The sequence below is a fragment of the Narcine bancroftii genome, chromosome 4, assembly GCF_036971445.1.
Source record: "Narcine bancroftii isolate sNarBan1 chromosome 4, sNarBan1.hap1, whole genome shotgun sequence".
NCBI classification, from domain to species: Eukaryota; Metazoa; Chordata; class Chondrichthyes; order Torpediniformes; family Narcinidae; genus Narcine; species Narcine bancroftii.
This window is the reverse complement of record NC_091472.1, coordinates 151,269,004-151,338,978: the sequence shown is the minus strand read 5'-3', so window position 1 is coordinate 151,338,978 and position 69,975 is coordinate 151,269,004.

Here is a 69,975-nt window from a genome sequence, read left to right as displayed (position 1 = left end):
CAAGGAATCAGAGGCGGGCAATCAGATGCAGGGAATCAGAGGCAGGGAATCAGAGGCAGGAAATCAGAGGCAGGGAATCTGTGGTGTGGAATCAGAGGCGGGGAATCAGAGGCGGGGAATCAGAGGCGGGGAATCAGAGGGGGGAATCAGAGGAGGGGAATCAGAGGCTGTGAATCAGAGGCGGGCAATCAGATGCAGGGAATCAGAGGCAGGGAATCAGAGGCAGGGAATCAGATGCAGGGAATCTGAGGTAGGGAATCTGAGGTGGGGAATCAGAGGCGGGGAAACAGGCGGGTAAACAGAGGCGGGTAAACATAGGCGGGGAATCAGAGGCGGGGAATCAGAGGCGGGAAATCAGAGGCGGGGAATCAGAGGCGTGGAATCAGAGGCGGGGAAAGAGAGGCGGGCAATCAGATGCAGGGAATCAGAGGCAGGGAATCAGAGGCGGGGAATCAGAGGCAGGGAATCAGAGGCGGGGAATCAGAGGCGGGGAATCAGAGGCGGGGTATCAGAGGAGGGGAATCAGAGGCGGGGAATCAGAGGCGGGGTATCAGAGGAGGGGAATCGGAGGCGTGTAATCAGAGGCGGGGAATCAGAGGCGGGGAATCAGAGGCGGGGAATCAGAGGCGGGGAATCAGAGGCAGGGAATCAGAGTCAGGGTATCAGAGGCGGAGAAACAGAGGCGGGCAATCAGATGCAGGGGATCAGGGGCAGTGAATCAGAGGCAGAGAATCAGATGCAGGGAATCTGAGGCAGGGACTCAGATGTGGGGAATCAGAGGCGGGGAATCAGAGGCAGGGAATCAGATGAAGGGAATCTGATGCAGGGAATCTGAGGCAGGGAATCTGAGGCAGGGAATCTGTGGCAGGGAATCTGATGCGGGTTATCAGAAGGGGGAAATGAGATGTGGGAAACGAGATGCAGAGAAAGAGGCACGGAAATAGAGGAAGGGAAAGAGAGGCAGGGAATCAGACGCGGGGAATCAGAGGCGCGGAATCAGAGGCGGGGAATCAGAGGCGGGGAATCAGAGGCGGGGAATCAGAGGGGGGGATCAGAGGCGGGGAATCAGAGGCGGGCAATCAGAGGCGGGCAATCAGATGCAGGGAATCAGAGGCATGGAATCAGAGGCAGGGAATCAGGTGCAGGGAATCTGAGGTAGGGAATCTGAGGTGGGGAATCAGAGGCGGGGAAACAGGCGGGTAAACAGAGGCGGGTAAACATAGGCGGGGAATCAGAGGCGGGGAATCAGAGGTGGGGAATCAGAGGCGGGGAATCAGAGGCTGGGAATCAGAGGCGGGGAATCAGAGGCGGGGAATCAGAGGCCTTGAATCAGAGGCGGGGTGTCAGAGGAGGGGAAACAGAGGCGGGGAATCAGAGGCGGGGAATCAGAGGCGGGGAATCAGAGGCAGGGAATCAGAGGCGGGCAATCAGATACAGGGAATCAGAGGCAGGGAATCAGAGGCAGGGAATCAGTAAAGAGTTATCAGAGGCGGGCAATCAGATGCAGGGAATCATAGGCAGGGAATCAGAGCCAGGGAACCAGAGGCAGGGAATCTGTGGTGTGGAATCAGAGGCGGGAAAACAGGCGGGTAAACAGAGGCGGGTAAACATAGGTGGGGAATCAGCGGCGGGGAATCAGAGTCGGGGAATCAGAGGCGGGGAATCAGAGGTGGGGAATCAGAGGCGGGGAATCTGAGGCGGGGAATCAGATGCAGGGAATCAGATGCGGGGAATCAGAGGCGGGTATCAGAGGCGGGGAATCAGAGGCGGGGAATCAGAGGCGGGGAATCAGAGGCGTGGAATCAGAGGCGGGGAATCAGAGGCGGGGAATCAGAAGTGGGGAATCAGAGGTGGGGAATCAGAGGCGGGGAAACAGAGGCGGGGAATCAGAGGCAGGGAATCAGAGGCAGGGAATCAGAGGCAGGGAATCAGTAAAGAGTTATCAGAGGCAGGGTATCAGAGGCGGGGAATCAGAGGCGGGTATCAGAGGCGGGGAAAGATATGTGGGGAAACGTAGGCCAGGAAAGTTGAGCGGAAAGGGAGGCAGTGAGTCAGAGGTGGAGAATCAGAGGCGGGGAATCAGAGGCTGGGAATCAAAGGTGGGGAAACAGAGGCGGGGAATCAGAAGCGGGGAATCAGAGGTGGGGAATCAGAGGCGGGGAATCAGAGGCGGAGAATCAGAGGCGGGCAAACAGATGCAGGGAATCAGAGGCAGGGAATCAAAGGCAGGGAATCAGAGGCAGGGAATCTGAGTTAGGGAATCTGAGGTGGGGAATCAGAGGCTGGGAAACAGGCGGGTAAACAGCGGCGGGTAAACATAGGCGGGGAATCAGAGGCGGGGAATCAGAGGCGGGGAATCAGAGGCGGGGAATCAGAGGCAGGGAATCAGAGGCGGGGAATCAGAGGCGGGGAATCAGAGGCGGGGACTCAGAGGCGGCGAATCAGAGGCGGGGTATCAGAGGAGAGGAATCAGAGGCGGGGAATAAGAGGCGGAGAGTCAGAGGCGGGGAATCAGAGGCGTGGAATCAAAGGCGGCGAATCAGATGCGGGGAATCAGAAGTGGGGAATCAGATGTGGGGAATCAGAGGCAGGGAATCAGAGGCAGGGAATCAGAAGCGGGCAATCAGAAGTGGGGAATCAGAGGCAGGGAATCAGAGGCGGGGAATCAGAGGCGGTGAATCAGAGGCGGGGAATCAGAGGCGGGGAATCAGAGGCGGGGAATCAGAAGTGGGGAATCAGAGGTGGGGAATCAGAGGCGGGGAATCAGAGGCGGGGTATCAGAGGCGGGCAATCAGATGCAGGGAATCAGAGGCAGGGAATCAGAGGCAGGGAATCTGAGGCAGGGAATCTGTGGTGTGGAATCAGAGGCGGGAAAACAGGTGGGTAAACAGAGGCAGGTAAACATAGCTGGGGAATCAGAGGCGGGGAATCAGAGGCAGGGAATCTGAGGCGGGGGATCAGATGCAGGGAATCAGATGCGGGGAATCAGAGGTGGGGTATCAGAGGCGGGGAATCAGAGTCGGGGAATCAGAGGCGGGGAATCAGAGGTGGGGAATCAGAGGCGGGGAATCTGAGGCGGGGAATCAGATGCAGGGAATCAGATGCGGGGAATCAGAGGCGGGTATCAGAGGCGGGGAATCAGAGGCGGGGAATCAGAGGCGGGGAATCAGAGGCGTGGAATCAGAGGCGGGGAATCAGAGGCAGGGAATCAGAAGTGGGGAATCAGAGGTGGGGAATCAGAGGCGGGGAAACAGAGGCCGGGAATCAGAGGCAGGGAATCAGAGGCGGGCAATAAGATGCAGGGAATCAGAGGCAGGGAATCAGAGGCAGGGAATCAGTAAAGAGTTATCAGAGGCAGGGTATCAGAGGCGGGGAATCAGAGGGGGGTATCAGATGCGGGTCATCAGAGGCGGGGAATCAGAGGCGGGGAATCAGAGGCGGGTATCAGAGGCGGGGAAAGATATGTGGGGAAACGTAGGCCAGGAAAGATGAGCGGAAAGGGAGGCAGTGAGTCAGAGGTGGAGAATCAGAGGCGGGGAATCAGAGGCTGGGAATCAAAGGTGGGGAAACAGAGGCGGGGAATCAGAAGCGGGGAATCAGAGGTGGGGAATCAGAGGCGGGGAATCAGAGGCGGAGAATCAGAGGCGGGCAATCAGATGCAGGGAATCAGAGGCAGGGAATCAAAGGCAGGGAATCAGAGGCAGGGAATCTGAGTTAGGGAATCTGAGGTGGGGAATCAGAGGCTGGGAAACAGGCGGGTAAACAGCGGCGGGTAAACATAGGCGGGGAATCAGAGGCGGGGAATCAGAGGTGGGGAATCAGAGGCGGGGAAACAGAGGCGGGGAATCAGAGGCAGGGAATCAGAGGCGGGCAATAAGATGCAGGGAATCAGAGGCAGGGAATCAGAGGCAGGGAATCAGTAAAGAGTTATCAGAGGCAGGGTATCAGAGGCGGGGAATCAGAGGGGGGTATCAGATGCGGGTCATCAGAGGCGGGGAATCAGAGGCGGGGAATCAGAGGCGGGGAATCAGAGGCGGGGAATCAGAGGCAGGGAATCAGAGTCAGGGTATCAGAGGCGGAGAAACAGAGGCGGGCAATCAGATGCAGGGGATCAGGGGCAGTGAATCAGAGGCAGAGAATCAGAGGCAGGGAATCTGAGGCAGGGACTCAGATGTGGGGAATCAGAGGCGGGGAATCAGAGGCAGGGAATCAGATGAAGGGAATCTGATGCAGGGAATCTGAGGCAGGGAATCTGAGGCAGGGAATCTGTGGCAGGGAATCTGATGCGGGTTATCAGAAGGGGGAAATGAGATGTGGGAAACGAGATGCAGAGAAAGAGGCATGGAAATAGAGGAAGGGAAAGAGAGGCAGGGAATCAGACGCGGGGAATCAGAGGCGCGGAATCAGAGGCGGGGAATCAGAGGCGGGGAATCAGAGGCGGGGAATCAGAGGGGGGGATCAGAGGCGGGGAATCAGAGGCGGGCAATCAGAGGCGGGCAATCAGATGCAGGGAATCAGAGGCATGGAATCAGAGGCAGGGAATCAGGTGCAGGGAATCTGAGGTAGGGAATCTGAGGTGGGGAATCAGAGGCGGGGAAACAGGCGGGTAAACAGAGGCGGGTAAACATAGGCGGGGAATCAGAGGCGGGGAATCAGAGGTGGGGAATCAGAGGCGGGGAATCAGAGGCGGGGAATCAGAGGCGGGGAATCAGAGGCGGGGAATCAGAGGCCTTGAATCAGAGGCGGGGTGTCAGAGGAGGGGAAACAGAGGCGGGGAATCAGAGGCGGGGAATCAGAGGCGGGGTGTCAGAGGAGGGGAATCAGAGGCGGGCAATCAGATGCAGGGAATCAGAGGCAGGGAATCAGAGGCAGGGAATCAGTAAAGAGTTATCAGAGGCGGGCAATCAGATGCAGGGAATCATAGGCAGGGAATCAGAGCCAGGGAATCAGAGGCAGGGAATCTGTGGTGTGGAATCAGAGGCGGGAAAACAGGCGGGTAAACAGAGGCGGGTAAACATAGGTGGGGAATCAGCGGCGGGGAATCAGAGTCGGGGAATCAGAGGCGGGGAATCAGAGGTGGGGAATCAGAGGCGGGGAATCTGAGGCGGGGAATCAGATGCAGGGAATCAGATGCGGGGAATCAGAGGCGGGTATCAGAGGCGGGGAATCAGAGGCGGGGAATCAGAGGCGGGGAATCAGAGGCGTGGAATCAGAGGCGGGGAATCAGAGGCGGGGAATCAGAAGTGGGGAATCAGAGGTGGGGAATCAGAGGCGGGGAAACAGAGGCGGGGAATCAGAGGCAGGGAATCAGAGGCGGGCAATAAGATGCAGGGAATCAGAGGCAGGGAATCAGAGGCAGGGAATCAGTAAAGAGTTATCAGAGGCAGGGTATCAGAGGCGGGGAATCAGAGGGGGGTATCAGATGCGGGTCATCAGAGGCGGGGAATCAGAGGCGGGGAATCAGAGGCGGGTATCAGAGGCGGGGAAAGATATGTGGGGAAACGTAGGCCAGGAAAGTTGAGCGGAAAGGGAGGCAGTGAGTCAGAGGTGGAGAATCAGAGGCGGGGAATCAGAGGCTGGGAATCAAAGGTGGGGAAACAGAGGCGGGGAATCAGAAGCGGGGAATCAGAGGTGGGGAATCAGAGGCGGGGAATCAGAGGCGGAGAATCAGAGGCGGGCAATCAGATGCAGGGAATCAGAGGCAGTGAATCAAAGGCAGGGAATCAGAGGCAGGGAATCTGAGTTAGGGAATCTGAGGTGGGGAATCAGAGGCTGGGAAACAGGCGGGTAAACAGCGGCGGGTAAACATAGGCGGGGAATCAGAGGCGGGGAATCAGAGGCGGGGAATCAGAGGCGGGGAATCAGAGGCAGGGAAACAGAGGCGGGGAATCAGAGGCGGGGAATCAGAGGCGGGGACTCAGAGGCGGCGAATCAGAGGCGGGGTATCAGAGGAGAGGAATCAGAGGCGGGGAATAAGAGGCGGAGAGTCAGAGGCGGGGAATCAGAGGCGTGGAATCAAAGGCGGGGAATCAGAGGCGGGGAATCAGAAGTGGGGAATCAGATGTGGGGAATCAGAGGCAGGGAATCAGAGGCAGGGAATCAGAAGCGGGCAATCAGAAGTGGGGAATCAGAGGCAGGGAATCAGAGGCGGGGAATCAGAGGCGGTGAATCAGAGGCGGGGAATCAGAGGCGGGGAATCAGAGGCGGGGAATCAGAAGTGGGGAATCAGAGGTGGGGAATCAGAGGCGGGGAATCAGAGGCGGGGTATCAGAGGCGGGCAATCAGATGCAGGGAATCAGAGGCAGGGAATCAGAGGCAGGGAATCTGAGGCAGGGAATCTGAGGCAGGGAATCTGTGGTGTGGAATCAGAGGCGGGAAAACAGGTGGGTAAACAGAGGCAGGTAAACATAGCTGGGGAATCAGAGGCGGGGAATCAGAGGCAGGGAATCTGAGGCGGGGGATCAGATGCAGGGAATCAGATGCGGGGAATCAGAGGTGGGGTATCAGAGGCGGGGAATCAGAGTCGGGGAATCAGAGGCGGGGAATCAGAGGTGGGGAATCAGAGGCGGGGAATCTGAGGCGGGGAATCAGATGCAGGGAATCAGATGCGGGGAATCAGAGGCGGGTATCAGAGGCGGGGAATCAGAGGCGGGGAATCAGAGGCGGGGAATCAGAGGCGTGGAATCAGAGGCGGGGAATCAGAGGCGGGGAATCAGAAGTGGGGAATCAGAGGTGGGGAATCAGAGGCGGGGAAACAGAGGCGGGGAATCAGAGGCAGGGAATCAGAGGCGGGCAATAAGATGCAGGGAATCAGAGGCAGGGAATCAGAGGCAGGGAATCAGTAAAGAGTTATCAGAGGCAGGGTATCAGAGGCGGGGAATCAGAGGGGGGTATCAGATGCGGGTCATCAGAGGCGGGGAATCAGAGGCGGGGAATCAGAGGCTGGGAATCAAAGGTGGGGAAACAGAGGCGGGGAATCAGAAGCGGGGAATCAGAGGTGGGGAATCAGAGGCGGGGAATCAGAGGCGGAGAATCAGAGGCGGGCAATCAGATGCAGGGAATCAGAGGCAGGGAATCAAAGGCAGGGAATCAGAGGCAGGGAATCTGAGTTAGGGAATCTGAGGTGGGGAATCAGAGGCTGGGAAACAGGCGGGTAAACAGCGGCGGGTAAACATAGGCGGGGAATCAGAGGCGGGGAATCAGAGGTGGGGAATCAGAGGCGGGGAAACAGAGGCGGGGAATCAGAGGCAGGGAATCAGAGGCGGGCAATAAGATGCAGGGAATCAGAGGCAGGGAATCAGAGGCAGGGAATCAGTAAAGAGTTATCAGAGGCAGGGTATCAGAGGCGGGGAATCAGAGGGGGGTATCAGATGCGGGTCATCAGAGGCGGGGAATCAGAGGCGGGGAATCAGAGGCGGGTATCAGAGGCGGGGAAAGATATGTGGGGAAACGTAGGCCAGGAAAGTTGAGCGGAAAGGGAGGCAGTGAGTCAGAGGTGGAGAATCAGAGGCGGGGAATCAGAGGCTGGGAATCAAAGGTGGGGAAACAGAGGCGGGGAATCAGAAGCGGGGAATCAGAGGTGGGGAATCAGAGGCGGGGAATCAGAGGCGGAGAATCAGAGGCGGGCAATCAGATGCAGGGAATCAGAGGCAGGGAATCAAAGGCAGGGAATCAGAGGCAGGGAATCTGAGTTAGGGAATCTGAGGTGGGGAATCAGAGGCTGGGAAACAGGCGGGTAAACAGCGGCGGGTAAACATAGGCGGGGAATCAGAGGCGGGGAATCAGAGGCAGGGAATCTGAGGCGGGGGATCAGATGCAGGGAATCAGATGCGGGGAATCAGAGGTGGGGTATCAGAGGCGGGGAATCAGAGTCGGGGAATCAGAGGCGGGGAATCAGAGGTGGGGAATCAGAGGCGGGGAATCTGAGGCGGGGAATCAGATGCAGGGAATCAGATGCGGGGAATCAGAGGCGGGTATCAGAGGCGGGGAATCAGAGGCGGGGAATCAGAGGCGGGGAATCAGAGGCGGGGACTCAGAGGCGGCGAATCAGAGGCGGGGTATCAGAGGAGAGGAATCAGAGGCGGGGAATAAGAGGCGGAGAGTCAGAGGCGGGGAATCAGAGGCGTGGAATCAAAGGCGGGGAATCAGAGGCGGGGAATCAGAAGTGGGGAATCAGATGTGGGGAATCAGAGGCAGGGAATCAGAGGCAGGGAATCAGAAGCGGGCAATCAGAAGTGGGGAATCAGAGGCAGGGAATCAAAGGCAGGGAATCAGAGGCAGGGAATCTGAGTTAGGGAATCTGAGGTGGGGAATCAGAGGCTGGGAAACAGGCGGGTAAACAGCGGCGGGTAAACATAGGCGGGGAATCAGAGGCGGGGAATCAGAGGTGGGGAATCAGAGGCGGGGAAACAGAGGCGGGGAATCAGAGGCAGGGAATCAGAGGCGGGCAATAAGATGCAGGGAATCAGAGGCAGGGAATCAGAGGCAGGGAATCAGTAAAGAGTTATCAGAGGCAGGGTATCAGAGGCGGGGAATCAGAGGGGGGTATCAGATGCGGGTCATCAGAGGCGGGGAATCAGAGGCGGGGAATCAGAGGCGGGGAATCAGAGGCGGGGAATCAGAGGCAGGGAATCAGAGTCAGGGTATCAGAGGCGGAGAAACAGAGGCGGGCAATCAGATGCAGGGGATCAGGGGCAGTGAATCAGAGGCAGAGAATCAGAGGCAGGGAATCTGAGGCAGGGACTCAGATGTGGGGAATCAGAGGCGGGGAATCAGAGGCAGGGAATCAGATGAAGGGAATCTGATGCAGGGAATCTGAGGCAGGGAATCTGAGGCAGGGAATCTGTGGCAGGGAATCTGATGCGGGTTATCAGAAGGGGGAAATGAGATGTGGGAAACGAGATGCAGAGAAAGAGGCATGGAAATAGAGGAAGGGAAAGAGAGGCAGGGAATCAGACGCGGGGAATCAGAGGCGCGGAATCAGAGGCGGGGAATCAGAGGCGGGGAATCAGAGGCGGGGAATCAGAGGGGGGGATCAGAGGCGGGGAATCAGAGGCGGGCAATCAGAGGCGGGCAATCAGATGCAGGGAATCAGAGGCATGGAATCAGAGGCAGGGAATCAGGTGCAGGGAATCTGAGGTAGGGAATCTGAGGTGGGGAATCAGAGGCGGGGAAACAGGCGGGTAAACAGAGGCGGGTAAACATAGGCGGGGAATCAGAGGCGGGGAATCAGAGGTGGGGAATCAGAGGCGGGGAATCAGAGGCGGGGAATCAGAGGCGGGGAATCAGAGGCGGGGAATCAGAGGCCTTGAATCAGAGGCGGGGTGTCAGAGGAGGGGAAACAGAGGCGGGGAATCAGAGGCGGGGAATCAGAGGCGGGGTGTCAGAGGAGGGGAATCAGAGGCGGGCAATCAGATGCAGGGAATCAGAGGCAGGGAATCAGAGGCAGGGAATCAGTAAAGAGTTATCAGAGGCGGGCAATCAGATGCAGGGAATCATAGGCAGGGAATCAGAGCCAGGGAATCAGAGGCAGGGAATCTGTGGTGTGGAATCAGAGGCGGGAAAACAGGCGGGTAAACAGAGGCGGGTAAACATAGGTGGGGAATCAGCGGCGGGGAATCAGAGTCGGGGAATCAGAGGCGGGGAATCAGAGGTGGGGAATCAGAGGCGGGGAATCTGAGGCGGGGAATCAGATGCAGGGAATCAGATGCGGGGAATCAGAGGCGGGTATCAGAGGCGGGGAATCAGAGGCGGGGAATCAGAGGCGGGGAATCAGAGGCGTGGAATCAGAGGCGGGGAATCAGAGGCGGGGAATCAGAAGTGGGGAATCAGAGGTGGGGAATCAGAGGCGGGGAAACAGAGGCGGGGAATCAGAGGCAGGGAATCAGAGGCGGGCAATAAGATGCAGGGAATCAGAGGCAGGGAATCAGAGGCAGGGAATCAGTAAAGAGTTATCAGAGGCAGGGTATCAGAGGCGGGGAATCAGAGGGGGGTATCAGATGCGGGTCATCAGAGGCGGGGAATCAGAGGCGGGGAATCAGAGGCGGGTATCAGAGGCGGGGAAAGATATGTGGGGAAACGTAGGCCAGGAAAGTTGAGCGGAAAGGGAGGCAGTGAGTCAGAGGTGGAGAATCAGAGGCGGGGAATCAGAGGCTGGGAATCAAAGGTGGGGAAACAGAGGCGGGGAATCAGAAGCGGGGAATCAGAGGTGGGGAATCAGAGGCGGGGAATCAGAGGCGGAGAATCAGAGGCGGGCAATCAGATGCAGGGAATCAGAGGCAGTGAATCAAAGGCAGGGAATCAGAGGCAGGGAATCTGAGTTAGGGAATCTGAGGTGGGGAATCAGAGGCTGGGAAACAGGCGGGTAAACAGCGGCGGGTAAACATAGGCGGGGAATCAGAGGCGGGGAATCAGAGGCGGGGAATCAGAGGCGGGGAATCAGAGGCAGGGAAACAGAGGCGGGGAATCAGAGGCGGGGAATCAGAGGCGGGGACTCAGAGGCGGCGAATCAGAGGCGGGGTATCAGAGGAGAGGAATCAGAGGCGGGGAATAAGAGGCGGAGAGTCAGAGGCGGGGAATCAGAGGCGTGGAATCAAAGGCGGGGAATCAGAGGCGGGGAATCAGAAGTGGGGAATCAGATGTGGGGAATCAGAGGCAGGGAATCAGAGGCAGGGAATCAGAAGCGGGCAATCAGAAGTGGGGAATCAGAGGCAGGGAATCAGAGGCGGGGAATCAGAGGCGGTGAATCAGAGGCGGGGAATCAGAGGCGGGGAATCAGAGGCGGGGAATCAGAAGTGGGGAATCAGAGGTGGGGAATCAGAGGCGGGGAATCAGAGGCGGGGTATCAGAGGCGGGCAATCAGATGCAGGGAATCAGAGGCAGGGAATCAGAGGCAGGGAATCTGAGGCAGGGAATCTGAGGCAGGGAATCTGTGGTGTGGAATCAGAGGCGGGAAAACAGGTGGGTAAACAGAGGCAGGTAAACATAGCTGGGGAATCAGAGGCGGGGAATCAGAGGCAGGGAATCTGAGGCGGGGGATCAGATGCAGGGAATCAGATGCGGGGAATCAGAGGTGGGGTATCAGAGGCGGGGAATCAGAGTCGGGGAATCAGAGGCGGGGAATCAGAGGTGGGGAATCAGAGGCGGGGAATCTGAGGCGGGGAATCAGATGCAGGGAATCAGATGCGGGGAATCAGAGGCGGGTATCAGAGGCGGGGAATCAGAGGCGGGGAATCAGAGGCGGGGAATCAGAGGCGTGGAATCAGAGGCGGGGAATCAGAGGCGGGGAATCAGAAGTGGGGAATCAGAGGTGGGGAATCAGAGGCGGGGAAACAGAGGCGGGGAATCAGAGGCAGGGAATCAGAGGCGGGCAATAAGATGCAGGGAATCAGAGGCAGGGAATCAGAGGCAGGGAATCAGTAAAGAGTTATCAGAGGCAGGGTATCAGAGGCGGGGAATCAGAGGGGGGTATCAGATGCGGGTCATCAGAGGCGGGGAATCAGAGGCGGGGAATCAGAGGCTGGGAATCAAAGGTGGGGAAACAGAGGCGGGGAATCAGAAGCGGGGAATCAGAGGTGGGGAATCAGAGGCGGGGAATCAGAGGCGGAGAATCAGAGGCGGGCAATCAGATGCAGGGAATCAGAGGCAGGGAATCAAAGGCAGGGAATCAGAGGCAGGGAATCTGAGTTAGGGAATCTGAGGTGGGGAATCAGAGGCTGGGAAACAGGCGGGTAAACAGCGGCGGGTAAACATAGGCGGGGAATCAGAGGCGGGGAATCAGAGGTGGGGAATCAGAGGCGGGGAAACAGAGGCGGGGAATCAGAGGCAGGGAATCAGAGGCGGGCAATAAGATGCAGGGAATCAGAGGCAGGGAATCAGAGGCAGGGAATCAGTAAAGAGTTATCAGAGGCAGGGTATCAGAGGCGGGGAATCAGAGGGGGGTATCAGATGCGGGTCATCAGAGGCGGGGAATCAGAGGCGGGGAATCAGAGGCGGGTATCAGAGGCGGGGAAAGATATGTGGGGAAACGTAGGCCAGGAAAGTTGAGCGGAAAGGGAGGCAGTGAGTCAGAGGTGGAGAATCAGAGGCGGGGAATCAGAGGCTGGGAATCAAAGGTGGGGAAACAGAGGCGGGGAATCAGAAGCGGGGAATCAGAGGTGGGGAATCAGAGGCGGGGAATCAGAGGCGGAGAATCAGAGGCGGGCAATCAGATGCAGGGAATCAGAGGCAGGGAATCAAAGGCAGGGAATCAGAGGCAGGGAATCTGAGTTAGGGAATCTGAGGTGGGGAATCAGAGGCTGGGAAACAGGCGGGTAAACAGCGGCGGGTAAACATAGGCGGGGAATCAGAGGCGGGGAATCAGAGGCAGGGAATCTGAGGCGGGGGATCAGATGCAGGGAATCAGATGCGGGGAATCAGAGGTGGGGTATCAGAGGCGGGGAATCAGAGTCGGGGAATCAGAGGCGGGGAATCAGAGGTGGGGAATCAGAGGCGGGGAATCTGAGGCGGGGAATCAGATGCAGGGAATCAGATGCGGGGAATCAGAGGCGGGTATCAGAGGCGGGGAATCAGAGGCGGGGAATCAGAGGCGGGGAATCAGAGGCGGGGACTCAGAGGCGGCGAATCAGAGGCGGGGTATCAGAGGAGAGGAATCAGAGGCGGGGAATAAGAGGCGGAGAGTCAGAGGCGGGGAATCAGAGGCGTGGAATCAAAGGCGGGGAATCAGAGGTGGGGAATCAGAAGTGGGGAATCAGATGTGGGGAATCAGAGGCAGGGAATCAGAGGCAGGGAATCAGAAGCGGGCAATCAGAAGTGGGGAATCAGAGGCAGGGAATCAGAGGCGGGGAATCAGAGGCGGTGAATCAGAGGCGGGGAATCAGAGGCGGGGAATCAGAGGCGGGGAATCAGAAGTGGGGAATCAGAGGTGGGGAATCAGAGGCGGGGAATCAGAGGCGGGGTATCAGAGGCGGGCAATCAGATGCAGGGAATCAGAGGCAGGGAATCAGAGGCAGGGAATCTGAGGCAGGGAATCTGAGGCAGGGAATCTGTGGTGTGGAATCAGAGGCGGGAAAACAGGTGGGTAAACAGAGGCAGGTAAACATAGCTGGGGAATCAGAGGCGGGGAATCAGAGGGAGGGAATCTGAGGCGGGGGATCAGATGCAGGGAATCAGATGCGGGGAATCAGAGGTGGGGTATCAGAGGCGGGGAATCAGAGTCGGGGAATCAGAGGCGGGGAATCAGAGGTGGGGAATCAGAGGCGGGGAATCTGAGGCGGGGAATCAGATGCAGGGAATCAGATGCGGGGAATCAGAGGCGGGTATCAGAGGCGGGGAATCAGAGGTGGGGAATCAGAGGCGGGGAATCAGAGGCGTGGAATCAGAGGCGGGGAATCAGAGGCGGGGAATCAGATGTGGGGAATCAGAGGTGGGGAATCAGAGGCGGGGAAACAGAGGCGGGGAATCAGAGGCAGGGAATCAGAGGCGGGCAATAAGATGCAGGGAATCAGAGGCAGGGAATCAGAGGCAGGGAATCAGTAAAGAGTTATCAGAGGCAGGGTATCAGAGGCGGGGAATCAGAGGGGGGTATCAGATGCGGGTCATCAGAGGCGGGGAATCAGAGGCGGGGAATCAGAGGCGGGTATCAGAGGCGGGGAAAGATATGTGGGGAAACGTAGGCCAGGAAAGTTGAGCGGAAAGGGAGGCAGTGAGTCAGAGGTGGAGAATCAGAGGCGGGGAATCAGAGGCTGGGAATCAAAGGTGGGGAAACAGAGGCGGGGAATCAGAAGCGGGGAATCAGAGGTGGGGAATCAGAGGCGGGGAATCAGAGGCGGAGAATCAGAGGCGGGCAATCAGATGCAGGGAATCAGAGGCAGGGAATCAAAGGCAGGGAATCAGAGGCAGGGAATCTGAGTTAGGGAATCTGAGGTGGGGAATCAGAGGCTGGGAAACAGGCGGGTAAACAGCGGCGGGTAAACATAGGCGGGGAATCAGAGGCGGGGAATCAGAGGTGGGGAATCAGAGGCGGGGAAAAAGAGGCGGGGAATCAGAGGCAGGGAATCAGAGGCGGGCAATAAGATGCAGGGAATCAGAGGCAGGGAATCAGAGGCAGGGAATCAGTAAAGAGTTATCAGAGGCAGGGTATCAGAGGCGGGGAATCAGAGGGGGGTATCAGATGCGGGTCATCAGAGGCGGGGAATCAGAAGCGGGGAATCAGAGGCGGGTATCAGAGGCGGGGAAAGATATGTGGGGAAACGTAGGCCAGGAAAGTTGAGCGGAAAGGGAGGCAGTGAGTCAGAGGTGGAGAATCAGAGGCGGGGAATCAGAGGCTGGGAATCAAAGGTGGGGAAACAGAGGCGGGGAATCAGAAGCGGGGAATCAGAGGTGGGGAATCAGAGGCGGGGAATCAGAGGCGGAGAATCAGAGGCGGGCAATCAGATGCAGGGAATCAGAGGCAGGGAATCAAAGGCAGGGAATCAGAGGCAGGGAATCTGAGTTAGGGAATCTGAGGTGGGGAATCAGAGGCTGGGAAACAGGCGGGTAAACAGCGGCGGGTAAACATAGGCGGGGAATCAGAGGCGGGGAATCAGAGGCGGGGAATCAGAGGCGGGGAATCAGAGGCAGGGAATCAGAGGCGGGGAATCAGAGGCGGGGAATCAGAGGCGGGGACTCAGAGGCGGCGAATCAGAGGCGGGGTATCAGAGGAGAGGAATCAGAGGCGGGGAATAAGAGGCGGAGAGTCAGAGGCGGGGAATCAGAGGCGTGGAATCAAAGGCGGGGAATCAGAGGCGGGGAATCAGAAGTGGGGAATCAGATGTGGGGAATCAGAGGCAGGGAATCAGAGGCAGGGAATCAGAAGCGGGCAATCAGAAGTGGGGAATCAGAGGCAGGGAATCAGAGGCGGGGAATCAGAGGCGGTGAATCAGAGGCGGGGAATCAGAGGCGGGGAATCAGAGGCGGGGAATCAGAAGTGGGGAATCAGAGGTGGGGAATCAGAGGCGGGGAATCAGAGGCGGGGTATCAGAGGCGGGCAATCAGATGCAGGGAATCAGAGGCAGGGAATCAGAGGCAGGGAATCTGAGGCAGGGAATCTGAGGCAGGGAATCTGTGGTGTGGAATCAGAGGCGGGAAAACAGGTGGGTAAACAGAGGCAGGTAAACATAGCTGGGGAATCAGAGGCGGGGAATCAGAGGCAGGGAATCTGAGGCGGGCGATCAGATGCAGGGAATCAGATGCGGGGAATCAGAGGTGGGGTATCAGAGGCGGGGAATCAGAGTCGGGGAATCAGAGGCGGGGAATCAGAGGTGGGGAATCAGAGGCGGGGAATCTGAGGCGGGGAATCAGATGCAGGGAATCAGATGCGGGGAATCAGAGGCGGGTATCAGAGGCGGGGAATCAGAGGCGGGGAATCAGAGGCGGGGAATCAGAGGCGTGGAATCAGAGGCGGGGAATCAGAGGCGGGGAATCAGAAGTGGGGAATCAGAGGTGGGGAATCAGAGGCGGGGAATCAGAGGCGGGGTATCAGAGGCGGGCAATCAGATGCAGGGAATCAGAGGCAGGGAATCAGAGGCAGGGAATCTGAGGCAGGGAATCTGAGGCAGGGAATCTGTGGTGTGGAATCAGAGGCGGGAAAACAGGTGGGTAAACAGAGGCAGGTAAACATAGCTGGGGAATCAGAGGCGGGGAATCAGAGGCAGGGAATCTGAGGCGGGGGATCAGATGCAGGGAATCAGAGGCGGGGAATCAGAGGCGGGGAATCAGAGGCGGGGAATCAGAGGGGGGAATCAGAGGCGGGGAATCAGAGGCGGTGAATCAGAGGCGGGCAATCAGATGCAGGGAATCAGAGGCAGGGAATCAGAGGCAGGGATTCAGATGCAGGGAATCTGAGGTAGGGAATCTGAGGTGGGTAATCAGAGGCGGGGAAACAGGCGGGTAAACAGAGGCAGGTAAACATAGGCGGGGAATCAGAGGCGGGGAATCAGAGGCGGGGAATCAGAGGTGGGGAATCAGAGGCGGGGAATCAGAGGCGGGGAATCAGAGGCGGGGAATCAGAGGCGGGGTGTCAGAGGAGGGGAATCAGAGGCGGGGAATCAGAGGCGGGGAATCAGAGGCGGGGAATCAGATGCGTGGAATCAGAGGCGGGGAATCAGAGGCGGGCAATCAGATGCAGGGAATCAGAGGCAGGGAATCAGAGGCAGGGAATCAGAGGCAGGGAATCTGTGGTGTGGAATCAGAGGCGGGGAATCAGAGGCGGGGAATCAGAGGCGGGGAATCAGAGGGGGGAATCAGAGGAGGGGAATCAGAGGCGGTGAATCAGAGGCGGGCAATCAGATGCAGGGAATCAGAGGCAGGGAATCAGAGACAGGGAATCAGATGCAGGGAATCTGAGGTAGGGAATCTGAGGTGGGGAATCAGAGGCGGGGAAACAGGCGGGTAAACAGAGGCGGGTAAACATAGGCGGGGTATCAGAGGAGGGGAATCAGAGGCGGGGAATCAGTGGCGGGGTATCAGAGGAGGGGAATCAGAGGCGGGGAATCAGAGGCGGGGAATCTGAGGCGGGGAATCAGATGCAGGGAATCAGATGCGGGGAATCAGAGGCGGGTATCAGAGGCGGGGAATCAGAGGCGGGGAATCAGAGGCGGGGAATCAGAGGCGTGGAATCAGAGGCGGGGAATCAGAGGCGGGGAATCAGAAGTGGGGAATCAGAGGTGGGGAATCAGAGGCGGGGAAGCAGAGGCGGGGAATCAGAGGCAGGGAATCAGAGGCGGGCAATAAGATGCAGGGAATCAGAGGCAGGGAATCAGAGGCAGGGAATCAGTAAAGAGTTATCAGAGGCAGGGTATCAGAGGCGGGGAATCAGAGGGGGGTATCAGATGCGGGTCATCAGAGGCGGGGAATCAGAGGCGGGGAATCAGAGGCGGGTATCAGAGGCGGGGAAAGATATGTGGGGAAACGTAGGCCAGGAAAGTTGAGCGGAAAGGGAGGCAGTGAGTCAGAGGTGGAGAATCAGAGGCGGGGAATCAGAGGCTGGGAATCAAAGGTGGGGAAACAGAGGCGGGGAATCAGAAGCGGGGAATCAGAGGTGGGGAATCAGAGGCGGGGAATCAGAGGCGGAGAATCAGAGGCGGGCAATCAGATGCAGGGAATCAGAGGCAGGGAATCAAAGGCAGGGAATCAGAGGCAGGGAATCTGAGTTAGGGAATCTGAGGTGGGGAATCAGAGGCTGGGAAACAGGCGGGTAAACAGCGGCGGGTAAACATAGGCGGGGAATCAGAGGCGGGGAATCAGAGGTGGGGAATCAGAGGCGGGGAAACAGAGGCGGGGAATCAGAGGCAGGGAATCAGAGGCGGGCAATAAGATGCAGGGAATCAGAGGCAGGGAATCAGAGGCAGGGAATCAGTAAAGAGTTATCAGAGGCAGGGTATCAGAGGCGGGGAATCAGAGGGGGGTATCAGATGCGGGTCATCAGAGGCGGGGAATCAGAGGCGGGGAATCAGAGGCGGGTATCAGAGGCGGGGAAAGATATGTGGGGAAACGTAGGCCAGGAAAGTTGAGCGGAAAGGGAGGCAGTGAGTCAGAGGTGGAGAATCAGAGGCGGGGAATCAGAGGCTGGGAATCAAAGGTGGGGAAACAGAGGCGGGGAATCAGAAGCGGGGAATCAGAGGTGGGGAATCAGAGGCGGGGAATCAGAGGCGGAGAATCAGAGGCGGGCAATCAGATGCAGGGAATCAGAGGCAGGGAATCAAAGGCAGGGAATCAGAGGCAGGGAATCTGAGTTAGGGAATTTGAGGTGGGGAATCAGAGGCTGGGAAACAGGCGGGTAAACAGCGGCGGGTAAACATAGGCGGGGAATCAGAGGCGGGGAATCAGAGGCGGGGAATCAGAGGCGGGGAATCAGAGGCAGGGAATCAGAGGCGGGGAATCAGAGGCGGGGAATCAGAGGCGGGGACTCAGAGGCGGCGAATCAGAGGCGGGGTATCAGAGGAGAGGAATCAGAGGCGGGGAATAAGAGGCGGAGAGTCAGAGGCGGGGAATCAGAGGCGTGGAATCAAAGGTGGGGAATCAGAGGCGGGGAATCAGAAGTGGGGAATCAGATGTGGGGAATCAGAGGCAGGGAATCAGAGGCAGGGAATCAGAAGCGGGCAATCAGAAGTGGGGAATCAGAGGCAGGGAATCAGAGGCGGGGAATCAGAGGCGGTGAATCAGAGGCGGGGAATCAGAGGCGGGGAATCAGAGGCGGGGAATCAGAAGTGGGGAATCAGAGGTGGGGAATCAGAGGCGGGGAATCAGAGGCGGGGTATCAGAGGCGGGCAATCAGATGCAGGGAATCAGAGGCAGGGAATCAGAGGCAGGGAATCTGAGGCAGGGAATCTGAGGCAGGGAATCTGTGGTGTGGAATCAGAGGCGGGAAAACAGGTGGGTAAACAGAGGCAGGTAAACATAGCTGGGGAATCAGAGGCGGGGAATCAGAGGCAGGGAATCTGAGGCGGGGGATCAGATGCAGGGAATCAGATGCCGGGAATCAGAGGTGGGGTATCAGAGGCGGGGAATCAGAGTCGGGGAATCAGAGGCGGGGAATCAGAGGTGGGGAATCAGAGGCGGGGAATCTGAGGCGGGGAATCAGATGCAGGGAATCAGATGCGGGGAATCAGAGGCGGGTATCAGAGGCGGGGAATCAGAGGCGGGGAATCAGAGGCGGGGAATCAGAGGCGTGGAATCAGAGGCGGGGAATCAGAGGCGGGGAATCAGAAGTGGGGAATCAGAGGTGGGGAATCAGAGGCGGGGAATCAGAGGCGGGGTATCAGAGGCGGGCAATCAGATGCAGGGAATCAGAGGCAGGGAATCAGAGGCAGGGAATCTGAGGCAGGGAATCTGAGGCAGGGAATCTGTGGTGTGGAATCAGAGGCGGGAAAACAGGTGGGTAAACAGAGGCAGGTAAACATAGCTGGGGAATCAGAGGCGGGGAATCAGAGGCAGGGAATCTGAGGCGGGGGATCAGATGCAGGGAATCAGAGGCGGGGAATCAGAGGCGGGGAATCAGAGGCGGGGAATCAGAGGGGGGAATCAGAGGCGGGGAATCAGAGGCGGTGAATCAGAGGCGGGCAATCAGATGCAGGGAATCAGAGGCAGGGAATCAGAGGCAGGGATTCAGATGCAGGGAATCTGAGGTAGGGAATCTGAGGTGGGTAATCAGAGGCGGGGAAACAGGCGGGTAAACAGAGGCAGGTAAACATAGGCGGGGAATCAGAGGCGGGGAATCAGAGGCGGGGAATCAGAGGTGGGGAATCAGAGGCGGGGAATCAGAGGCGGGGAATCAGAGGCGGGGAATCAGAGGCGGGGTGTCAGAGGAGGGGAATCAGAGGCGGGGAATCAGAGGCGGGGAATCAGAGGCGGGGAATCAGATGCGTGGAATCAGAGGCGGGGAATCAGAGGCGGGCAATCAGATGCAGGGAATCAGAGGCAGGGAATCAGAGGCAGGGAATCAGAGGCAGGGAATCTGTGGTGTGGAATCAGAGGCGGGGAATCAGAGGCGGGGAATCAGAGGCGGGGAATCAGAGGGGGGAATCAGAGGAGGGGAATCAGAGGCGGTGAATCAGAGGCGGGCAATCAGATGCAGGGAATCAGAGGCAGGGAATCAGAGACAGGGAATCAGATGCAGGGAATCTGAGGTAGGGAATCTGAGGTGGGGAATCAGAGGCGGGGAAACAGGCGGGTAAACAGAGGCGGGTAAACATAGGCGGGGTATCAGAGGAGGGGAATCAGAGGCGGGGAATCAGTGGCGGGGTATCAGAGGAGGGGAATCAGAGGCGGGGAATCAGAGGCGGGGAATCAGAGGCGGGGAATCAGAGGCGGGGTATCAGAGGAGGGGAATCAGAGGCGGGGAATCAGAGGCGGGGAATCAGAGGCGGGGAATCAGAGGCGGGGAATCAGAGGCAGGGAATCAGAGGCGTGGAATCAGAGGCGGGAAATCAGAGGCGGGCAATCAGATGCAGGGAATCATAGGCAGGGAATCAGAGGCAGGGAATCAGAGTCAGGGAATCTGTGGTGTGGAATCAGAGGCGGGAAAACAGGCGGGTAAACAGAGGCAGGTAAACATAGGTGGGGAATCAGTGGCGGGGAATCAGAGTCGGGGAATCAGAGGCGGGGAATCAGAGGTGGGGAATCAGAGACGGGGAATCTGAGGCGGGGAATCTGAGGCAGGGAATCAGTAAAGAGTTATCAGAGGCGGGCAATCAGATGCAGGGAATCATAGGCAGGGAATCAGAGCCAGGGAATCAGAGGCAGGGAATCTGTGGTGTGGAATCAGAGGCGGGAAAACAGGCGGGTAAACAGAGGCGGGTAAACATAGGTGGGGAATCAGCGGCGGGGAATCAGAGTCGGGGAATCAGAGGCGGGGAATCAGAGGTGGGGAATCAGAGGCGGGGAATCTGAGGCGGGGAATCAGATGCAGGGAATCAGATGCGGGGAATCAGAGGCGGGTATCAGAGGCGGGGAATCAGAGGCGGGGAATCAGAGGCGGGGAATCAGAGGCGTGGAATCAGAGGCGGGGAATCAGAGGCGGGGAATCAGAAGTGGGGAATCAGAGGTGGGGAATCAGAGGCGGGGAAACAGAGGCGGGGAATCAGAGGCAGGGAATCAGAGGCGGGCAATAAGATGCAGGGAATCAGAGGCAGGGAATCAGAGGCAGGGAATCAGTAAAGAGTTATCAGAGGCAGGGTATCAGAGGCGGGGAATCAGAGGGGGGTATCAGATGCGGGTCATCAGAGGCGGGGAATCAGAGGCGGGGAATCAGAGGCGGGTATCAGAGGCGGGGAAAGATATGTGGGGAAACGTAGGACAGGAAAGTTGAGCGGAAAGGGAGGCAGTGAGTCAGAGGTGGAGAATCAGAGGCGGGGAATCAGAGGCTGGGAATCAAAGGTGGGGAAACAGAGGCGGGGAATCAGAAGCGGGGAATCAGAGGTGGGGAATCAGAGGCGGGTTATCAGAGGCGGAGAATCAGAGGCGGGCAATCAGATGCAGGGAATCAGAGGCAGGGAATCAAAGGCAGGGAATCAGAGGCAGGGAATCTGAGTAAGGGAATCTGAGGTGGGGAATCAGAGGCTGGGAAACAGGCGGGTAAACAGCGGCGGGTAAACATAGGCGGGGAATCAGAGGCGGGGAATCAGAGGCGGGGAATCAGAGGCGGGGAATCAGAGGCAGGGAATCAGAGGCGGGGAATCAGAGGCGGGGAATCAGAGGCGGGGACTCAGAGGCGGCGAATCAGAGGCGGGGTATCAGAGGAGAGGAATCAGAGGCGGGGAATAAGAGGCGGAGAGTCAGAGGCGGGGAATCAGAGGCGTGGAATCAAAGGCGGGGAATCAGAGGCGGGGAATCAGAAGTGGGGAATCAGATGTGGGGAATCAGAGGCAGGGAATCAGAGGCAGGGAATCAGAAGCGGGCAATCAGAAGTGGGGAATCAGAGGCAGGGAATCAGAGGCGGGGAATCAGAGGCGGTGAATCAGAGGCGGGGAATCAGAGGCGGGGAATCAGAGGCGGGGAATCAGAAGTGGGGAATCAGAGGTGGGGAATCAGAGGCGGGGAATCAGAGGCGGGGTATCAGAGGCGGGCAATCAGATGCAGGGAATCAGAGGCAGGGAATCAGAGGCAGGGAATCTGAGGCAGGGAATCTGAGGCAGGGAATCTGAGGCAGGGAATCTGTGGTGTGGAATCAGAGGCGGGAAAACAGGTGGGTAAACAGAGGCAGGTAAACATAGCTGGGGAATCAGAGGCGGGGAATCAGAGGCAGGGAATCTGAGGCGGGGGATCAGATGCAGGGAATCAGATGCGGGGAATCAGAGGTGGGGTATCAGAGGCGGGGAATCAGAGTCGGGGAATCAGAGGCGGGGAATCAGAGGTGGGGAATCAGAGGCGGGGAATCTGAGGCGGGGAATCAGATGCAGGGAATCAGATGCGGGGAATCAGAGGCGGGTATCAGAGGCGGGGAATCAGAGGCGGGGAATCAGAGGCGGGGAATCAGAGGCGTGGAATCAGAGGCGGGGAATCAGAGGCGGGGAATCAGAAGTGGGGAATCAGAGGTGGGGAATCAGAGGCGGGGAAACAGAGGCGGGGAATCAGAGGCAGGGAATCAGAGGCGGGCAATAAGATGCAGGGAATCAGAGGCAGGGAATCAGAGGCAGGGAATCAGTAAAGAGTTATCAGAGGCAGGGTATCAGAGGCGGGGAATCAGAGGGGGGTATCAGATGCGGGTCATCAGAGGCGGGGAATCAGAGGCGGGGAATCAGAGGCTGGGAATCAAAGGTGGGGAAACAGAGGCGGGGAATCAGAAGCGGGGAATCAGAGGTGGGGAATCAGAGGCGGGGAATCAGAGGCGGAGAATCAGAGGCGGGCAATCAGATGCAGGGAATCAGAGGCAGGGAATCAAAGGCAGGGAATCAGAGGCAGGGAATCTGAGTTAGGGAATCTGAGGTGGGGAATCAGAGGCTGGGAAACAGGCGGGTAAACAGCGGCGGGTAAACATAGGCGGGGAATCAGAGGCGGGGAATCAGAGGTGGGGAATCAGAGGCGGGGAAACAGAGGCGGGGAATCAGAGGCAGGGAATCAGAGGCGGGCAATAAGATGCAGGGAATCAGAGGCAGGGAATCAGAGGCAGGGAATCAGTAAAGAGTTATCAGAGGCAGGGTATCAGAGGCGGGGAATCAGAGGGGGGTATCAGATGCGGGTCATCAGAGGCGGGGAATCAGAGGCGGGGAATCAGAGGCGGGTATCAGAGGCGGGGAAAGATATGTGGGGAAACGTAGGCCAGGAAAGTTGAGCGGAAAGGGAGGCAGTGAGTCAGAGGTGGAGAATCAGAGGCGGGGAATCAGAGGCTGGGAATCAAAGGTGGGGAAACAGAGGCGGGGAATCAGAAGCGGGGAATCAGAGGTGGGGAATCAGAGGCGGGGAATCAGAGGCGGAGAATCAGAGGCGGGCAATCAGATGCAGGGAATCAGAGGCAGGGAATCAAAGGCAGGGAATCAGAGGCAGGGAATCTGAGTTAGGGAATCTGAGGTGGGGAATCAGAGGCTGGGAAACAGGCGGGTAAACAGCGGCGGGTAAACATAGGCGGGGAATCAGAGGCGGGGAATCAGAGGCAGGGAATCTGAGGCGGGGGATCAGATGCAGGGAATCAGATGCGGGGAATCAGAGGTGGGGTATCAGAGGCGGGGAATCAGAGTCGGGGAATCAGAGGCGGGGAATCAGAGGTGGGGAATCAGAGGCGGGGAATCTGAGGCGGGGAATCAGATGCAGGGAATCAGATGCGGGGAATCAGAGGCGGGTATCAGAGGCGGGGAATCAGAGGCGGGGAATCAGAGGCGGGGAATCAGAGGAGAGGAATCAGAGGCGGGGAATAAGAGGCGGAGAGTCAGAGGCGGGGAATCACAGGCGTGGAATCAAAGGCGGGGAATCAGAGGCGGGGAATCAGAAGTGGGGAATCAGATGTGGGGAATCAGAGGCAGGGAATCAGAGGCAGGGAATCAGAAGCGGGCAATCAGAAGTGGGGAATCAGAGGCAGGGAATCAGAGGCGGGGAATCAGAGGCGGTGAATCAGAGGCGGGGAATCAGAGGCGGGGAATCAGAGGCGGGGAATCAGAAGTGGGGAATCAGAGGTGGGGAATCAGAGGCGGGGAATCAGAGGCGGGGTATCAGAGGCGGGCAATCAGATGCAGGGAATCAGAGGCAGGGAATCAGAGGCAGGGAATCTGAGGCAGGGAATCTGAGGCAGGGAATCTGTGGTGTGGAATCAGAGGCGGGAAAACAGGTGGGTAAACAGAGGCAGGTAAACATAGCTGGGGAATCAGAGGCGGGGAATCAGAGGCAGGGAATCTGAGGCGGGGGATCAGATGCAGGGAATCAGATGCGGGGAATCAGAGGTGGGGTATCAGAGGCGGGGAATCAGAGTCGGGGAATCAGAGGCGGGGAATCAGAGGTGGGGAATCAGAGGCGGGGAATCTGAGGCGGGGAATCAGATGCAGGGAATCAGATGCGGGGAATCAGAGGCGGGTATCAGAGGCGGGGAATCAGAGGCGGGGAATCAGAGGCGGGGAATCAGAGGCGTGGAATCAGAGGCGGGGAATCAGAGGCGGGGAATCAGAAGTGGGGAATCAGAGGTGGGGAATCAGAGGCGGGGAAACAGAGGCGGGGAATCAGAGGCAGGGAATCAGAGGCGGGCAATAAGATGCAGGGAATCAGAGGCAGGGAATCAGAGGCAGGGAATCAGTAAAGAGTTATCAGAGGCAGGGTATCAGAGGCGGGGAATCAGAGGGGGGTATCAGATGCGGGTCATCAGAGGCGGGGAATCAGAGGCGGGGAATCAGAGGCGGGTATCAGAGGCGGGGAAAGATATGTGGGGAAACGTAGGCCAGGAAAGTTGAGCGGAAAGGGAGGCAGTGAGTCAGAGGTGGAGAATCAGAGGCGGGGAATCAGAGGCTGGGAATCAAAGGTGGGGAAACAGAGGCGGGGAATCAGAAGCGGGGAATCAGAGGTGGGGAATCAGAGGCGGGGAATCAGAGGCGGAGAATCAGAGGCGGGCAATCAGATGCAGGGAATCAGAGGCAGGGAATCAAAGGCAGGGAATCAGAGGCAGGGAATCTGAGTTAGGGAATCTGAGGTGGGGAATCAGAGGCTGGGAAACAGGCGGGTAAACAGCGGCGGGTAAACATAGGCGGGGAATCAGAGGCGGGGAATCAGAGGTGGGGAATCAGAGGCGGGGAAACAGAGGCGGGGAATCAGAGGCAGGGAATCAGAGGCGGGCAATAAGATGCAGGGAATCAGAGGCAGGGAATCAGAGGCAGGGAATCAGTAAAGAGTTATCAGAGGCAGGGTATCAGAGGCGGGGAATTAGAGGGGGGTATCAGATGCGGGTCATCAGAGGCGGGGAATCAGAGGCGGGGAATCAGAGGCGGGTATCAGAGGCGGGGAAAGATATGTGGGGAAACGTAGGCCAGGAAAGTTGAGCGGAAAGGGAGGCAGTGAGTCAGAGGTGGAGAATCAGAGGCGGGGAATCAGAGGCTGGGAATCAAAGGTGGGGAAACAGAGGCGGGGAATCAGAAGCGGGGAATCAGAGGTGGGGAATCAGAGGCGGGGAATCAGAGGCGGAGAATCAGAGGCGGGCAATCAGATGCAGGGAATCAGAGGCAGGGAATCAAAGGCAGGGAATCAGAGGCAGGGAATCTGAGTTAGGGAATCTGAGGTGGGGAATCAGAGGCTGGGAAACAGGCGGGTAAACAGCGGCGGGTAAACATAGGCGGGGAATCAGAGGCGGGGAATCAGAGGCGGGGAATCAGAGGCGGGGAATCAGAGGCAGGGAATCAGAGGCGGGGAATCAGAGGCGGGGAATCAGAGGCGGGGACTCAGAGGCGGCGAATCAGAGGCGGGGTATCAGAGGAGAGGAATCAGAGGCGGGGAATAAGAGGCGGAGAGTCAGAGGCGGGGAATCAGAGGCGTGGAATCAAAGGCGGGGAATCAGAGGCGGGGAATCAGAAGTGGGGAATCAGATGTGGGGAATCAGAGGCAGGGAATCAGAGGCAGGGAATCAGAAGCGGGCAATCAGAAGTGGGGAATCAGAGGCAGGGAATCAGAGGCGGGGAATCAGAGGCGGTGAATCAGAGGCGGGGAATCAGAGGCGGGGAATCAGAGGCGGGGAATCAGAAGTGGGGAATCAGAGGTGGGGAATCAGAGGCGGGGAATCAGAGGCGGGGTATCAGAGGCTGGCAATCAGATGCAGGGAATCAGAGGCAGGGAATCAGAGGCAGGGAATCTGAGGCAGGGAATCTGAGGCAGGGAATCTGTGGTGTGGAATCAGAGGCGGGAAAACAGGTGGGTAAACAGAGGCAGGTAAACGTAGCTGGGGAATCAGAGGCGGGGAATCAGAGGCAGGGAATCTGAGGCGGGGGATCAGATGCAGGGAATCAGATGCGGGGAATCAGAGGTGGGGTATCAGAGGCGGGGAATCAGAGTCGGGGAATCAGAGGCGGGGAATCAGAGGTGGGGAATCAGAGGCGGGGAATCTGAGGCGGGGAATCAGATGCAGGGAATCAGATGCGGGGAATCAGAGGCGGGTATCAGAGGCGGGGAATCAGAGGCGGGGAATCAGAGGCGGGGAATCAGAGGCGTGGAATCAGAGGCGGGGAATCAGAGGCGGGGAATCAGAAGTGGGGAATCAGAGGTGGGGAATCAGAGGCGGGGAATCAGAGGCGGGGTATCAGAGGCGGGCAATCAGATGCAGGGAATCAGAGGCAGGGAATCAGAGGCAGGGAATCTGAGGCAGGGAATCTGAGGCAGGGAATCTGTGGTGTGGAATCAGAGGTGGGAAAACAGGTGGGTAAACAGAGGCAGGTAAACATAGCTGGGGAATCAGAGGCGGGGAATCAGAGGCAGGGAATCTGAGGCGGGGGATCAGATGCAGGGAATCAGAGGCGGGGAATCAGAGGCGGGGAATCAGAGGCGGGGAATCAGAGGGGGGAATCAGAGGCGGGGAATCAGAGGCGGTGAATCAGAGGCGGGCAATCAGATGCAGGGAATCAGAGGCAGGGAATCAGAGGCAGGGATTCAGATGCAGGGAATCTGAGGTAGGGAATCTGAGGTGGGTAATCAGAGGCGGGGAAACAGGCGGGTAAACAGAGGCAGGTAAACATAGGCGGGGAATCAGAGGCGGGGAATCAGAGGCGGGGAATCAGAGGTGGGGAATCAGAGGCGGGGAATCAGAGGCGGGGAATCAGAGGCGGGGAATCAGAGGCGGGGTGTCAGAGGAGGGGAATCAGAGGCGGGGAATCAGAGGCGGGGAATCAGAGGCGGGGAATCAGATGCGTGGAATCAGAGGCGGGGAATCAGAGGCGGGCAATCAGATGCAGGGAATCAGAGGCAGGGAATCAGAGGCAGGGAATCAGAGGCAGGGAATCTGTGGTGTGGAATCAGAGGCGGGGAATCAGAGGCGGGGAATCAGAGGCGGGGAATCAGAGGGGGGAATCAGAGGAGGGGAATCAGAGGCGGTGAATCAGAGGCGGGCAATCAGATGCAGGGAATCAGAGGCAGGGAATCAGAGACAGGGAATCAGATGCAGGGAATCTGAGGTAGGGAATCTGAGGTGGGGAATCAGAGGCGGGGAAACAGGCGGGTAAACAGAGGCGGGTAAACATAGGCGGGGTATCAGAGGAGGGGAATCAGAGGCGTGGAATCAGTGGCGGGGTATCAGAGGAGGGGAATCAGAGGCGGGGAATCAGAGGCGGGGAATCTGAGGCGGGGAATCAGATGCAGGGAATCAGATGCGGGGAATCAGAGGCGGGTATCAGAGGCGGGGAATCAGAGGCGGGGAATCAGAGGCGGGGAATCAGAGGCGTGGAATCAGAGGCGGGGAATCAGAGGCGGGGAATCAGAAGTGGGGAATCAGAGGTGGGGAATCAGAGGCGGGGAAACAGAGGCGGGGAATCAGAGGCAGGGAATCAGAGGCGGGCAATAAGATGCAGGGAATCAGAGGCAGGGAATCAGAGGCAGGGAATCAGTAAAGAGTTATCAGAGGCAGGGTATCAGAGGCGGGGAATCAGAGGGGGGTATCAGATGCGGGTCATCAGAGGCGGGGAATCAGAGGCGGGGAATCAGAGGCGGGTATCAGAGGCGGGGAAAGATATGTGGGGAAACGTAGGCCAGGAAAGTTGAGCGGAAAGGGAGGCAGTGAGTCAGAGGTGGAGAATCAGAGGCGGGGAATCAGAGGCTGGGAATCAAAGGTGGGGAAACAGAGGCGGGGAATCAGAAGCGGGGAATCAGAGGTGGGGAATCAGAGGCGGGGAATCAGAGGTGGAGAATCAGAGGCGGGCAATCAGATGCAGGGAATCAGAGGCAGGGAATCAAAGGCAGGGAATCAGAGGCAGGGAATCTGAGTTAGGGAATCTGAGGTGGGGAATCAGAGGCTGGGAAACAGGCGGGTAAACAGCGGCGGGTAAACATAGGCGGGGAATCAGAGGCGGGGAATCAGAGGTGGGGAATCAGAGGCGGGGAAACAGAGGCGGGGAATCAGAGGCAGGGAATCAGAGGCGGGCAATAAGATGCAGGGAATCAGAGGCAGGGAATCAGAGGCAGGGAATCAGTAAAGAGTTATCAGAGGCAGGGTATCAGAGGCGGGGAATCAGAGGGGGGTATCAGATGCGGGTCATCAGAGGCGGGGAATCAGAGGCGGGGAATCAGAGGCGGGTATCAGAGGCGGGGAAAGATATGTGGGGAAACGTAGGCCAGGAAAGTTGAGCGGAAAGGGAGGCAGTGAGTCAGAGGTGGAGAATCAGAAGCGGGGAATCAGAGGCTGGGAATCAAAGGTGGGGAAACAGAGGCGGGGAATCAGAAGCGGGGAATCAGAGGTGGGGAATCAGAGGCGGGGAATCAGAGGCGGAGAATCAGAGGCGGGCAATCAGATGCAGGGAATCAGAGGCAGGGAATCAAAGGCAGGGAATCAGAGGCAGGGAATCTGAGTTAGGGAATCTGAGGTGGGGAATCAGAGGCTGGGAAACAGGCGGGTAAACAGCGGCGGGTAAACATAGGCGGGGAATCAGAGGCGGGGAATCAGAGGCAGGGAATCTGAGGCGGGGGATCAGATGCAGGGAATCAGATGCGGGGAATCAGAGGTGGGGTATCAGAGGCGGGGAATCAGAGTCGGGGAATCAGAGGCGGGGAATCAGAGGTGGGGAATCAGAGGCGGGGAATCTGAGGCGGGGAATCAGATGCAGGGAATCAGATGCGGGGAATCAGAGGCGGGTATCAGAGGCGGGGAATCAGAGGCGGGGAATCAGAGGCGGGGAATCAGAGGCGGGGACTCAGAGGCGGCGAATCAGAGGCGGGGTATCAGAGGAGAGGAATCAGAGGCGGGGAATAAGAGGCGGAGAGTCAGAGGCGGGGAATCAGAGGCGTGGAATCAAAGGCGGGGAATCAGAGGCGGGGAATCAGAAGTGGGGAATCAGATGTGGGGAATCAGAGGCAGGGAATCAGAGGCAGGGAATCAGAAGCGGGCAATCAGAAGTGGGGAATCAGAGGCAGGGAATCAGAGGCGGGGAATCAGAGGCGGTGAATCAGAGGCGGGGAATCAGAGGCGGGGAATCAGAGGCGGGGAATCAGAAGTGGGGAATCAGAGGTGGGGAATCAGAGGCGGGGAATCAGAGGCGGGGTATCAGAGGCGGGCAATCAGATGCAGGGAATCAGAGGCAGGGAATCAGAGGCAGGGAATCTGAGGCAGGGAATCTGAGGCAGGGAATCTGTGGTGTGGAATCAGAGGCGGGAAAACAGGTGGGTAAACAGAGGCAGGTAAACATAGCTGGGGAATCAGAGGCGGGGAATCAGAGGGAGGGAATCTGAGGCGGGGGATCAGATGCAGGGAATCAGATGCGGGGAATCAGAGGTGGGGTATCAGAGGCGGGGAATCAGAGTCGGGGAATCAGAGGCGGGGAATCAGAGGTGGGGAATCAGAGGCGGGGAATCTGAGGCGGGGAATCAGATGCAGGGAATCAGATGCGGGGAATCAGAGGCGGGTATCAGAGGCGGGGAATCAGAGGTGGGGAATCAGAGGCGGGGAATCAGAGGCGTGGAATCAGAGGCGGGGAATCAGAGGCGGGGAATCAGATGTGGGGAATCAGAGGTGGGGAATCAGAGGCGGGGAAACAGAGGCGGGGAATCAGAGGCAGGGAATCAGAGGCGGGCAATAAGATGCAGGGAATCAGAGGCAGGGAATCAGAGGCAGGGAATCAGTAAAGAGTTATCAGAGGCAGGGTATCAGAGGCGGGGAATCAGAGGGGGGTATCAGATGCGGGTCATCAGAGGCGGGGAATCAGAGGCGGGGAATCAGAGGCGGGTATCAGAGGCGGGGAAAGATATGTGGGGAAACGTAGGCCAGGAAAGTTGAGCGGAAAGGGAGGCAGTGAGTCAGAGGTGGAGAATCAGAGGCGGGGAATCAGAGGCTGGGAATCAAAGGTGGGGAAACAGAGGCGGGGAATCAGAAGCGGGGAATCAGAGGTGGGGAATCAGAGGCGGGGAATCAGAGGCGGAGAATCAGAGGCGGGCAATCAGATGCAGGGAATCAGAGGCAGGGAATCAAAGGCAGGGAATCAGAGGCAGGGAATCTGAGTTAGGGAATCTGAGGTGGGGAATCAGAGGCTGGGAAACAGGCGGGTAAACAGCGGCGGGTAAACATAGGCGGGGAATCAGAGGCGGGGAATCAGAGGTGGGGAATCAGAGGCGGGGAAAAAGAGGCGGGGAATCAGAGGCAGGGAATCAGAGGCGGGCAATAAGATGCAGGGAATCAGAGGCAGGGAATCAGAGGCAGGGAATCAGTAAAGAGTTATCAGAGGCAGGGTATCAGAGGCGGGGAATCAGAGGGGGGTATCAGATGCGGGTCATCAGAGGCGGGGAATCAGAAGCGGGGAATCAGAGGCGGGTATCAGAGGCGGGGAAAGATATGTGGGGAAACGTAGGCCAGGAAAGTTGAGCGGAAAGGGAGGCAGTGAGTCAGAGGTGGAGAATCAGAGGCGGGGAATCAGAGGCTGGGAATCAAAGGTGGGGAAACAGAGGCGGGGAATCAGAAGCGGGGAATCAGAGGTGGGGAATCAGAGGCGGGGAATCAGAGGCGGAGAATCAGAGGCGGGCAATCAGATGCAGGGAATCAGAGGCAGGGAATCAAAGGCAGGGAATCAGAGGCAGGGAATCTGAGTTAGGGAATCTGAGGTGGGGAATCAGAGGCTGGGAAACAGGCGGGTAAACAGCGGCGGGTAAACATAGGCGGGGAATCAGAGGCGGGGAATCAGAGGCGGGGAATCAGAGGCGGGGAATCAGAGGCAGGGAATCAGAGGCGGGGAATCAGAGGCGGGGAATCAGAGGCGGGGACTCAGAGGCGGCGAATCAGAGGCGGGGTATCAGAGGAGAGGAATCAGAGGCGGGGAATAAGAGGCGGAGAGTCAGAGGCGGGGAATCAGAGGCGTGGAATCAAAGGCGGGGAATCAGAGGCGGGGAATCAGAAGTGGGGAATCAGATGTGGGGAATCAGAGGCAGGGAATCAGAGGCAGGGAATCAGAAGCGGGCAATCAGAAGTGGGGAATCAGAGGCAGGGAATCAGAGGCGGGGAATCAGAGGCGGTGAATCAGAGGCGGGGAATCAGAGGCGGGGAATCAGAGGCGGGGAATCAGAAGTGGGGAATCAGAGGTGGGGAATCAGAGGCGGGGAATCAGAGGCGGGGTATCAGAGGCGGGCAATCAGATGCAGGGAATCAGAGGCAGGGAATCAGAGGCAGGGAATCTGAGGCAGGGAATCTGAGGCAGGGAATCTGTGGTGTGGAATCAGAGGCGGGAAAACAGGTGGGTAAACAGAGGCAGGTAAACATAGCTGGGGAATCAGAGGCGGGGAATCAGAGGCAGGGAATCTGAGGCGGGCGATCAGATGCAGGGAATCAGATGCGGGGAATCAGAGGTGGGGTATCAGAGGCGGGGAATCAGAGTCGGGGAATCAGAGGCGGGGAATCAGAGGTGGGGAATCAGAGGCGGGGAATCTGAGGCGGGGAATCAGATGCAGGGAATAAGATGCGGGGAATCAGAGGCGGGTATCAGAGGCGGGGAATCAGAGGCGGGGAATCAGAGGCGGGGAATCAGAGGCGTGGAATCAGAGGCGGGGAATCAGAGGCGGGGAATCAGAAGTGGGGAATCAGAGGTGGGGAATCAGAGGCGGGGAATCAGAGGCGGGGTATCAGAGGCGGGCAATCAGATGCAGGGAATCAGAGGCAGGGAATCAGAGGCAGGGAATCTGAGGCAGGGAATCTGAGGCAGGGAATCTGTGGTGTGGAATCAGAGGCGGGAAAACAGGTGGGTAAACAGAGGCAGGTAAACATAGCTGGGGAATCAGAGGCGGGGAATCAGAGGCAGGGAATCTGAGGCGGGGGATCAGATGCAGGGAATCAGAGGCGGGGAATCAGAGGCGGGGAATCAGAGGCGGGGAATCAGAGGGGGGAATCAGAGGCGGGGAATCAGAGGCGGTGAATCAGAGGCGGGCAATCAGATGCAGGGAATCAGAGGCAGGGAATCAGAGGCAGGGATTCAGATGCAGGGAATCTGAGGTAGGGAATCTGAGGTGGGTAATCAGAGGCGGGGAAACAGGCGGGTAAACAGAGGCAGGTAAACATAGGCGGGGAATCAGAGGCGGGGAATCAGAGGCGGGGAATCAGAGGTGGGGAATCAGAGGCGGGGAATCAGAGGCGGGGAATCAGAGGCGGGGAATCAGAGGCGGGGTGTCAGAGGAGGGGAATCAGAGGCGGGGAATCAGAGGCGGGGAATCAGAGGCGGGGAATCAGATGCGTGGAATCAGAGGCGGGGAATCAGAGGCGGGCAATCAGATGCAGGGAATCAGAGGCAGGGAATCAGAGGCAGGGAATCAGAGGCAGGGAATCTGTGGTGTGGAATCAGAGGCGGGGAATCAGAGGCGGGGAATCAGAGGCGGGGAATCAGAGGGGGGAATCAGAGGAGGGGAATCAGAGGCGGTGAATCAGAGGCGGGCAATCAGATGCAGGGAATCAGAGGCAGGGAATCAGAGACAGGGAATCAGATGCAGGGAATCTGAGGTAGGGAATCTGAGGTGGGGAATCAGAGGCGGGGAAACAGGCGGGTAAACAGAGGCGGGTAAACATAGGCGGGGTATCAGAGGAGGGGAATCAGAGGCGGGGAATCAGTGGCGGGGTATCAGAGGAGGGGAATCAGAGGCGGGGAATCAGAGGCGGGGAATCTGAGGCGGGGAATCAGATGCAGGGAATCAGATGCGGGGAATCAGAGGCGGGTATCAGAGGCGGGGAATCAGAGGCGGGGAATCAGAGGCGGGGAATCAGAGGCGTGGAATCAGAGGCGGGGAATCAGAGGCGGGGAATCAGAAGTGGGGAATCAGAGGTGGGGAATCAGAGGCGGGGAAGCAGAGGCGGGGAATCAGAGGCAGGGAATCAGAGGCGGGCAATAAGATGCAGGGAATCAGAGGCAGGGAATCAGAGGCAGGGAATCAGTAAAGAGTTATCAGAGGCAGGGTATCAGAGGCGGGGAATCAGAGGGGGGTATCAGATGCGGGTCATCAGAGGCGGGGAATCAGAGGCGGGGAATCAGAGGCGGGTATCAGAGGCGGGGAAAGATATGTGGGGAAACGTAGGCCAGGAAAGTTGAGCGGAAAGGGAGGCAGTGAGTCAGAGGTGGAGAATCAGAGGCGGGGAATCAGAGGCTGGGAATCAAAGGTGGGGAAACAGAGGCGGGGAATCAGAAGCGGGGAATCAGAGGTGGGGAATCAGAGGCGGGGAATCAGAGGCGGAGAATCAGAGGCGGGCAATCAGATGCAGGGAATCAGAGGCAGGGAATCAAAGGCAGGGAATCAGAGGCAGGGAATATGAGTTAGGGAATCTGAGGTGGGGAATCAGAGGCTGGGAAACAGGCGGGTAAACAGCGGCGGGTAAACATAGGCGGGGAATCAGAGGCGGGGAATCAGAGGTGGGGAATCAGAGGCGGGGAAACAGAGGCGGGGAATCAGAGGCAGGGAATCAGAGGCGGGCAATAAGATGCAGGGAATCAGAGGCAGGGAATCAGAGGCAGGGAATCAGTAAAGAGTTATCAGAGGCAGGGTATCAGAGGCGGGGAATCAGAGGGGGGTATCAGATGCGGGTCATCAGAGGCGGGGAATCAGAGGCGGGGAATCAGAGGCGGGTATCAGACGCGGGGAAAGATATGTGGGGAAACGTAGGCCAGGAAAGTTGAGCGGAAAGGGAGGCAGTGAGTCAGAGGTGGAGAATCAGAGGCGGGGAATCAGAGGCTGGGAATCAAAGGTGGGGAAACAGAGGCGGGGAATCAGAAGCGGGGAATCAGAGGTGGGGAATCAGAGGCGGGGAATCAGAGGCGGAGAATCAGAGGCGGGCAATCAGATGCAGGGAATCAGAGGCAGGGAATCAAAGGCAGGGAATCAGAGGCAGGGAATCTGAGTTAGGGAATTTGAGGTGGGGAATCAGAGGCTGGGAAACAGGCGGGTAAACAGCGGCGGGTAAACATAGGCGGGGAATCAGAGGCGGGGAATCAGAGGCGGGGAATCAGAGGCGGGGAATCAGAGGCAGGGAATCAGAGGCGGGGAATCAGAGGCGGGGAATCAGAGGCGGGGACTCAGAGGCGGCGAATCAGAGGCGGGGTATCAGAGGAGAGGAATCAGAGGCGGGGAATAAGAGGCGGAGAGTCAGAGGCGGGGAATCAGAGGCGTGGAATCAAAGGTGGGGAATCAGAGGCGGGGAATCAGAAGTGGGGAATCAGATGTGGGGAATCAGAGGCAGGGAATCAGAGGCAGGGAATCAGAAGCGGGCAATCAGAAGTGGGGAATCAGAGGCAGGGAATCAGAGGCGGGGAATCAGAGGCGGTGAATCAGAGGCGGGGAATCAGAGGCGGGGAATCAGAGGCGGGGAATCAGAAGTGGGGAATCAGAGGTGGGGAATCAGAGGCGGGGAATCAGAGGCGGGGTATCAGAGGCGGGCAATCAGATGCAGGGAATCAGAGGCAGGGAATCAGAGGCAGGGAATCTGAGGCAGGGAATCTGAGGCAGGGAATCTGTGGTGTGGAATCAGAGGCGGGAAAACAGGTGGGTAAACAGAGGCAGGTAAACATAGCTGGGGAATCAGAGGCGGGGAATCAGAGGCAGGGAATCTGAGGCGGGGGATCAGATGCAGGGAATCAGATGCCGGGAATCAGAGGTGGGGTATCAGAGGCGGGGAATCAGAGTCGGGGAATCAGAGGCGGGGAATCAGAGGTGGGGAATCAGAGGCGGGGAATCTGAGGCGGGGAATCAGATGCAGGGAATCAGATGCGGGGAATCAGAGGCGGGTATCAGAGGCGGGGAATCAGAGGCGGGGAATCAGAGGCGGGGAATCAGAGGCGTGGAATCAGAGGCGGGGAATCAGAGGCGGGGAATCAGAAGTGGGGAATCAGAGGTGGGGAATCAGAGGCGGGGAATCAGAGGCGGGGTATCAGAGGCGGGCAATCAGATGCAGGGAATCAGAGGCAGGGAATCAGAGGCAGGGAATCTGAGGCAGGGAATCTGAGGCAGGGAATCTGTGGTGTGGAATCAGAGGCGGGAAAACAGGTGGGTAAACAGAGGCAGGTAAACATAGCTGGGGAATCAGAGGCGGGGAATCAGAGGCAGGGAATCTGAGGCGGGGGATCAGATGCAGGGAATCAGAGGCGGGGAATCAGAGGCGGGGAATCAGAGGCGGGGAATCAGAGGGGGGAATCAGAGGCGGGGAATCAGAGGCGGTGAATCAGAGGCGGGCAATCAGATGCAGGGAATCAGAGGCAGGGAATCAGAGGCAGGGATTCAGATGCAGGGAATCTGAGGTAGGGAATCTGAGGTGGGTAATCAGAGGCGGGGAAACAGGCGGGTAAACAGAGGCAGGTAAACATAGGCGGGGAATCAGAGGCGGGGAATCAGAGGCGGGGAATCAGAGGTGGGGAATCAGAGGCGGGGAATCAGAGGCGGGGAATCAGAGGCGGGGAATCAGAGGCGGGGTGTCAGAGGAGGGGAATCAGAGGCGGGGAATCAGAGGCGGGGAATCAGAGGCGGGGAATCAGATGCGTGGAATCAGAGGCGGGGAATCAGAGGCGGGCAATCAGATGCAGGGAATCAGAGGCAGGGAATCAGAGGCAGGGAATCAGAGGCAGGGAATCTGTGGTGTGGAATCAGAGGCGGGGAATCAGAGGCGGGGAATCAGAGGCGGGGAATCAGAGGGGGGAATCAGAGGAGGGGAATCAGAGGCGGTGAATCAGAGGCGGGCAATCAGATGCAGGGAATCAGAGGCAGGGAATCAGAGACAGGGAATCAGATGCAGGGAATCTGAGGTAGGGAATCTGAGGTGGGGAATCAGAGGCGGGGAAACAGGCGGGTAAACAGAGGCGGGTAAACATAGGCGGGGTATCAGAGGAGGGGAATCAGAGGCGGGGAATCAGTGGCGGGGTATCAGAGGAGGGGAATCAGAGGCGGGGAATCAGAGGCGGGGAATCAGAGGCGGGGAATCAGAGGCGGGGTATCAGAGGAGGGGAATCAGAGGCGGGGAATCAGAGGCGGGGAATCAGAGGCGGGGAATCAGAGGCGGGGAATCAGAGGCAGGGAATCAGAGGCGTGGAATCAGAGGCGGGAAATCAGAGGCGGGCAATCAGATGCAGGGAATCATAGGCAGGGAATCAGAGGCAGGGAATCAGAGTCAGGGAATCTGTGGTGTGGAATCAGAGGCGGGAAAACAGGCGGGTAAACAGAGGCAGGTAAACATAGGTGGGGAATCAGTGGCGGGGAATCAGAGTCGGGGAATCAGAGGCGGGGAATCAGAGGTGGGGAATCAGAGACGGGGAATCTGAGGCGGGGAATCTGAGGCAGGGAATCAGTAAAGAGTTATCAGAGGCGGGCAATCAGATGCAGGGAATCATAGGCAGGGAATCAGAGCCAGGGAATCAGAGGCAGGGAATCTGTGGTGTGGAATCAGAGGCGGGAAAACAGGCGGGTAAACAGAGGCGGGTAAACATAGGTGGGGAATCAGCGGCGGGGAATCAGAGTCGGGGAATCAGAGGCGGGGAATCAGAGGTGGGGAATCAGAGGCGGGGAATCTGAGGCGGGGAATCAGATGCAGGGAATCAGATGCGGGGAATCAGAGGCGGGTATCAGAGGCGGGGAATCAGAGGCGGGGAATCAGAGGCGGGGAATCAGAGGCGTGGAATCAGAGGCGGGGAATCAGAGGCGGGGAATCAGAAGTGGGGAATCAGAGGTGGGGAATCAGAGGCGGGGAAACAGAGGCGGGGAATCAGAGGCAGGGAATCAGAGGCGGGCAATAAGATGCAGGGAATCAGAGGCAGGGAATCAGAGGCAGGGAATCAGTAAAGAGTTATCAGAGGCAGGGTATCAGAGGCGGGGAATCAGAGGGGGGTATCAGATGCGGGTCATCAGAGGCGGGGAATCAGAGGCGGGGAATCAGAGGCGGGTATCAGAGGCGGGGAAAGATATGTGGGGAAACGTAGGACAGGAAAGTTGAGCGGAAAGGGAGGCAGTGAGTCAGAGGTGGAGAATCAGAGGCGGGGAATCAGAGGCTGGGAATCAAAGGTGGGGAAACAGAGGCGGGGAATCAGAAGCGGGGAATCAGAGGTGGGGAATCAGAGGCGGGTTATCAGAGGCGGAGAATCAGAGGCGGGCAATCAGATGCAGGGAATCAGAGGCAGGGAATCAAAGGCAGGGAATCAGAGGCAGGGAATCTGAGTAAGGGAATCTGAGGTGGGGAATCAGAGGCTGGGAAACAGGCGGGTAAACAGCGGCGGGTAAACATAGGCGGGGAATCAGAGGCGGGGAATCAGAGGCGGGGAATCAGAGGCGGGGAATCAGAGGCAGGGAATCAGAGGCGGGGAATCAGAGGCGGGGAATCAGAGGCGGGGACTCAGAGGCGGCGAATCAGAGGCGGGGTATCAGAGGAGAGGAATCAGAGGCGGGGAATAAGAGGCGGAGAGTCAGAGGCGGGGAATCAGAGGCGTGGAATCAAAGGCGGGGAATCAGAGGCGGGGAATCAGAAGTGGGGAATCAGATGTGGGGAATCAGAGGCAGGGAATCAGAGGCAGGGAATCAGAAGCGGGCAATCAGAAGTGGGGAATCAGAGGCAGGGAATCAGAGGCGGGGAATCAGAGGCGGTGAATCAGAGGCGGGGAATCAGAGGCGGGGAATCAGAGGCGGGGAATCAGAAGTGGGGAATCAGAGGTGGGGAATCAGAGGCGGGGAATCAGAGGCGGGGTATCAGAGGCGGGCAATCAGATGCAGGGAATCAGAGGCAGGGAATCAGAGGCAGGGAATCTGAGGCAGGAAATCTGAGGCAGGGAATCTGAGGCAGGGAATCTGTGGTGTGGAATCAGAGGCGGGAAAACAGGTGGGTAAACAGAGGCAGGTAAACATAGCTGGGGAATCAGAGGCGGGGAATCAGAGGCAGGGAATCTGAGGCGGGGGATCAGATGCAGGGAATCAGATGCGGGGAATCAGAGGTGGGGTATCAGAGGCGGGGAATCAGAGTCGGGGAATCAGAGGCGGGGAATCAGAGGTGGGGAATCAGAGGCGGGGAATCTGAGGCGGGGAATCAGATGCAGGGAATCAGATGCGGGGAATCAGAGGCGGGTATCAGAGGCGGGGAATCAGAGGCGGGGAATCAGAGGCGGGGAATCAGAGGCGTGGAATCAGAGGCGGGGAATCAGAGGCGGGGAATCAGAAGTGGGGAATCAGAGGTGGGGAATCAGAGGCGGGGAAACAGAGGCGGGGAATCAGAGGCAGGGAATCAGAGGCGGGCAATAAGATGCAGGGAATCAGAGGCAGGGAATCAGAGGCAGGGAATCAGTAAAGAGTTATCAGAGGCAGGGTATCAGAGGCGGGGAATCAGAGGGGGGTATCAGATGCGGGTCATCAGAGGCGGGGAATCAGAGGCGGGGAATCAGAGGCTGGGAATCAAAGGTGGGGAAACAGAGGCGGGGAATCAGAAGCGGGGAATCAGAGGTGGGGAATCAGAGGCGGGGAATCAGAGGCGGAGAATCAGAGGCGGGCAATCAGATGCAGGGAATCAGAGGCAGGGAATCAAAGGCAGGGAATCAGAGGCAGGGAATCTGAGTTAGGGAATCTGAGGTGGGGAATCAGAGGCTGGGAAACAGGCGGGTAAACAGCGGCGGGTAAACATAGGCGGGGAATCAGAGGCGGGGAATCAGAGGTGGGGAATCAGAGGCGGGGAAACAGAGGCGGGGAATCAGAGGCAGGGAATCAGAGGCGGGCAATAAGATGCAGGGAATCAGAGGCAGGGAATCAGAGGCAGGGAATCAGTAAAGAGTTATCAGAGGCAGGGTATCAGAGGCGGGGAATCAGAGGGGGGTATCAGATGCGGGTCATCAGAGGCGGGGAATCAGAGGCGGGGAATCAGAGGCGGGTATCAGAGGCGGGGAAAGATATGTGGGGAAACGTAGGCCAGGAAAGTTGAGCGGAAAGGGAGGCAGTGAGTCAGAGGTGGAGAATCAGAGGCGGGGAATCAGAGGCTGGGAATCAAAGGTGGGGAAACAGAGGCGGGGAATCAGAAGCGGGGAATCAGAGGTGGGGAATCAGAGGCGGGGAATCAGAGGCGGAGAATCAGAGGCGGGCAATCAGATGCAGGGAATCAGAGGCAGGGAATCAAAGGCAGGGAATCAGAGGCAGGGAATCTGAGTTAGGGAATCTGAGGTGGGGAATCAGAGGCTGGGAAACAGGCGGGTAAACAGCGGCGGGTAAACATAGGCGGGGAATCAGAGGCGGGGAATCAGAGGCAGGGAATCTGAGGCGGGGGATCAGATGCAGGGAATCAGATGCGGGGAATCAGAGGTGGGGTATCAGAGGCGGGGAATCAGAGTCGGGGAATCAGAGGCGGGGAATCAGAGGTGGGGAATCAGAGGCGGGGAATCTGAGGCGGGGAATCAGATGCAGGGAATCAGATGCGGGGAATCAGAGGCGGGTATCAGAGGCGGGGAATCAGAGGCGGGGAATCAGAGGCGGGGAATCAGAGGCGGGGACTCAGAGGCGGCGAATCAGAGGCGGGGTATCAGAGGAGAGGAATCAGAGGCGGGGAATAAGAGGCGGAGAGTCAGAGGCGGGGAATCACAGGCGTGGAATCAAAGGCGGGGAATCAGAGGCGGGGAATCAGAAGTGGGGAATCAGATGTGGGGAATCAGAGGCAGGGAATCAGAGGCAGGGAATCAGAAGCGGGCAATCAGAAGTGGGGAATCAGAGGCAGGGAATCAGAGGCGGGGAATCAGAGGCGGTGAATCAGAGGCGGGGAATCAGAGGCGGGGAATCAGAGGCGGGGAATCAGAAGTGGGGAATCAGAGGTGGGGAATCAGAGGCGGGGAATCAGAGGCGGGGTATCAGAGGCGGGCAATCAGATGCAGGGAATCAGAGGCAGGGAATCAGAGGCAGGGAATCTGAGGCAGGGAATCTGAGGCAGGGAATCTGTGGTGTGGAATCAGAGGCGGGAAAACAGGTGGGTAAACAGAGGCAGGTAAACATAGCTGGGGAATCAGAGGCGGGGAATCAGAGGCAGGGAATCTGAGGCGGGGGATCAGATGCAGGGAATCAGATGCGGGGAATCAGAGGTGGGGTATCAGAGGCGGGGAATCAGAGTCGGGGAATCAGAGGCGGGGAATCAGAGGTGGGGAATCAGAGGCGGGGAATCTGAGGCGGGGAATCAGATGCAGGGAATCAGATGCGGGGAATCAGAGGCGGGTATCAGAGGCGGGGAATCAGAGGCGGGGAATCAGAGGCGGGGAATCAGAGGCGTGGAATCAGAGGCGGGGAATCAGAGGCGGGGAATCAGAAGTGGGGAATCAGAGGTGGGGAATCAGAGGCGGGGAAACAGAGGCGGGGAATCAGAGGCAGGGAATCAGAGGCGGGCAATAAGATGCAGGGAATCAGAGGCAGGGAATCAGAGGCAGGGAATCAGTAAAGAGTTATCAGAGGCAGGGTATCAGAGGCGGGGAATCAGAGGGGGGTATCAGATGCGGGTCATCAGAGGCGGGGAATCAGAGGCGGGGAATCAGAGGCGGGTATCAGAGGCGGGGAAAGATATGTGGGGAAACGTAGGCCAGGAAAGTTGAGCGGAAAGGGAGGCAGTGAGTCAGAGGTGGAGAATCAGAGGCGGGGAATCAGAGGCTGGGAATCAAAGGTGGGGAAACAGAGGCGGGGAATCAGAAGCGGGGAATCAGAGGTGGGGAATCAGAGGCGGGGAATCAGAGGCGGAGAATCAGAGGCGGGCAATCAGATGCAGGGAATCAGAGGCAGGGAATCAAAGGCAGGGAATCAGAGGCAGGGAATCTGAGTTAGGGAATCTGAGGTGGGGAATCAGAGGCTGGGAAACAGGCGGGTAAACAGCGGCGGGTAAACATAGGCGGGGAATCAGAGGCGGGGAATCAGAGGTGGGGAATCAGAGGCGGGGAAACAGAGGCGGGGAATCAGAGGCAGGGAATCAGAGGCGGGCAATAAGATGCAGGGAATCAGAGGCAGGGAATCAGAGGCAGGGAATCAGTAAAGAGTTATCAGAGGCAGGGTATCAGAGGCGGGGAATCAGAGGGGGGTATCAGATGCGGGTCATCAGAGGCGGGGAATCAGAGGCGGGGAATCAGAGGCGGGTATCAGAGGCGGGGAAAGATATGTGGGGAAACGTAGGCCAGGAAAGTTGAGCGGAAAGGGAGGCAGTGAGTCAGAGGTGGAGAATCAGAGGCGGGGAATCAGAGGCTGGGAATCAAAGGTGGGGAAACAGAGGCGGGGAATCAGAAGCGGGGAATCAGAGGTGGGGAATCAGAGGCGGGGAATCAGAGGCGGAGAATCAGAGGCGGGCAATCAGATGCAGGGAATCAGAGGCAGGGAATCAAAGGCAGGGAATCAGAGGCAGGGAATCTGAGTTAGGGAATCTGAGGTGGGGAATCAGAGGCTGGGAAACAGGCGGGTAAACAGCGGCGGGTAAACATAGGCGGGGAATCAGAGGCGGGGAATCAGAGGCGGGGAATCAGAGGCGGGGAATCAGAGGCAGGGAATCAGAGGCGGGGAATCAGAGGCGGGGAATCAGAGGCGGGGACTCAGAGGCGGCGAATCAGAGGCGGGGTATCAGAGGAGAGGAATCAGAGGCGGGGAATAAGAGGCGGAGAGTCAGAGGCGGGGAATCAGAGGCGTGGAATCAAAGGCGGGGAATCAGAGGCGGGGAATCAGAAGTGGGGAATCAGATGTGGGGAATCAGAGGCAGGGAATCAGAGGCAGGGAATCAGAAGCGGGCAATCAGAAGTGGGGAATCAGAGGCAGGGAATCAGAGGCGGGGAATCAGAGGCGGTGAATCAGAGGCGGGGAATCAGAGGCGGGGAATCAGAGGCGGGGAATCAGAAGTGGGGAATCAGAGGTGGGGAATCAGAGGCGGGGAATCAGAGGCGGGGTATCAGAGGCTGGCAATCAGATGCAGGGAATCAGAGGCAGGGAATCAGAGGCAGGGAATCTGAGGCAGGGAATCTGAGGCAGGGAATCTGTGGTGTGGAATCAGAGGCGGGAAAACAGGTGGGTAAACAGAGGCAGGTAAACGTAGCTGGGGAATCAGAGGCGGGGAATCAGAGGCAGGGAATCTGAGGCGGGGGATCAGATGCAGGGAATCAGATGCGGGGAATCAGAGGTGGGGTATCAGAGGCGGGGAATCAGAGTCGGGGAATCAGAGGCGGGGAATCAGAGGTGGGGAATCAGAGGCGGGGAATCTGAGGCGGGGAATCAGATGCAGGGAATCAGATGCGGGGAATCAGAGGCGGGTATCAGAGGCGGGGAATCAGAGGCGGGGAATCAGAGGCGGGGAATCAGAGGCGTGGAATCAGAGGCGGGGAATCAGAGGCGGGGAATCAGAAGTGGGGAATCAGAGGTGGGGAATCAGAGGCGGGGAATCAGAGGCGGGGTATCAGAGGCGGGCAATCAGATGCAGGGAATCAGAGGCAGGGAATCAGAGGCAGGGAATCTGAGGCAGGGAATCTGAGGCAGGGAATCTGTGGTGTGGAATCAGAGGCGGGAAAACAGGTGGGTAAACAGAGGCAGGTAAACATAGCTGGGGAATCAGAGGCGGGGAATCAGAGGCAGGGAATCTGAGGCGGGGGATCAGATGCAGGGAATCAGAGGCGGGGAATCAGAGGCGGGGAATCAGAGGCGGGGAATCAGAGGGGGGAATCAGAGGCGGGGAATCAGAGGCGGTGAATCAGAGGCGGGCAATCAGATGCAGGGAATCAGAGGCAGGGAATCAGAGGCAGGGATTCAGATGCAGGGAATCTGAGGTAGGGAATCTGAGGTGGGTAATCAGAGGCGGGGAAACAGGCGGGTAAACAGAGGCAGGTAAACATAGGCGGGGAATCAGAGGCGGGGAATCAGAGGCGGGGAATCAGAGGTGGGGAATCAGAGGCGGGGAATCAGAGGCGGGGAATCAGAGGCGGGGAATCAGAGGCGGGGTGTCAGAGGAGGGGAATCAGAGGCGGGGAATCAGAGGCGGGGAATCAGAGGCGGGGAATCAGATGCGTGGAATCAGAGGCGGGGAATCAGAGGCGGGCAATCAGATGCAGGGAATCAGAGGCAGGGAATCAGAGGCAGGGAATCAGAGGCAGGGAATCTGTGGTGTGGAATCAGAGGCGGGGAATCAGAGGCGGGGAATCAGAGGCGGGGAATCAGAGGGGGGAATCAGAGGAGGGGAATCAGAGGCGGTGAATCAGAGGCGGGCAATCAGATGCAGGGAATCAGAGGCAGGGAATCAGAGACAGGGAATCAGATGCAGGGAATCTGAGGTAGGGAATCTGAGGTGGGGAATCAGAGGCGGGGAAACAGGCGGGTAAACAGAGGCGGGTAAACATAGGCGGGGTATCAGAGGAGGGGAATCAGAGGCGTGGAATCAGTGGCGGGGTATCAGAGGAGGGGAATCAGAGGCGGGGAATCAGAGGCGGGGAATCTGAGGCGGGGAATCAGATGCAGGGAATCAGATGCGGGGAATCAGAGGCGGGTATCAGAGGCGGGGAATCAGAGGCGGGGAATCAGAGGCGGGGAATCAGAGGCGTGGAATCAGAGGCGGGGAATCAGAGGCGGGGAATCAGAAGTGGGGAATCAGAGGTGGGGAATCAGAGGCGGGGAAACAGAGGCGGGGAATCAGAGGCAGGGAATCAGAGGCGGGCAATAAGATGCAGGGAATCAGAGGCAGGGAATCAGAGGCAGGGAATCAGTAAAGAGTTATCAGAGGCAGGGTATCAGAGGCGGGGAATCAGAGGGGGGTATCAGATGCGGGTCATCAGAGGCGGGGAATCAGAGGCGGGGAATCAGAGGCGGGTATCAGAGGCGGGGAAAGATATGTGGGGAAACGTAGGCCAGGAAAGTTGAGCGGAAAGGGAGGCAGTGAGTCAGAGGTGGAGAATCAGAGGCGGGGAATCAGAGGCTGGGAATCAAAGGTGGGGAAACAGAGGCGGGGAATCAGAAGCGGGGAATCAGAGGTGGGGAATCAGAGGCGGGGAATCAGAGGTGGAGAATCAGAGGCGGGCAATCAGATGCAGGGAATCAGAGGCAGGGAATCAAAGGCAGGGAATCAGAGGCAGGGAATCTGAGTTAGGGAATCTGAGGTGGGGAATCAGAGGCTGGGAAACAGGCGGGTAAACAGCGGCGGGTAAACATAGGCGGGGAATCAGAGGCGGGGAATCAGAGGTGGGGAATCAGAGGCGGGGAAACAGAGGCGGGGAATCAGAGGCAGGGAATCAGAGGCGGGCAATAAGATGCAGGGAATCAGAGGCAGGGAATCAGAGGCAGGGAATCAGTAAAGAGTTATCAGAGGCAGGGTATCAGAGGCGGGGAATCAGAGGGGGGTATCAGATGCGGGTCATCAGAGGCGGGGAATCAGAGGCGGGGAATCAGAGGCGGGTATCAGAGGCGGGGAAAGATATGTGGGGAAACGTAGGCCAGGAAAGTTGAGCGGAAAGGGAGGCAGTGAGTCCGAGGTGGAGAATCAGAAGCGGGGAATCAGAGGCTGGGAATCAAAGGTGGGGAAACAGAGGCGGGGAATCAGAAGCGGGGAATCAGAGGTGGGGAATCAGAGGCGGGGAATCAGAGGCGGAGAATCAGAGGCGGGCAATCAGATGCAGGGAATCAGAGGCAGGGAATCAAAGGCAGGGAATCAGAGGCAGGGAATCTGAGTTAGGGAATCTGAGGTGGGGAATCAGAGGCTGGGAAACAGGCGGGTAAACAGCGGCGGGTAAACATAGGCGGGGAATCAGAGGCGGGGAATCAGAGGCGGGGAATCAGAGGCGGGGAATCAGAGGCAGGGAATCAGAGGCGGGGAATCAGAGGCGGGGAATCAGAGGCGGGGACTCAGAGGCGGCGAATCAGAGGCGGGGTATCAGAGGAGAGGAATCAGAGGCGGGGAATAAGAGGCGGAGAGTCAGAGGCGGGGAATCAGAGGCGTGGAATCAAAGGCGGGGAATCAGAGGCGGGGAATCAGAAGTGGGGAATCAGATGTGGGGAATCAGAGGCAGGGAATCAGAGGCAGGGAATCAGAAGCGGGCAATCAGAAGTGGGGAATCAGAGGCAGGGAATCAGAGGCGGGGAATCAGAGGCGGTGAATCAGAGGCGGGGAATCAGAGGCGGGGAATCAGATGCGGGGAATCAGAAGTGGGGAATCAGAGGTGGGGAATCAGAGGCGGGGAATCAGAGGCGGGGTATCAGAGGCGGGCAATCAGATGCAGGGAATCAGAGGCAGGGAATCAGAGGCAGGGAATCTGAGGCAGGGAATCTGAGGCAGGGAATCTGTGGTGTGGAATCAGAGGCGGGAAAACAGGTGGGTAAACAGAGGCAGGTAAACATAGCTGGGGAATCAGAGGCGGGGAATCAGAGGCAGGGAATCTGAGGCGGGGGATCAGATGCAGGGAATCAGATGCCGGGAATCAGAGGTGGGGTATCAGAGGCGGGGAATCAGAGTCGGGGAATCAGAGGCGGGGAATCAGAGGTGGGGAATCAGAGGCGGGGAATCTGAGGCGGGGAATCAGATGAAGGGAATCAGATGCGGGGAATCAGAGGCGGGTATCAGAGGCAGGGAATCAGAGGCGGGGAATCAGAGGCGGGGAATCAGAGGCGTGGAATCAGAGGCGGGGAATCAGAGGCGGGGAATCAGAAGTGGGGAATCAGAGGTGGGGAATCAGAGGCGGGGAATCAGAGGCGGGGTATCAGAGGCGGGCAATCAGATGCAGGGAATCAGAGGCAGGGAATCAGAGGCAGGGAATCTGAGGCAGGGAATCTGAGGCAGGGAATCTGTGGTGTGGAATCAGAGGCGGGAAAACAGGTGGGTAAACAGAGGCAGGTAAACATAGCTGGGGAATCAGAGGCGGGGAATCAGAGGCAGGGAATCTGAGGCGGTGGATCAGATGCAGGGAATCAGAGGCGGGGAATCAGAGGCGGGGAATCAGAGGCGGGGAATCAGAGGGGGGAATCAGAGGCGGGGAATCAGAGGCGGTGAATCAGAGGCGGGCAATCAGATGCAGGGAATCAGAGGCAGGGAATCAGAGGCAGGGATTCAGATGCAGGGAATCTGAGGTAGGGAATCTGAGGTGGGTAATCAGAGGCGGGGAAACAGGCGGGTAAACAGAGGCAGGTAAACATAGGCGGGGAATCAGAGGCGGGGAATCAGAGGCGGGGAATCAGAGGTGGGGAATCAGAGGCGGGGAATCAGAGGCGGGGAATCAGAGGCGGGGAATCAGAGGCGGGGTGTCAGAGGAGGGGAATCAGAGGCGGGGAATCAGAGGCGGGGAATCAGAGGCGGGGAATCAGATGCGTGGAATCAGAGGCGGGGAATCAGAGGCGGGCAATCAGATGCAGGGAATCAGAGGCAGGGAATCAGAGGCAGGGAATCAGAGGCAGGGAATCTGTGGTGTGGAATCAGAGGCGGGGAATCAGAGGCGGGGAATCAGAGGCGGGGAATCAGAGGGGGGAATCAGAGGAGGGGAATCAGAGGCGGTGAATCAGAGGCGGGCAATCAGATGCAGGGAATCAGAGGCAGGGAATCAGAGACAGGGAATCAGATGCAGGGAATCTGAGGTAGGGAATCTGAGGTGGGGAATCAGAGGCGGGGAAACAGGCGGGTAAACAGAGGCGGGTAAACATAGGCGGGGTATCAGAGGAGGGGAATCAGAGGCGGGGAATCAGTGGCGGGGTATCAGAGGAGGGGAATCAGAGGCGGGGAATCAGAGGCGGGGAATCAGAGGCGGGGAATCAGAGGCGGGGTATCAGAGGAGGGGAATCAGAGGCGGGGAATCAGAGGCGGGGAATCAGAGGCGGGGAATCAGAGGCGGGGAATCAGAGGCAGGGAATCAGAGGCGTGGAATCAGAGGCGGGAAATCAGAGGCGGGCAATCAGATGCAGGGAATCATAGGCAGGGAATCAGAGGCAGGGAATCAGAGTCAGGGAATCTGTGGAGTGGAATCAGAGGCGGGAAAACAGGCGGGTAAACAGAGGCAGGTAAACATAGGTGGGGAATCAGTGGCGGGGAATCAGAGTCGGGGAATCAGAGGCGGGGAATCAGAGGTGGGGAATCAGAGACGGGGAATCTGAGGCGGGGAATCTGAGGCGGGGAATCAGATGCAGGGAATCAGATGCGGGGAATCAGAGGCGGGGTATCAGAGGCGGGGATTCAGAGGCGGGGAATCAGAGGCGGGGAATCAGAGGCGTGGAATCAGAGGCGGGGAATCAGAGGCGGGGAATCAGAAGTGGGGAATCAGAGGTGGGGAATCAGAGGCGGGGAAACAGAGGCGGGGAATCAGAGGCAGGGAATCAGAGGCGGGCAATCAGATGCAGGGAATCAGAGGCAGGGAATCAGAGGCAGGGAATCAGTAAAGAGTTATCAGAGGCAGGGTATCAGAGGCGGGGAATCAGAGGTGGGTATCAGATGCGGGTCATCAGAGGCGGGGAATCAGAGGCGGGGAATCAGAGGCGGGTATCAGAGGCGGGGAAAGATATGTGGGGAAACGTAGGCCAGGAAAGTTGAGCGGAAAGGGAGGCAGTGAATCAGAGGTGGAGAATCAGAGGCGGGGAATCAGAGGCTGGGAATCAAAGGTGGGGAAACAGAGGCGGGGAATCAGAAGCGTGGAATCAGAGGTGGGGAATCAGAGGCGGGGAATCAGAGGCGGAGAATCAGAGGCGGGCAATCAGATGCAGGGAATGAGAGGCAGGGAATCAAAGGCAGGGAATCAGAGGCAGGGAATGTGAGGTAGGGAATCTGAGGTGGGGAATCAGAGGCTGGGAAACAGGCGGGTAAACAGCGGCGGGTAAACATAGGCGGGGAATCAGAGGCGGGGAATAAGATGCGGGGAATCAGAGGTGGGGAATCAGAGGCAGGGAATCAGAGGCGGGGAATCAGAGGCGGGGAATCAGAGGGGGGAATCAGAGGAGGGGAATCAGAGGCGGTGAATCAGAGGCGGGCAATCAGATGCAGGGAATCAGAGGCAGGGAATCAGAGACAGGGAATCAGATGCAGGGAATCTGAGGTAGGGAATCTGAGGTGGGGAATCAGAGGCGGGGAAACAGGCGGGTAAACAGAGGCGGGTAAACATAGGCGGGGTATCAGAGGAGGGGAATCAGAGGCGGGGAATCAGTGGCGGGGTATCAGAGGAGGGGAATCAGAGGTGGGGAATCAGAGGCGGGGAATCAGAGGCGGGGAATCAGAGGCGGGGTATCAGAGGAGGGGAATCAGAGGCGGGGAATCAGAGGCGGGGAATCAGAGGCGGGGAATCAGAGGCGGGGAATCAGAGGCAGGGAATCAGAGGCGTGGAATCAGAGGCGGGAAATCAGAGGCGGGCAATCAGATGCAGGGAATCATAGGCAGGGAATCAGAGGCAGGGAATCAGAGACAGGGAATCTGTGGTGTGGAATCAGAGGCGGTTAAACAGGCGGGTAAACAGAGGCAGGTAAACATAGGTGGGGAATCAGTGGCGGGGAATCAGAGTCGGGGAATCAGAGGCGGGGAATCAGAGGTGGGGAATCAGAGACGGGGAATCAGATGCAGGGAATCAGATGCGGGGAATCAGAGGCGGGGTATCAGAGGCGGGGATTCAGAGGCGGGGAATCAGAGGCGGGGAATCAGAGGCGGGGAATCAGAGGCGGGGAATCAGAGGCGTGGAATCAGAGGCGGGGAATCAGAGGCGGGGAATCAGAAGTGGGGAATCAGAGGTGGGGAATCAGAGGCAGGGAAACAGAGGTGGGGAATCAGAGGCAGGGAATCAGAGGCGGGCAATCAGATGCAGGGAATCAGAGGCAGGGAATCAGAGGCAGGGAATCAGTAAAGAGTTATCAGAGGCAGGGTATCAGAGGCGGGGAATCAGAGGTGGGTATCAGATGCGGGTCATCAGAGGCGGGGAATCAGAGGCGGGGAATCAGAGGCGGGTATCAGAGGCGGGGAAAGATATGTGGGGAAACGTAGGCCAGGAAAGTTGAGCGGAAAGGGAGGCAGTGAATCAGAGGTGGAGAATCAGAGGCGGGGAATCAGAGGCTGGGAATCAAAGGTGGGGAAACAGAGGCGGGGAATCAGAAGCGTGGAATCAGAGGTGGGGAATCAGAGGCGGGGAATCAGAGGCGGAGAATCAGAGGCGGGCAATCAGATGCAGGGAATGAGAGGCAGGGAATCAAAGGCAGGGAATCAGAGGCAGGGAATGTGAGGTAGGGAATCTGAGGTGGGGAATCAGAGGCTGGGAAACAGGCGGGTAAACAGCGGCGGGTAAACATAGGCGGGGAATCAGAGGCGGGGAATCAGATGCGGCGAATCAGAGGTGGGGAATCAGAGGCAGGGAATCAGAGGCGGGGAATCAGAGGCGGGGAATCAGAGGCGGGGAATCAGAGGCAGGGAATCAGAGGCGGGGAATCAGAGGCGGGGAAACAGGCGGGTAAACATCGGCGGGTAAACATAGGCGGGGAATCAGAGGCGGGGAATCAGAGGCGGGGAATCAGAGGCGGGGAATCAGAGGCAGGGAATCAGAGGCGGGGAATCAGAGGCGGGGAATCAGAGGCGGGGAATCAGAGGCGGGGTATCAGAGGAGGGGAATCAGAGGCGGGGAATCAGAGGCGGGGTATCATAGGAGGGGAATCACAGGCGTGGAATCAGAAGCGGGGATTCAGAGGCGGGGAATCAGAGGCGGGGAGTCAGAGGCGGGGAATCAGAGGCGGGGAATCACTGGCAGGGAATCAGAGTCAGGGAATCAGAGGCGGAGAATCAGAGGCGGGCAATCAGATGCAGGGGATCAGGGGCAGGGAATCAGAGGCAGAGAATCAGAGGCTGGGAATCTGAGGCAGGGACTCAGAGGTGGGGAATCAGAGGCGGGGAATCAGAGGCAGGGAATCAGATGAAGGGAATCTGATGCAGGGAATCTGAGGCAGGGAATCTGAGGCAGGGAATCTGTGGCAGTGAATCTGATGCGGGTTATCAGAAGGGGGAAATGAGATGTGGGAAACGAGATGCAGAGAAAGAGGCACTTAAATAGAGGAAGGGAAAGAGAGGCAGGGAATCAGACGCGGGGAATCAGAGGCGGGGAATCAGAGGCGTGGAATCAGAGGCGGGGAATCAGAGGGGGGAATCAGAGGCGGGGAATCAGAGGCGGTGAATCAGAGGCGGGCAATCAGATGCAGGGAATCAGAGGCAGGGAATCAGAGGCAGGGATTCAGATGCAGGGAATCTGAGGTAGGGAATCTGAGGTGGCGAATCAGAGGCGGGGAAACAGGCGGGTAAACAGAGGCAGGTAAACATAGGCGGGGAATCAGAGGCGGGGAATCAGAGGCGGGGAATCAGAGGCGGGGAATCAGAGGCGTGGACTCAGAGGCGGGGAATCAGAGGCGGGGAATCAGAGGCGGGGTGTCAGAGGAGGGGAATCAGAGGCGGGGAATCAGAGGCGGGGAATCAGAGGCGTGGAATCAGAGGCGGGGAATCAGAGGCGTGGAATCAGAGGCGGGGAATCAGAGGGGGGAATCAGAGGCGGGGAATCAGAGGCCGGTAAACATAGGCGGGGAATCAGAGGCGGGGAATCAGAGGTGGGAAATCAGAGGCGGGGAATCAGAGGCGTGGAATCAGAGGCGGGGAAACAGAGGCGGGCAATCAGATGCAGGGAATCAGAGGCAGGGAATCAGAGGCGGGGAATCAGAGGCAGGGAATCAGAGGCGGGGAATCAGAGGCGGGGAATCAGAGGCGGGGAATCAGAGGCGGGGAATCAGAGGCGGGGTATCAGAGGAGGGGAATCAGAGGCGGGGAATCAGAGGCGGGGTATCAGAGGAGGGGAATCGGAGGCGTGTAATCAGAGGCGGGGAATCAGAGGCGGGCAATCAGATGCAGGGAATCAGAGGCAGGGAATCAGAGGCAGGAAATCAGAGGCAGGGAATCTGTGGTGTGGAATCAGAGGCGGGGAATCAGAGGCGGGGAATCAGAGGCGGGGAATCAGAGGGGGGAATCAGAGGAGGGGAATCAGAGGCGGTGAATCAGAGGCGGGCAATCAGATGCAGGGAATCAGAGGCAGGGAATCAGAGGCAGGGAATCAGATGCAGGGAATCTGAGGTAGGGAATCTGAGGTGGGGAACCAGAGGCGGGGAAACAGGCGGGTAAACAGAGGCGGGTAAACATAGGCGGGGAATCAGAGGCGGGGAATCAGAGGCGGGAAATCAGAGGCGGGGAATCAGAGGCGTGGAATCAGAGGCGGGGAAACAGAGGCGGGCAATCAGATGCAGGGAATCAGAGGCAGGGAATCAGAGGCGGGGAATCAGAGGCAGGGAATCAGAGGCGGGGAATCAGAGGCGGGGAATCAGAGGCGGGGTATCAGAGGAGGGGAATCAGAGGCGGGGAATCAGAGGCGGGGTATCAGAGGAGGGGAATCGGAGGCGTGTAATCAGAGGCGGGGAATCAGAGGCGGGGAATCAGAGGCGGGGAATCAGAGGCGGGGAATCAGAGGCAGGGAATCAGAGTCAGGGTATCAGAGGCGGAGAAACAGAGGCGGGCAATCAGATGCAGGGGATCAGGGGCAGTGAATCAGAGGCAGAGAATCAGATGCAGGGAATCTGAGGCAGGGACTCAGATGTGGGGAATCAGAGGCGGGGAATCAGAGGCAGGGAATCAGATGAAGGGAATCTGATGCAGGGAATCTGAGGCAGGGAATCTGAGGCAGGGAATCTGTGGCAGGGAATCTGATGCGGGTTATCAGAAGGGGGAAATGAGATGTGGGAAACGAGATGCAGAGAAAGAGGCACGGAAATAGAGGAAGGGAAAGAGAGGCAGGGAATCAGACGCGGGGAATCAGAGGCGCGGAATCAGAGGCGGGGAATCAGAGGCGGGGAATCAGAGGCGGGGAATCAGAGGGGGGGATCAGAGGCGGGGAATCAGAGGCGGGCAATCAGAGGCGGGCAATCAGATGCAGGGAATCAGAGGCATGGAATCAGAGGCAGGGAATCAGGTGCAGGGAATCTGAGGTAGGGAATCTGAGGTGGGGAATCAGAGGCGGGGAAACAGGCGGGTAAACAGAGGCGGGTAAACATAGGCGGGGAATCAGAGGCGGGGAATCAGAGGTGGGGAATCAGAGGCGGGGAATCAGAGGCGGGGAATCAGAGGCGGGGAATCAGAGGCGGGGAATCAGAGGCCTTGAATCAGAGGCGGGGTGTCAGAGGAGGGGAAACAGAGGCGGGGAATCAGAGGCGGGGAATCAGAGGCGGGGAATCAGAGGCAGGGAATCAGAGGCGGGCAATCAGATACAGGGAATCAGAGGCAGGGAATCAGAGGCAGGGAATCAGTAAAGAGTTATCAGAGGCGGGCAATCAGATGCAGGGAATCATAGGCAGGGAATCAGAGCCAGGGAATCAGAGGCAGGGAATCTGTGGTGTGGAATCAGAGGCGGGAAAACAGGCGGGTAAACAGAGGCGGGTAAACATAGGTGGGGAATCAGCGGCGGGGAATCAGAGTCGGGGAATCAGAGGCGGGGAATCAGAGGTGGGGAATCAGAGGCGGGGAATCTGAGGCGGGGAATCAGATGCAGGGAATCAGATGCGGGGAATCAGAGGCGGGTATCAGAGGCGGGGAATCAGAGGCGGGGAATCAGAGGCGGGGAATCAGAGGCGTGGAATCAGAGGCGGGGAATCAGAGGCGGGGAATCAGAAGTGGGGAATCAGAGGTGGGGAATCAGAGGCGGGGAAACAGAGGCGGGGAATCAGAGGCAGGGAATCAGAGGCGGGCAATAAGATGCAGGGAATCAGAGGCAGGGAATCAGAGGCAGGGAATCAGTAAAGAGTTATCAGAGGCAGGGTATCAGAGGCGGGGAATCAGAGGGGGGTATCAGATGCGGGTCATCAGAGGCGGGGAATCAGAGGCGGGGAATCAGAGGCGGGTATCAGAGGCGGGGAAAGATATGTGGGGAAACGTAGGCCAGGAAAGTTGAGCGGAAAGGGAGGCAGTGAGTCAGAGGTGGAGAATCAGAGGCGGGGAATCAGAGGCTGGGAATCAAAGGTGGGGAAACAGAGGCGGGGAATCAGAAGCGGGGAATCAGAGGTGGGGAATCAGAGGCGGGGAATCAGAGGCGGAGAATCAGAGGCGGGCAAACAGATGCAGGGAATCAGAGGCAGGGAATCAAAGGCAGGGAATCAGAGGCAGGGAATCTGAGTTAGGGAATCTGAGGTGGGGAATCAGAGGCTGGGAAACAGGCGGGTAAACAGCGGCGGGTAAACATAGGCGGGGAATCAGAGGCGGGGAATCAGAGGCGGGGAATCAGAGGCGGGGAATCAGAGGCAGGGAATCAGAGGCGGGGAATCAGAGGCGGGGAATCAGAGGCGGGGACTCAGAGGCGGCGAATCAGAGGCGGGGTATCAGAGGAGAGGAATCAGAGGCGGGGAATAAGAGGCGGAGAGTCAGAGGCGGGGAATCAGAGGCGTGGAATCAAAGGCGGGGAATCAGAGGCGGGGAATCAGAAGTGGGGAATCAGATGTGGGGAATCAGAGGCAGGGAATCAGAGGCAGGGAATCAGAAGCGGGCAATCAGAAGTGGGGAATCAGAGGCAGGGAATCAGAGGCGGTGAATCAGAGGCGGTGAATCAGAGGCGGGGAATCAGAGGCGGGGAATCAGAGGCGGGGAATCAGAAGTGGGGAATCAGAGGTGGGGAATCAGAGGCGGGGAATCAGAGGCGGGGTATCAGAGGCGGGCAATCAGATGCAGGGAATCAGAGGCAGGGAATCAGAGGCAGGGAATCTGAGGCAGGGAATCTGTGGTGTGGAATCAGAGGCGGGAAAACAGGTGGGTAAACAGAGGCAGGTAAACATAGCTGGGGAATCAGAGGCGGGGAATCAGAGGCAGGAAATCTGAGGCGGGGGATCAGATGCAGGGAATCAGATGCGGGGAATCAGAGGTGGGGTATCAGAGGCGGGGAATCAGAGTCGGGGAATCAGAGGCGGGGAATCAGAGGTGGGGAATCAGAGGCGGGGAATCTGAGGCGGGGAATCAGATGCAGGGAATCAGATGCGGGGAATCAGAGGCGGGTATCAGAGGCGGGGAATCAGAGGCGGGGAATCAGAGGCGGGGAATCAGAGGCGTGGAATCAGAGGCGGGGAATCAGAGGCGGGGAATCAGAAGTGGGGAATCAGAGGTGGGGAATCAGAGGCGGGGAAACAGAGGCGGGGAATCAGAGGCAGGGAATCAGAGGCGGGCAATAAGATGCAGGGAATCAGAGGCAGGGAATCAGAGGCAGGGAATCAGTAAAGAGTTATCAGAGGCAGGGTATCAGAGGCGGGGAATCAGAGGGGGGTATCAGATGCGGGTCATCAGAGGCGGGGAATCAGAGGCGGGGAATCAGAGGCGGGTATCAGAGGCGGGAAAAGATATGTGGGGAAACGTAGGCCAGGAAAGTTGAGCGGAAAGGGAGGCAGTGAGTCAGAGGTGGAGAATCAGAGGCGGGGAATCAGAGGCTGGGAATCAAAGGTGGGGAAACAGAGGCGGGGAATCAGAAGCGGGGAATCAGAGGTGGGGAATCAGAGGCGGGGAATCAGAGGCGGAGAATCAGAGGCGGGCAATCAGATGCAGGGAATCAGAGGCAGGGAATCAAAGGCAGGGAAGCAGAGGCAGGGAATCTGAGTTAGGGAATCTGAGGTGGGGAATCAGAGGCTGGGAAACAGGCGGGTAAACAGCGGCGGGTAAACATAGGCGGGGAATCAGAGGCGGGGAATCAGAGGTGGGGAATCAGAGGCGGGGAAACAGAGGCGGGGAATAAGAGGCAGGGAATCAGAGGCGGGCAATAAGATGCAGGGAATCAGAGGCAGGGAATCAGAGGCAGGGAATCAGTAAAGAGTTATCAGAGGCAGGGTATCAGAGGCGGGGAATCAGAGGGGGGTATCAGATGCGGGTCATCAGAGGCGGGGAATCAGAGGCGGGGAATCAGAGGCGGGGAATCAGAGGCGGGGAATCAGAGGCAGGGAATCAGAGTCAGGGTATCAGAGGCGGAGAAACAGAGGCGGGCAATCAGATGCAGGGGATCAGGGGCAGTGAATCAGAGGCAGAGAATCAGAGGCAGGGAATCTGAGGCAGGGACTCAGATGTGGGGAATCAGAGGCGGGGAATCAGAGGCAGGGAATCAGATGAAGGGAATCTGATGCAGGGAATCTGAGGCAGGGAATCTGAGGCAGGGAATCTGTGGCAGGGAATCTGATGCGGGTTATCAGAAGGGGGAAATGAGATGTGGGAAACGAGATGCAGAGAAAGAGGCACGGAAATAGAGGAAGGGAAAGAGAGGCAGGGAATCAGACGCGGGGAATCAGAGGCGCGGAATCAGAGGCGGGGAATCAGAGGCGGGGAATCAGAGGCGGGGAATCAGAGGGGGGGATCAGAGGCGGGGAATCAGAGGCGGGCAATCAGAGGCGGGCAATCAGATGCAGGGAATCAGAGGCATGGAATCAGAGGCAGGGAATCAGGTGCAGGGAATCTGAGGTAGGGAATCTGAGGTGGGGAATCAGAGGCGGGGAAACAGGCGGGTAAACAGAGGCGGGTAAACATAGGCGGGGAATCAGAGGCAGGGAATCAGAGGTGGGGAATCAGAGGCGGGGAATCAGAGGCGGGGAATCAGAGGCGGGGAATCAGAGGCGGGGAATCAGAGGCCTTGAATCAGAGGCGGGGTGTCAGAGGAGGGGAAACAGAGGCGGGGAATCAGAGGCGGGGAATCAGAGGCGGGGAATCAGAGGCAGGGAATCAGAGGCGGGCAATCAGATGCAGGGAATCAGAGGCAGGGAATCAGAGGCAGGGAATCACTAAAGAGTTATCAGAGGCGGGCAATCAGATGCAGGGAATCATAGGCAGGGAATCAGAGCCAGGGAATCAGAGGCAGGGAATCTGTGGTGTGGAATCAGAGGCGGGAAAACAGGCGGGTAAACAGAGGCGGGTAAACATAGGTGGGGAATCAGCGGCGGGGAATCAGAGTCGGGGAATCAGAGGCGGGGAATCAGAGGTGGGGAATCAGAGGCGGGGAATCTGAGGCGGGGAATCAGATGCAGGGAATCAGATGCGGGGAATCAGAGGCGGGTATCAGAGGCGGGGAATCAGAGGCGGGGAATCAGAGGCGGGGAATCAGAGGCGTGGAATCAGAGGCGGGGAATCAGAGGCGGGGAATCAGAAGTGGGGAATCAGAGGCGGGGAAACAGAGGCGGGGAATCAGAGGCAGGGAATCAGAGGCGGGCAATAAGATGCAGGGAATCAGAGGCAGGGAATCAGAGGCAGGGAATCAGTAAAGAGTTATCAGAGGCAGGGTATCAGAGGCGGGGAATCAGAGGGGGGTATCAGATGCGGGTCATCAGAGGCGGGGAATCAGAGGCGGGGAATCAGAGGCGGGTATCAGAGGCGGGGAAAGATATGTGGGGAAACGTAGGCCAGGAAAGTTGAGCGGAAAGGGAGGCAGTGAGTCAGAGGTGGAGAATCAGAGGCGGGGAATCAGAGGCTGGGAATCAAAGGTGGGGAAACAGAGGCGGGGAATCAGAAGCGGGGAATCAGAGGTGGGGAATCAGAGGCGGGGAATCAGAGGCGGAGAATCAGAGGCAGGGAATCTGAGTTAGGGAATCTGAGGTGGGGAATCAGAGGCTGGGAAACAGGCGGGTAAACAGCGGCGGGTAAACATAGGCGGGGAATCAGAGGCGGGGAATCAGAGGCGGGGAATCAGAGGCGGGGAATCAGAGGCAGGGAATCAGAGGCGGGGAATCAGAGGCGGGGAATCAGAGGCGGGGACTCAGAGGCGGCGAATCAGAGGCGGGGTATCAGAGGAGAGGAATCAGAGGCGGGGAATAAGAGGCGGAGAGTCAGAGGCGGGGAATCAGAGGCGTGGAATCAAAGGCGGGGAATCAGAGGCGGGGAATCAGAAGTGGGGAATCAGATGTGGGGAATCAGAGGCAGGGAATCAGAGGCAGGGAATCAGAAGCGGGCAATCAGAAGTGGGGAATCAGAGGCAGGGAATCAGAGGCGGGGAATCAGAGGCGGTGAATCAGAGGCGGGGAATCAGAGGCGGGGAATCAGAGGCGGGGAATCAGAAGTGGGGAATCAGAGGTGGGGAATCAGAGGCGGGGAATCAGAGGCGGGGTATCAGAGGCGGGCAATCAGATGCAGGGAATCAGAGGCAGGGAATCTGAGGCAGGGAATCTGAGGCAGGGAATCTGAGGCAGGGAATCTGAGGCAGGGAATCTGTGGTGTGGAATCAGAGGCGGGAAAACAGGTGGGTAAACAGAGGCAGGTAAACATAGCTGGGGAATCAGAGGCGGGGAATCAGAGGCAGGGAATCTGAGGCGGGGGATCAGATGCAGGGAATCAGATGCGGGGAATCAGAGGTGGGGTATCAGAGGCGGGGAATCAGAGTCGGGGAATCAGAGGCGGGGAATCAGAGGTGGGGAATCAGAGGCGGGGAATCTGAGGCGGGGAATCAGATGCAGGGAATCAGATGCGGGGAATCAGAGGCGGGTATCAGAGGCGGGGAATCAGAGGCGGGGAATCAGAGGCGGGGAATCAGAGGCGTGGAATCAGAGGCGGGGAATCAGAGGCGGGGAATCAGAAGTGGGGAATCAGAGGTGGGGAATCAGAGGCGGGCAATAAGATGCAGGGAATCAGAGGCAGGGAATCAGAGGCAGGGAATCAGTAAAGAGTTATCAGAGGCAGGGTATCAGAGGCGGGGAATCAGAGGGGGGTATCAGATGCGGGTCATCAGAGGCGGGGAATCAGAGGCGGGGAATCAGAGGCGGGTATCAGAGGCGGGGAAAGATATGTGGGGAAACGTAGGCCAGGAAAGTTGAGCGGAAAGGGAGGCAGTGAGTCAGAGGTGGAGAATCAGAGGCGGGGAATCAGAGGCTGGGAATCAAAGGTGGGGAAACAGAGGCGGGGAATCAGAAGCGGGGAATCAGAGGTGGGGAATCAGAGGCGGGGAATCAGAGGCGGAGAATCAGAGGCGGGCAATCAGATGCAGGGAATCAGAGGCAGGGAATCAAAGGCAGGGAATCAGAGGCAGGGAATCTGAGTTAGGGAATCTGAGGTGGGGAATCAGAGGCTGGGAAACAGGCGGGTAAACAGCGGCGGGTAAACATAGGCGGGGAATCAGAGGCGGGGAATCAGAGGTGGGGAATCAGAGGCGGGGAAACAGAGGCGGGGAATCAGAGGCAGGGAATCAGAGGCGGGCAATAAGATGCAGGGAATCAGAGGCAGGGAATCAGAGGCAGGGAATCAGTAAAGAGTTATCAGAGGCAGGGTATCAGAGGCGGGGAATCAGAGGGGGGTATCAGATGCGGGTCATCAGAGGCGGGGAATCAGAGGCGGGGAATCAGAGGCGGGTATCAGAGGCGGGGAAAGATATGTGGGGAAACGTAGGCCAGGAAAGTTGAGCGGAAAGGGAGGCAGTGAGTCAGAGGTGGAGAATCAGAGGCGGGGAATCAGAGGCTGGGAATCAAAGGTGGGGAAACAGAGGCGGGGAATCAGAAGCGGGGAATCAGAGGTGGGGAATCAGAGGCGGGGAATCAGAGGCGGAGAATCAGAGGCGGGCAATCTGATGCAGGGAATCAGAGGCAGGGAATCAAAGGCAGGGAATCAGAGGCAGGGAATCTGAGTTAGGGAATCTGAGGTGGGGAATCAGAGGCTGGGAAACAGGCGGGTAAACAGCGGCGGGTAAACATAGGCGGGGAATCAGAGGCGGGGAATCAGAGGCGGGGAATCAGAGGCGGGGAATCAGAGGCAGGGAATCAGAGGCGGGGAATCAGAGGCGGGGAATCAGAGGCGGGGACTCAGAGGCGGCGAATCAGAGGCGGGGTATCAGAGGAGAGGAATCAGAGGCGGGGAATAAGAGGCGGAGAGTCAGAGGCGGGGAATCAGAGGCGTGGAATCAAAGGCGGGGAATCAGAGGCGGGGAATCAGAAGTGGGGAATCAGATGTGGGGAATCAGAGGCAGGGAATCAGAGGCAGGGAATCAGAAGCGGGCAATCAGAAGTGGGGAATCAGAGGCAGGGAATCAGAGGCGGGGAATCAGAGGCGGTGAATCAGAGGCGGGGAATCAGAGGCGGGGAATCAGAGGCGGGGAATCAGAAGTGGGGAATCAGAGGTGGGGAATCAGAGGCGGGGAATCAGAGGCGGGGTATCAGAGGCGGGCAATCAGATGCAGGGAATCAGAGGCAGGGAATCTGAGGCAGGGAATCTGAGGCAGGGAATCTGAGGCAGGGAATCTGTGGTGTGGAATCAGAGGCGGGAAAACAGGTGGGTAAACAGAGGCAGGTAAACATAGCTGGGGAATCAGAGGCGGGGAATCAGAGGCAGGGAATCTGAGGCGGGGGATCAGATGCAGGGAATCAGATGCGGGGAATCAGAGGTGGGGTATCAGAGGCGGGGAATCAGAGTCGGGGAATCAGAGGCGGGGAATCAGAGGTGGGGAATCAGAGGCGGGGAATCTGAGGCGGGGAATCAGATGCAGGGAATCAGATGCGGGGAATCAGAGGCAGGTATCAGAGGCGGGGAATCAGAGGCGGGGAATCAGAGGCGGGGAATCAGAGGCGTGGAATCAGAGGCGGGGAATCAGAGGCGGGGAATCAGAAGTGGGGAATCAGAGGTGGGGAATCAGAGGCGGGGAATCAGAGGCGGGGTATCAGAGGCGGGCAATCAGATGCAGGGAATCAGAGGCAGGGAATCAGAGGCAGGGAATCTGAGGCAGGGAATCTGAGGCAGGGAATCTGTGGTGTGGAATCAGAGGCGGGAAAACAGGTGGGTAAACAGAGGCAGGTAAACATAGCTGGGGAATCAGAGGCGGGGAATCAGAGGCAGGGAATCTGAGGCGGGGGATCAGATGCAGGGAATCAGATGCGGGGAATCAGAGGTGGGGTGTCAGAGGCGGGGAATCAGAGGCGGGGAATCAGAGGCGGGGAATCAGAGGCGTGGAATCAGAGGCGGGGAATCACTGGCAGGGAATCAGAGTCAGGGAATCAGAGGCGGAGAATCAGAGGCGGGCAATCAGATGCAGGGGATCAGGGGCAGGGAATCAGAGGCAGAGAATCAGAGGCTGGGAATCTGAGGCAGGGACTCAGAGGTGGGGAATCAGAGGCGGGGAATCAGAGGCAGGGAATCAGATGAAGGGAATCTGATGCAGGGAATCTGAGGCAGGGAATCTGAGGCAGGGAATCTGTGGCAGGGAATCTGATGCGGGTTATCAGAAGGGGGAAATGAAATGTGGGAAACGAGATGCAGAGAAAGAGGCACTTAAATAGAGGAAGGGAAAGAGAGGCAGGGAATCAGACGCGGGGAATCAGTGGCGGGGAATCAGAGGCGTGGAATCAGAGGCGGGGAATCAGAGGGGGGAATCAGAGGCGGGGAATCAGAGGCGGTGAATCAGAGGCGGGCAATCAGATGCAGGGAATCAGAGGCAGGGAATCAGAGGCAGGGATTCAGATGCAGGGAATCTGAGGTAGGGAATCTGAGGTGGCGAATCAGAGGCGGGGAAACAGGCGGGTAAACAGAGGCAGGTAAACATAGGCGGGGAATCAGAGGCGGGGAATCAGAGGCGGGGAATCAGAGGCGGGGAATCAGAGGCGTGGAATCAGAGGCGGGGAATCAGAGGCGGGGAATCAGAGGCGGGGTGTCAGAGGAGGGGAATCAGAGGCGGGGAATCAGAGGCAGGGAATCAGAGGCGGGGAATCAGAGGCGTGGAATCAGAGGCGGGGAATCAGAGGCGGGCAATCAGATGCAGGGAATCAGAGGCAGGGAATCAGAGGCAGGAAATCAGAGGCAGGGAATCTGTGGTGTGGAATCAGAGGCGGGGAATCAGAGGCGGGGAATCAGAGGCGGGGAATCAGAGGGGGGAATCAGAGGAGGGGAATCAGAGGCGGTGAATCAGAGGCGGGCAATCAGATGCAGGGAATCAGAGGCAGGGAATCAGAGGCAGGGAATCAGATGCAGGGAATCTGAGGTAGGGAATCTGAGGTGGGGAATCAGAGGCGGGGAAACAGGCGGGTAAACAGAGGCGGGTAAACATAGGCGGGGAATCAGAGGCGGGGAATCAGAGGCGGGAAATCAGAGGCGGGGAATCAGAGGCGTGGAATCAGAGGCGGGGAAACAGAGGCGGGCAATCAGATGCAGGGAATCAGAGGCAGGGAATCAGAGGCGGGGAATCAGAGGCAGGGAATCAGAGGCGGGGAATCAGAGGCGGGGAATCAGAGGCGGGGAATCAGAGGCGGGGAATCAGAGGCGGGGTATCAGAGGAGGGGAATCAGAGGCGGGGAATCAGAGGCGGGGTATCAGAGGAGGGGAATCGGAGGCGTGTAATCAGAGGCGGGGAATCAGAGGCGGGGAATCAGAGGCGGGGAATCAGAGGCGGGGAATCAGAGGCAGGGAATCAGAGTCAGGGTATCAGAGGCGGAGAAACAGAGGCGGGCAATCAGATGCAGGGGATCAGGGGCAGTGAATCAGAGGCAGAGAATCAGAGGCAGGGAATCTGAGGCAGGGACTCAGATGTGGGGAATCAGAGGCGGGGAATCAGAGGCAGGGAATCAGATGAAGGGAATCTGATGCAGGGAATCTGAGGCAGGGAATCTGAGGCAGGGAATCTGTGGCAGGGAATCTGATGCGGGTTATCAGAAGGGGGAAATGAGATGTGGGAAACGAGATGCAGAGAAAGAGGCACGGAAATAGAGGAAGGGAAAGAGAGGCAGGGAATCAGACGCGGGGAATCAGAGGCGCGGAATCAGAGGCGGGGAATCAGAGGCGGGGAATCAGAGGCGGGGAATCAGAGGGGGGGATCAGAGGCGGGGAATCAGAGGCGGGCAATCAGAGGCGGGCAATCAGATGCAGGGAATCAGAGGCATGGAATCAGAGGCAGGGAATCAGGTGCAGGGAATCTGAGGTAGGGAATCTGAGGTGGGGAATCAGAGGCGGGGAAACAGGCGGGTAAACAGAGGCGGGTAAACATAGGCGGGGAATCAGAGGCGGGGAATCAGAGGTGGGGAATCAGAGGCGGGGAATCAGAGGCGGGGAATCAGAGGCGGGGAATCAGAGGCGGGGAATCAGAGGCCTTGAATCAGAGGCGGGGTGTCAGAGGAGGGGAAACAGAGGCGGGGAATCAGAGGCGGGGAATCAGAGGCGGGGAATCAGAGGCAGGGAATCAGAGGCGGGCAATCAGATACAGGGAATCAGAGGCAGGGAATCAGAGGCAGGGAATCAGTAAAGAGTTATCAGAGGCGGGCAATCAGATGCAGGGAATCATAGGCAGGGAATCAGAGCCAGGGAATCAGAGGCAGGGAATCTGTGGTGTGGAATCAGAGGCGGGAAAACAGGCGGGTAAACAGAGGCGGGTAAACATAGGTGGGGAATCAGCGGCGGGGAATCAGAGTCGGGGAATCAGAGGCGGGGAATCAGAGGTGGGGAATCAGAGGCGGGGAATCTGAGGCGGGGAATCAGATGCAGGGAATCAGATGCGGGGAATCAGAGGCGGGTATCAGAGGCGGGGAATCAGATGCGGGGAATCAGAGGCGGGTATCAGAGGCGGGGAATCAGAGGCGGGGAATCAGAGGTGGGGAATCAGAGGCGTGGAATCAGAGGCGGGGAATCAGAGGCGGGGAATCAGAAGTGGGGAATCAGAGGTGGGGAATCAGAGGCGGGGAAACAGAGGCGGGGAATCAGAGGCAGGGAATCAGAGGCGGGCAATAAGATGCAGGGAATCAGAGGCAGGGAATCAGAGGCAGGGAATCAGTAAAGAGTTATCAGAGGCAGGGTATCAGAGGCGGGGAATCAGAGGGGGGTATCAGATGCGGGTCATCAGAGGCGGGGAATCAGAGGCGGGGAATCAGAGGCGGGTATCAGAGGCGGGGAAAGATATGTGGGGAAACGTAGGCCAGGAAAGTTGAGCGGAAAGGGAGGCAGTGAGTCAGAGGTGGAGAATCAGAGGCGGGGAATCAGAGGCTGGGAATCAAAGGTGGGGAAACAGAGGCGGGGAATCAGAAGCAAGGAATCAGAGGTGGGGAATCAGAGGCGGGGAATCAGAGGCGGAGAATCAGAGGCGGGCAATCAGATGCAGGGAATCAGAGGCAGGGAATCAAAGGCAGGGAATCAGAGGCAGGGAATCTGAGTTAGGGAATCTGAGGTGGGGAATCAGAGGCTGGGAAACAGGCGGGTAAACAGCGGCGGGTAAACATAGGCGGGGAATCAGAGGCGGGGAATCAGAGGCGGGGAATCAGAGGCGGGGAATCAGAGGCAGGGAATCAGAGGCGGGGAATCAGAGGCGGGGAATCAGAGGCGGGGACTCAGAGGCGGCGAATCAGAGGCGGGGTATCAGAGGAGAGGAATCAGAGGCGGGGAATAAGAGGCGGAGAGTCAGAGGCGGGGAATCAGAGGCGTGGAATCAAAGGCGGGGAATCAGAGGCGGGGAATCAGAAGTGGGGAATCAGATGTGGGGAATCAGAGGCAGGGAATCAGAGGCAGGGAATCAGAAGCGGGCAATCAGAAGTGGGGAATCAGAGGCAGGGAATCAGAGGCGGGGAATCAGAGGCGGTGAATCAGAGGCGGGGAATCAGAGGCGGGGAATCAGAGGCGGGGAATCAGAAGTGGGGAATCAGAGGTGGGGAATCAGAGGCGGGGAATCAGAGGCGGGGTATCAGAGGCGGGCAATCAGATGCAGGGAATCAGAGGCAGGGAATCAGAGGCAGGGAATCTGAGGCAGGGAATCTGAGGCAGGGAATCTGTGGTGTGGAATCAGAGGCGGGAAAACAGGTGGGTAAACAGAGGCAGGTAAACATAGCTGGGGAATCAGAGGCGGGGAATCAGAGGCAGGGAATCTGAGGCGGGGGATCAGATGCAGGGAATCAGATGTGGGGAATCAGAGGTGGGGTATCAGAGGCGGGGAATCAGAGTCGGGGAATCAGAGGTGGGGAATCAGAGGTGGGGAATCAGAGGCGGGGAATCTGAGGCGGGGAATCAGATGCAGGGAATCAGATGCGGGGAATCAGAGGCGGGTATCAGAGGCGGGGAATCAGAGGCGGGGAATCAGAGGCGGGGAATCAGAGGCGTGGAATCAGAGGCGGGGAATCAGAGGCGGGGAATCAGAAGTGGGGAATCAGAGGTGGGGAATCAGAGGCGGGGAAACAGAGGCGGGGAATCAGAGGCAGGGAATCAGAGGCGGGCAATAAGATGCAGGGAATCAGAGGCAGGGAATCAGAGGCAGGGAATCAGTAAAGAGTTATCAGAGGCAGGGTATCAGAGGCGGGGAATCAGAGGGGGGTATCAGATGCGGGTCATCAGAGGCGGGGAATCAGAGGCGGGGAATCAGAGGCGGGTATCAGAGGCGGGGAAAGATATGTGGGGAAACGTAGGCCAGGAAAGTTGAGCGGAAAGGGAGGCAGTGAGTCAGAGGTGGAGAATCAGAGGCGGGGAATCAGAGGCTGGGAATCAAAGGTGGGGAAACAGAGGCGGGGAATCAGAAGCGGGGAATCAGAGGTGGGGAATCAGAGGCGGGGAATCAGAGGCGGAGAATCAGAGGCGGGCAATCAGATGCAGGGAATCAGAGGCAGGGAATCAAAGGCAGGGAATCAGAGGCAGGGAATCTGAGTTAGGGAATCTGAGGTGGGGAATCAGAGGCTGGGAAACAGGCGGGTAAACAGCGGCGGGTAAACATAGGCGGGGAATCAGAGGCGGGGAATCAGAGGTGGGGAATCAGAGGCGGGGAAACAGAGGCGGGGAATCAGAGGCAGGGAATCAGAGGCGGGCAATAAGATGCAGGGAATCAGAGGCAGGGAATCAGAGGCAGGGAATCAGTAAAGAGTTATCAGAGGCAGGGTATCAGAGGCGGGGAATCAGAGGGGGGTATCAGATGCGGGTCATCAGAGGCGGGGAATCAGAGGCGGGGAATCAGAGGCGGGTATCAGAGGCGGGGAAAGATATGTGTGGAAACGTAGGCCAGGAAAGTTGAGCGGAAAGGGAGGCAGTGAGTCAGAGGTGGAGAATCAGAGGCGGGGAATCAGAGGCTGGGAATCAAAGGTGGGGAAACAGAGGCGGGGAATCAGAAGCGGGGAATCAGAGGTGGGGAATCAGAGGCGGGGAATCAGAGGCGGAGAATCAGAGGCGGGGAATCAGAGGCGGGGAATCAGAGGCGGGGAATCAGAAGTGGGGAATCAGAGGTGGGGAATCAGAGGCGGGGAATCAGAGGCGGGGTATCAGAGGCGGGCAATCAGATGCAGGGAATCAGAGGCAGGGAATCAGAGGCAGGGAATCTGAGGCAGGGAATCTGAGGCAGGGAATCTGTGGTGTGGAATCAGAGGCGGGAAAACAGGTGGGTAAACAGAGGCAGGTAAACATAGCTGTGGAATCAGAGGCGGGGAATCAGAGGCAGGGAATCTGAGGCGGGGGATCAGATGCAGGGAATCAGATGCGGGGAATCAGAGGTGGGGTATCAGAGGCGGGGAATCAGAGTCGGGGAATCAGAGGCGGGGAATCAGAGGTGGGGAATCAGAGGCGGGGAATCTGAGGCGGGGAATCAGATGCAGGGAATCAGATGCGGGGAATCAGAGGCGGGTATCAGAGGCGGGGAATCAGAGGCGGGGAATCAGAGGCGGGGAATCAGAGGCGTGGAATCAGAGGCGGGGAATCAGAGGCGGGGAATCAGAAGTGGGGAATCAGAGGTGGGGAATCAGAGGCGGGGAATCAGAGGCGGGGTATCAGAGGCGGGCAATCAGATGCAGGGAATCAGAGGCAGGGTATCAGAGGCAGGGAATCTGAGGCAGGGAATCTGAGGCAGGGAATCTGTGGTGTGGAATCAGAGGCGGGAAAACAGGTGGGTAAACAGAGGCAGGTAAACATAGCTGGGGAATCAGAGGCGGGGAATCAGAGGCAGGGAATCTGAGGCGGGGGATCAGATGCAGGGAATCAGATGCGGGGAATCAGAGGTGGGGTGTCAGAGGCGGGGAATCAGAGGCGGGGAATCAGAGGCGGGGAATCAGAGGCGTGGAATCAGAGGCGGGGAATCACTGGCAGGGAATCAGAGTCAGGGAATCAGAGGCGGAGAATCAGAGGCGGGCAATCAGATGCAGGGGATCAGGGGCAGGGAATCAGAGGCAGAGAATCAGAGGCTGGGAATCTGAGGCAGGGACTCAGAGGTGGGGAATCAGAGGCGGGGAATCAGAGGCAGGGAATCAGATGAAGGGAATCTGATGCAGGGAATCTGAGGCAGGGAATCTGAGGCAGGGAATCTGTGGCAGGGAATCTGATGCGGGTTATCAGAAGGGGGAAATGAGATGTGGGAAACGAGATGCAGAGAAAGAGGCACTTAAATAGAGGAAGGGAAAGAGAGGCAGGGAATCAGACGCGGGGAATCAGAGGCGGGGAATCAGAGGCGTGGAATCAGAGGCGGGGAATCAGAGGGGGGAATCAGAGGCGGGGAATCAGAGGCGGTGAATCAGAGGCGGGCAATCAGATGCAGGGAATCAGAGGCAGGGAATCAGAGGCAGGGATTCAGATGCAGGGAATCTGAGGTAGGGAATCTGAGGTGGCGAATCAGAGGCGGGGAAACAGGCGGGTAAACAGAGGCAGGTAAACATAGGCGGGGAATCAGAGGCGGGGAATCAGAGGCGGGGAATCAGAGGCGGGGAATCAGAGGCGTGGAATCAGAGACGGGGAATCAGAGGCGGGGAATCAGAGGCGGGGTGTCAGAGGAGGGGAATCAGAGGCGGGGAATCAGAGGCAGGGAATCAGAGGCGGGGAATCAGAGGCGTGGAATCAGAGGCGGGGAATCAGAGGCGGGCAATCAGATGCAGGGAATCAGAGGCAGGGAATCAGAGGCAGGAAATCAGAGGCAGGGAATCTGTGGTGTGGAATCAGAGGCGGGGAATCAGAGGCGGGGAATCAGAGGCGGGGAATCAGAGGGGGGAATCAGAGGAGGGGAATCAGAGGCGGTGAATCAGAGGCGGGCAATCAGATGCAGGGAATCAGAGGCAGGGAATCAGAGGCAGGGAATCAGATGCAGGGAATCTGAGGTAGGGAATCTGAGGTGGGGAATCAGAGGCGGGGAAACAGGCGGGTAAACAGAGGCGGGTAAACATAGGCGGGGAATCAGAGGCGGGGAATCAGAGGCGGGAAATCAGAGGCGGGGAATCAGAGGCGTGGAATCAGAGGCGGGGAAACAGAGGCGGGCAATCAGATGCAGGGAATCAGAGGCAGGGAATCAGAGGCGGGGAATCAGAGGCAGGGAATCAGAGGCGGGGAATCAGAGGCGGGGAATCAGAGGCGGGGAATCAGAGGCGGGGAATCAGAGGCGGGGTATCAGAGGAGTGGAATCAGAGGCGGGGAATCAGAGGCGGGGTATCAGAGGAGGGGAATCGGAGGCGTGTAATCAGAGGCGGGGAATCAGAGGCGGGGAATCAGAGGCGGGGAATCAGAGGCGGGGAATCAGAGGCAGGGAATCAGAGTCAGGGTATCAGAGGCGGAGAAACAGAGGCGGGCAATCAGATGCAGGGGATCAGGGGCAGTGAATCAGAGGCAGAGAATCAGAGGCAGGGAATCTGAGGCAGGGACTCAGATGTGGGGAATCAGAGGCGGGGAATCAGAGGCAGGGAATCAGATGAAGGGAATCTGATGCAGGGAATCTGAGGCAGGGAATCTGAGGCAGGGAATCTGTGGCAGGGAATCTGATGCGGGTTATCAGAAGGGGGAAATGAGATGTGGGAAACGAGATGCAGAGAAAGAGGCACGGAAATAGAGGAAGGGAAAGAGAGGCAGGGAATCAGACGCGGGGAATCAGAGGCGTGGAATCAGAGGCGGGGAATCAGAGGCGGGGAATCAGAGGCGGGGAATCAGAGGGGGGGATCAGAGGCGGGGAATCAGAGGCGGGCAATCAGAGGCGGGCAATCAGATGCAGGGAATCAGAGGCATGGAATCAGAGGCAGGGAATCAGGTGCAGGGAATCTGAGGTAGGGAATCTGAGGTGGGGAATCAGAGGCGGGGAAACAGGCGGGTAAACAGAGGCGGGTAAACATAGGCGGGGAATCAGAGGCGGGGAATCAGAGGTGGGGAATCAGAGGCGGGGAATCAGAGGCGGGGAATCAGAGGCGGGGAATCAGAGGCGGGGAATCAGAGGCCTTGAATCAGAGGCGGGGTGTCAGAGGAGGGGAAACAGAGGCGGGGAATCAGAGGCGGGGAATCAGAGGCGGGGAATCAGAGGCAGGGAATCAGAGGCGGGCAATCAGATGCAGGGAATCAGAGGCAGGGAATCAGAGGCAGGGAATCAGTAAAGAGTTATCAGAGGCGGGCAATCAGATGCAGGGAATCATAGGCAGGGAATCAGAGCCAGGGAATCAGAGGCAGGGAATCTGTGGTGTGGAATCAGAGGCGGGAGAACAGGCGGGTAAACAGAGGCGGGTAAACATAGGTGGGGAATCAGCGGCGGGGAATCAGAGTCGGGGAATCAGAGGCGGGGAATCAGAGGTGGGGAATCAGAGGCGGGGAATCTGAGGCGGGGAATCAGATGCAGGGAATCAGATGCGGGGAATCAGAGGCGGGTATCAGAGGCGGGGAATCAGAGGCGGGGAATCAGAGGCGGGGAATCAGAGGCGTGGAATCAGAGGCGGGGAATCAGAGGCGGGGAATCAGAAGTGGGGAATCAGAGGTGGGGAATCAGAGGCGGGGAAACAGAGGCGGGGAATCAGAGGCAGGGAATCAGAGGCGGGCAATAAGATGCAGGGAATCAGAGGCAGGGAATCAGAGGCAGGGAATCAGTAAAGAGTTATCAGAGGCAGGGTATCAGAGGCGGGGAATCAGAGGGGGGTATCAGATGCGGGTCATCAGAGGCGGGGAATCAGAGGCGGGGAATCAGAGGCGGGTATCAGAGGCGGGGAAAGATATGTGGGGAAACGTAGGCCAGGAAAGTTGAGCGGAAAGGGAGGCAGTGAGTCAGAGGTGGAGAATCAGAGGCGGGGAATCAGAGGCTGGGAATCAAAGGTGGGGAAACAGAGGCGGGGAATCAGAAGCGGGGAATCAGAGGTGGGGAATCAGAGGCGGGGAATCAGAGGCGGAGAATCAGAGGCGGGCAATCAGATGCAGGGAATCAGAGGCAGGGAATCAAAGGCAGGGAATCAGAGGCAGGGAATCTGAGTTAGGGAATCTGAGGTGGGGAATCAGAGGCTGGGAAACAGGCGGGTAAACAGCGGCGGGTAAACATAGGCGGGGAATCAGAGGCGGGGAATCAGAGGCGGGGAATCAGAGGCGGGGAATCAGAGGCAGGGAATCAGAGGCGGGGAATCAGAGGCGGGGAATCAGAGGCGGGGACTCAGAGGCGGCGAATCAGAGGCGGGGTATCAGAGGAGAGGAATCAGAGGCGGGGAATAAGAGGCGGAGAGTCAGAGGCGGGGAATCAGAGGCGTGGAATCAAAGGCGGGGAATCAGAGGCGGGGAATCAGAAGTGGGGAATCAGATGTGGGGAATCAGAGGCAGGGAATCAGAGGCAGGGAATCAGAAGCGGGCAATCAGAAGTGGGGAATCAGAGGCAGGGAATCAGAGGCGGGGAATCAGAGGCGGTGAATCAGAGGCGGGGAATCAGAGGCGGGGAATCAGAGGCGGGGAATCAGAAGTGGGGAATCAGAGGTGGGGAATCAGAGGCGGGGAATCAGAGGCGGGGTATCAGAGGCGGGCAATCAGATGCAGGGAATCAGAGGCAGGGAATCAGAGGCAGGGAATCTGAGGCAGGGAATCTGAGGCAGGGAATCTGTGGTGTGGAATCAGAGGCGGGAAAACAGGTGGGTAAACAGAGGCAGGTAAACATAGCTGGGGAATCAGAGGCGGGGAATCAGAGGCAGGGAATCTGAGGCGGGGGATCAGATGCAGGGAATCAGATGTGGGGAATCAGAGGTGGGGTATCAGAGGCGGGGAATCAGAGTCGGGGAATCAGAGGC